This window comes from Cinclus cinclus, chromosome Z, assembly GCF_963662255.1.
Source record: "Cinclus cinclus chromosome Z, bCinCin1.1, whole genome shotgun sequence".
In the NCBI taxonomy this organism is placed as follows: domain Eukaryota; kingdom Metazoa; phylum Chordata; class Aves; order Passeriformes; family Cinclidae; genus Cinclus; species Cinclus cinclus.
This window is the reverse complement of record NC_085084.1, coordinates 21,808,223-21,880,311: the sequence shown is the minus strand read 5'-3', so window position 1 is coordinate 21,880,311 and position 72,089 is coordinate 21,808,223. Positions and strand designations below refer to the sequence as shown.

At 41.7% G+C, this 72,089-nt stretch overlaps 1 protein-coding gene across 1 annotated transcript; it reads right to left on the bottom strand.

Annotated features, from left to right (window-relative positions):
• Positions 1–15,283: 15,283 nt before the first annotated feature.
• Positions 15,284–35,983, bottom strand: LOC134056913 (3'-5' RNA helicase YTHDC2-like). The gene is made up of 23 exons (XM_062513871.1): positions 35,809–35,983; positions 34,542–34,632; positions 33,953–34,149; positions 32,134–32,333; positions 31,308–31,474; positions 28,753–28,855; positions 27,431–27,587; positions 25,163–25,270; positions 23,989–24,137; positions 23,476–23,611; positions 23,005–23,131; positions 21,940–22,005; positions 20,973–21,151; positions 20,705–20,801; positions 20,541–20,628; positions 20,363–20,443; positions 19,351–19,433; positions 18,369–18,474; positions 18,112–18,231; positions 17,495–17,767; positions 16,804–16,930; positions 16,134–16,339; positions 15,284–15,319 (listed from the first exon to the last, which is right to left on the bottom strand). Exons 1-23 carry the CDS (start codon positions 35,981–35,983, stop codon positions 15,284–15,286), a joined length of 3,072 nt encoding a protein of 1,023 aa, XP_062369855.1.
• Positions 35,984–72,089: the final 36,106 nt, after the last annotated feature.

Sequence of the window (72,089 nt, the reverse complement as noted above, 5' to 3'; positions counted from 1 at the left end):
CTGTGAGCAGTTCTGGGCCCATCTGAAGCAGAAAGACATTGAGGGGCTGGAGCGTGTCCAGAGAAGGACACGGCAGCTGGGGACAGGTGGGAGCACAAGCCCAATGAGGAGGTGCTGCGGGAGCTTTAGGCAGGGGAAAGGGAGGCTCATCAGCAACCTTGCAGGCTCACTTCCAGAAATGCCTACATGACAGTGTTCCCCGCAAGGGCCGCTCTCATTCCAAGAATGCCCTCACTGCATCCAGATGCTTTAGACACTGGAGTAGGGGGCACTTGGATCCTTTGCTCTCTTGGGTTATTGCTTCTATGGTTTTAGAAGGCCTTTTTATTTTCTTCCTGCTGCTAGCATATGTACTATTCCTGAACTGGTTTTTTCATGAGAAGATGCAGTTTGGCCAGGGATTTGGGTGTTGAATGTCCTTTTCTCTTGCCAGGTCGGCCATTAGGACCTTGCACATCTGTGTCCTTTTAACAGTGCCTTTTCCTTCTGGCAAGCTTGCAGATCTAGAATTGCCCAATTATAGAATCAGGTTTTCAATCTGGGAATTGAGCATTAAATCATCTCCTTTGCATTCCAGCTGGTCCTAAGATGTCAGATTAGTTTGGAGGGGCTCGGCTTGATTCTGATTACAGGCACTTTAGCACCATCCGTGTGGCTGTGACATACAGTAGATCTTGCCCCAGCGCAGATGCATAATGAGTGCAGTTCCAAGGGCCATGCTCTGGGTCTGATGTCATTCCATAAGCTGCTACACCCTCCAGATTCCTCGAGAGTGTGGTTCGCTGAAGCAACAAGACAGCAAGTTCAAGATTGCTGCTGAATGGGGCACTGGCTTTCCAAGAGTTGATGTGTGTCATAACAGAAAGTATAGTAAGAGAATATATATAAGTGAGATCGATCTGTCTATCTATTTATCTATCTATCTATCTATCTATCTATCTATCTATCTATCTATCTATCTATTTATCTATCCATCTATCTAACTTTTCCATAAGTGATTCTTCCCAGGTCTGGTTAGAGGCAGGTGGAGGTGCAAAGCTCACCCTTAAGGCATCCCTTCAGCAGAAGAGGAGAGGCATGTTCTATCAACTGATCCCGAGCAGTCAGAGATGTCTCCCCTCCAGAGATGGTTGTTTTCCCCCCTCAGAGTTGTTTTCCTCCTCCTGCCTCTTCTGCCCTGAAGCCCCATTTTATTCTTTAAATTTCTCCCTTTCCTAGTGATGTGGAACGATTCCATGTTTTAGGTGGTGTTTGGTGACTCTTGTCATACATCCATTACATGGCACATGATTTTCTTCATTGGAACCCCTGAGGGTGTGTAAGTTCATTTGTTGATGGGGGTTTCTGTTGAGAAACCCCCATCTTTCTTATGAGGGTTTCTGTTACCACTGGTGTGAATTCTCAGGTGACAAATGAGCAAGAATGAATGCCTTGGTCCTCCTCCATATACTGAGGTGGCTGTAGAGGCTCTCTGGCCTCCATCAGAGGAGTTGTGCATGCATCCTTATCTCCTGAATGAGCAGGATTTCTAACAAGAGTGTAGATGTCAGAAAGGCAGGAGACTAGTGGTGTGGCCTGAAGAAAACATGAACTCCAGAAGTGTCTCTCACAAGAAGTGAGCCCACAATGGAAGCAGAGCCAGGATGGAGCCGTGGGACAGGGCGGGGTGTCAGTCACAAAGGAAAGACAAACGGGACACAGCAGAAGTGGAGGGAGGTCCTCACCAGACCCTTGAGAAATGCCACACCTTCCCTGTCAGCTGCCTGAGAGGCTCTAGGAACTTCAGTCCCAGATGGACCCTGATTGTACTGCCAGTGTCACTTTGGAATCTGTGCCTCCCCATGGGCAGAGAATGATGCAAGAGAGCAGCAGCACAGTGCTTTGGGAACATGTGAGCCCATCCGGCTTAGAGACTTGGCCCACAAGTGTTGTATGAGAAGTTGAAACGCATCTTCTTTTGCTTTCTGTGCAGGCCCTTCTAGAGAAAGAGCGTGAGCAGATTGCTTTATCAGAGGTGCCATGGCAGACTCAGGAAGAGGTGTTCCCAGCCCCAGAGCAGGAAGAGCAGCTCAGGCAGCAGGTGGAAGAGCTACAGGAGAATGGCCAGGTAAGCCTGGCTCACCAGATGACAGACTGAAGGGCAGAAGCAGGAGCAAAAAACAGAGCTCCTGGGACTGAGGAGGCCAGGAGTCCCACAGGCACTGAAAGCACAGAGCCTTGTAATCTGCAGAGATCAGCACTGGGATGGGAGGGTTAAAATGGAAGCACAGGTGGGTAGGGAAGCAGAAAGAAGTGGCTGAATGAATTTGATTTTGAGGCTGAAAGAGGAAAAGCTGAGCTGGTGACAGCTTCCTGTGACTTGCTCTGCATTTGTGTCTACAGAACATCAAGGCAGAGCCACAAGTAGAGCTGCCTGAAGATCAGATTGCCATCATGGCAGTGAAGAGGAGGAACAAGGAAGACATGAGAAGTGTCCAAGAGGAGATGAATCTCCATCAGCAGAGAGGCGATCAACAAAACCAGGTTAGTGCAAAAGTGACACACACTCCACTCAAGAAACATTTCACTTCTTTTTTACAGAACCTCAAGGACAACATCAGTGCAGAGCTGAAGGAAATTGAGGTTAGGATGAAGGCAAGAGAGAAGAGGCTGGAGGAAGAAATAAAAATGATCAGAGAGAAACATAATCCCCTGCTTCAGGCTGTACAAAAGCAAGTGAGTGAAAAAAGCAATAGCCAATGCAGTCACCAGACTAGTGGTTTCTGCCCTTCTTGCCTTTCCAGTGTAGAGTAGCAGGGGGTGGGGTGGTGCCTCTGAGTGCCATCCTGCTGTAGGGTCCATCACAGCCACTCTGAAGGACATTTTCTGGTGTGCTGAATCACAACATCTGCCCTGGAGAGTGAGGCTAGTCCTTTGGCCTTTTGGCTAACAGTCATTCAAATGGATTCCTGCTGGCCTGTTCCTGCACTCCTTCTTTCTTGAGGTATTTTTTACAGTGGGACATGGTGACCCAGACGGAGGATTGAAACAAGCTGTCTGTAGTCTTGTAAATCTGTTCTCTCCCTTTCCTCACAGTCAATGACTCTTGGCTGACAGGGACAAGCTGTAGTCTCTGACTGCTTTGTTCTGTTTGACTTGAGGTGGAAGCCTTGACATCTCACCTGCCAGCCCGCAAAGACTTCCAGCAAATGACTGGAAAGAAAAAGCCCCGTTGTCAGCGTGAGGCACAAGAGCTGTCCCAACCGGAGATGCTGCAGGTTGGGCATGTCCTGAAGATGGGCCAGGAAAAGAGGACTCAGTGGAAGGAGGTAAAGCATTTGAACAAGCATGTCTGCAGCCCTTGGAGAGGGAAAGGAATCCCTGGGGAGGAAGTGGAATGGTCATTGTGGCAGCCATCCTTCAGAAAATCCATGAGAATGGAACATGAATCTGGCTCTGAACTCGAGTAAAACCAGCCTTTGATACTGACCCACCAGTTTGAGAAGGGGCCATCCAAATAATCCATTTTAAGAGCCCTGCATGTGGCTGACAACATCTTCCTGTGGGCTTGCATTTGAGAAGGGATCTTAAATTAAAACTTTGCCAGCCACCTTTCTAACACAAACTCTTTACTTGTCTCAGATCTACACAGGCAGTGTTACTGAACCTGCTGCAGCAGCAGCCTTGTCTAGTGGAGCCTTTGCTCCCCAGCCTGAGAAGTGGAGCCTGGGCAGTTTGTTCATCTCCAGCACTGACACAGCTGCTGCTCAGCCAAAGGAGACTAAGAAGTACTTGCAGCTACTGAGTACGTCTGGTGTATTTCTTGTCTGAGGGACAGTGTGTTGTGTGCATGTGTCAGTAGAGCTGTACCAAATGTTCCTCCTCAGTTTGGTGGCACAGGGACATTTAGGATTCCCTGTAGGAACTGCTGTAGAAAATCACTCTCTGTGTTGGCCATCTGTGCTACAGAGTTATCTGTCTGGTTATTGTTGTTGTTCCTCAGCCAACCACAAAGGGTTCAGAGACCCACCCAGTGGGGCTGCCTTTTTTATCTTCTGGAAGCTGAGATCTCTGCTTTAAAGTGAGCACCTTGCATTTTGTTTCCCTCAGGGAAAATAGTGAACATGAAAAATCCTGCAACAAAGTACAATGAACTGGAAAACATTGGCAGCGGGTGAGTCCAACCACAGTTACTTCTACACAACCATGGGCAGGTGATTTGCTGGTAGAATGTCTATCAAGTGTGAAGTCAGGCAAGCTGCAAACATATTCAGACACTGAGGTTAGATTGCTCAACCTCTCAGTACTGGCCAGAATTTGTGAGCAAGGTCAAAAGGCATTGTCAAAGACATCTCCATGCTTCTAAGGTCTTGCCTGCAGCAAGAAACAGGACCTGGAAGATCTCCTTGTCTCTACAGTGTGGGACAGCTCTGTGTTATTTTCCTTAGCACTTTTTAATATCTCCAGATCATACAGCCAGAGTAATGAAAGGAGAAGAATCTTGCTTGCCTGAAAAAGCAAACTACCCACTAGGATAGCTGTCAGATTACGGTTCTCAGGAACATTTCTTTCCAAGAGTTTGCTGAAGCACATACTCCAAGGTCAGGAGAAGAACTGCAACAGTTTAGAAACTGCAGCCTGAGATGAAAGAATAAGCTCTGTCTTTGAGCTAAGGCAGTAAACCCCAACACTCCAGGAACAGGCCCAGTGCCCATGCACTTGAGAGGAAAATGCATCAGCTGCCTTCCGGCAGACCCTTCCTGCATCCTGCAGATTTTAGGCACTTCCTGGGCTGGCTTTCACTCCACGATCTAAATGGCTTCTCCTTTCCTTGCTTTGTTTTGTTTCTAGGACTTTTGGAGAGGTTTGTAGGGCACTTGACAAGGCAGCAGGAAGAGAGGTAAATGTCAACAGCCCCTGCAGACTCTGCAGCTCTTGAGGGCTTTCCCCTCTGGTGTCAGCTGTGGCTGGAGCTTTGGGTGGAGCTGTGCAGTAAAGGCACAAGAAGCACAGACTGGCACCAGCCTGCAAACTGTATTTGGGCCATTCTTTGTCCTTCTCAGCTGCCAGAAGGAAGGTGAGGAGGGCAGCGGTTCCTTTCAGAGAAGGACGCGCTCGCTCGCTCTCAATTGCTAAAACAAAGGTGGTGCCTTAGAACATCTCACTGCTCTTTGCGGCTACAGCTTCAGAGCTGTATTCTCATTTCTGGCTGCCAGCAAATACTTCTGAATGTTACTGGCAGTTCCTTAGCCATCTGCAGGGCTGCACCTGGGAACTGCACATAGGGAGAGACCTGCAAGGCATCCCTAAAAGCCCGAAGCCCCGCTTGCAGCCCAGGATGTATCCACCGAGTACCAAGGCAGGCATTACTTTTGAATCCCAGGAAGGAATGCGGTCAGAGCCTTGTGGGTTATGGTTAAGACATCTTTGCTACCAGGTGGACATTGTAAAATGTCGGTGGCCACACATCCTGAAACTGGCCTCCAAGGGAGCAGAGAAATGGGCTGTTGGAATGACAGTTCCTAATTATTCCAATGTCTAATCACAAGGTGCTTTGGCTCAGCTTGGCTGTGTCATTCCAAAATCACTCACTCCGTGTGTGTTGTGGTCTCGTGCCACCAACTTCTGAAGTTACTGAATTTCAATGTCATTTTAGGTGGCCATAAAGAAAATAAATCTCCACAGACTGAAAGAGAAGGAACTACTAGTCAATGAACTCATGCTCATGAATAAGCATAAGAATCCCAACCTGGTTAACTGTTTAGACTGGTGAGTCATGCTTTTGTCCCATGACTGTTTGTTTACTACTGCAAATATGCAAGGTAAAAACCCACTTTGGTCCCTGGCAGAAAACAGAGCTGTTAATTATTACTTCTTATTGTTCTTCTCATCTCCAATGGATGGGAAGAGAGTGCATCTTGTCTGCATGAGTTTTCCCTGGCACACGTAGTTTGAAAATTGTTCAAAAACCTGGATCACCCATATCTTACCAAATCGTAAGTTCATCATGAATCGTAAGCCTGTAAGTTCACTGCCACCATGTTGTTCTGGGGCTTGATTTATTTCAAGTGTCCTCTTACATGCGGATCAACTAACAAGGATTTCCCTTGATTGTGTTCCCTCTTTTCTATTGCTTTGCATGCCAGGAAGACTAGGTGCTTTTTTTTCCAGAAACACATAGTGTGAGAGGCTTTTTATCTGTTACTAAACTGCATTTTTCACTTGCTGGTCATCTAACACATCTCTTTTTCATAGCTGTACCTTTCTCCTTGAGACGACATAGACTGCAAACACTGCACGGCATAGAGGGAATGTCTACTCCTTTCATTCTGTCCTTGTCAGAAAGGGACCCGGAAACAAGAATCAACCCTTGTCGTTTCCAAACAGCAACGTAGCCATGCACGTTCATATCCACGCCCTTGTTTCCTTCTTTCAGCTACCTTGTGGATGAGGAACTCTGGCTGGTTATGGAGTACATGGATGGAGGCACTCTGAGAGATATCATCAGCAAGACCTACCTATCTGAAGATGAGATGGCAGCTGTCAGTCGGGAGGTCAGGGATCCCACCTGGGCTTCCAAGGGCTTGGGCAGGATTGTCTGGGAAACTGGGGCTCAGAACTGGAGAGATTTCATGTGCCAAGCTTTGTTTCTGTATTACTAGAATGCTATGGGCAAGCAAGAGCCTTTCAAGTGAATTGCGTGGCAGTGTGCCTGCATTCACTGTACTCTGTTCTTATACTCTGATCTCCTGCTGTTAAATCCTTGCTCTGTCTCTTGTGTTTGTATTTTCTATGCTCCACTTCGCCTCTCTAAATGCTTACCTCGAGCCTGTCTGCGCTGCATTCATCGCCTGTAAAAGCAAAGGTGCTTGTGGTAGGATTTGAAATTAATAGCAAAGAAAGAGCAACTCGTTTCTCACAGGTCTCAAAAAGCACAGTAGTGCACCCAGGATGACGTTTGCTTCTGAAAGGTGACTGATGTGATGTTTCCAAGTCTGTGCTGAGGCCAACAATAAATCCTTTGTCATGCAGCCTCCCACCTCAAAGTAACCCACTTCACACCAAAGGGAGGGATGTTTTCTTTCTTGGCAAACCCTTGTTTGTCCTCTGCATGGAGGGCACATCCACTGCGGGAGCAGTCATTCTGGCTGGTTTGCGGGGGGCCAGTCTACAACAGCAGTTGCTGTTGCTCTTTCAAAAGCTGACATGCCTCTCCTTAGAAAGGTCCTGCTCTGCTAGTGTTGGAGCAGCAAGCTCTTCCTCTCAATGGCACCGTGTGTTCTGCCATTACTCCCCATTCCCCTGGAAGGGGAATCATTTAGAGTTGTTTCCCGTCTTGTGTGATGAACTCCCATCACTAATTTTTGCCCTCCTGTTTCTGTTTTCCTTCCCAGTGCCTGCAAGGACTGGATTTTCTTCACAGAAACCGTGTGATCCATCGAAATGTGAAGAGCCGCAACATCCTTCTCAGCACCGATGGCTCTGTCAAGCTGGGTCAGTATATTCCTGGTCAGGAGCAGTATTCCAGGGATGTGGGGTGTGGGTCTTCTTTGAGTGACTGCCAGCTCTCCAAAAATGGTGCTGGTGGGAGTGCAAGGGCCCAGGCTGCAAGCTGAAGGCTTGAAGTTGCAATGTGCACAGAGGTACAATAAGGAACCAAAAGCAGACAAGAGTGGCGTTGGTCTGCATGTGTCCCTTCCGGAGGGAGGGAGGCACAATCTAAACCTTCAGGGGAATAAAGGCTACTGCTGTGAGCTGCGTTTAAAAACCTCGGTTTTTCTGGAAGTGGCCAGTTTCCTACTTCCTTGGCTAAAGCCCCAGGGAAACGGAGCATGGACAGTTCTCCAGGAGATTCATCAACAGCACATTCTTAGACTGAGAGTGTGGAATTCTTTTGCTTGCTTTCATAATTTGAGCTGGCTTTTATGGTGTGTTGTTTTCTCCACAGCTGATTTTGGCCTCTTTGCTCAGCTCACCCCTGAGCAGAGTAGATGGAGCTCAGTGACCAGCACTTCTGAGTGGATGGCACCTGAAGTCATGACAGGTCAACCATATGGCCCCAAAGCAGACATATGGTCTTTTGGAATCATGGGCATTGAAATGGTGGAACAAGAAGTTCCTTGCCAGAGGCAAACTCCTGTCTGGGTAAGGTGCAAACACTTACTGATCTCACTGCCCTTCTCACCTGTCCCATGTTCTGTGTGCCACTGGACAAAATCCCATTGCCATGTGCTGGCACCACTTCCACCAATGTCCCTTTCTAAATATGTCCCTGCAGCACATTGGCATCTGCTGTAGAGTTTTGGTTGCATCAGAAGGGAAGTGGCAGGTAACCAGTTCAGCAGCCTGCCATTTTTGCCTCCAGCCATGCCTGACATTTCTCATTTGCTTTTTGAACACTGTTGGAGCTTTGTTTCGGGAGGAAAGGAATTATTTAATGAAATGGTTAGATATGTGATAAAAATCCTTCAAAATGGAGGTTGAATCTTCTGAGGTTCAATTTTATAGAAAAAGTAAGAAAAAAGGATAAAAAAGAAAATGAAAAATAGATCAAAAACAACCACCAAAGCAGTGCCCAAGCAATTCTGCTAGCTTTTTCATTTTCTAACCACAGCACATCAATTTTCCTGCATACTGTAGCACATTTTCCAAATCCTGTGTGTCTTTGGAGCTTCCAGTCTTTCAAATAATTTGTACATTCTTCTGTCATGTCTCTGGGTGGCCTGGATAGCTTTAGGATGCATTTTTCTCTGACTGCAGTTAGAATTGCACTCCAAACCCTTGGCTGTTTCTTGGTACTTTAACAAGTTGATGAGCTGCAGTCAGGTGCCTGTGGCTGGGATCCAAGGTGTGGGGTTGATGCGGGTGCTGTGTTCCTTTACTGCAGGAGCAGGGTCATTCCCTGACTTGCACAGTTCTAATGACAGTGAGGATTTCAGCTCCCCACCATGTCTAGTGGCTGAGCTCAGCTGCAGAGGGACAGGATAAAACCCCCTTTGTGACCTCTGGCGGTATGGGAAAAGGAAAGAAAGCTGCCATAATTATTTTTACTCAAGGGGAGTGTGTTTGCTTTTTTAGGCTTGGAAATTTCCCTCTGGGTTGAAGAGGATAATAACAGAGTCTCTTTGGTCACCATCTATTTCAGTGCCACCAGCACTGAGCTGTTGGTATTGTGATGGACATTTTTATGAAGACCAGGCTGGAGCCTGGTATCATGGAGAGCTTGCCCAAACCTCGCATTTCTTGCCTGGCACTTTCTAAGATGGCATACCATTAATGCATCAACTAGAGCATCCAAATGAGCAGAGGGGAACCATAGGGGTAGCCCTTCTCCTTCTTCTGATTTGCCCATGAAAAGGTTTCCTCTTGCCACATAAAGAAGATGAAACTTGCAGACTGCTGAGAAAAAGAGCTGCAGGTGTTTCCCGTTTGTGTGCCCAAACAAGCATTTTCATCCCAATATATTTGTGCATGCATCTTAATGTGTCTGTGTTGAATAAGAGATTCCAGATGTTTGTTTCCTTACCTGAGGAATACCTGGTGGATTTCCCTTTTTTTTTTTCTTCCAATTACCATTGTTTTCCAGAACAGGAGAGAAAGCTTGATGAGTTTCGGTTTGTGGCAGCTGTACTTAAGGGACCAACAATCCCTGCAGAAATGCCTTTCTTGTAATAATTCTTTGAAACAGAGTTAATGTAACTAAATCCCTCTCCCAAAAAGCTTGTCAAGCTGTGTGAATCCTCAAGGAACCAAACACGCTTTTGGTGATGTAATTTCCCCTAACCAGGTCAGTCCATGAAATCAGCTGCCAAGGCATCCATTTCCTGGATGTCGGAAGAGCTGTGGCCGCTTTGCAGATGGTGTTTCTTGGTACAGGAGAGTCATCTCTGCCTCTCTGCCAGGACAAAAACTGCCACTGCAGAGTGGAGGTTCAACAACGGGGTCTGGGAGAGCAGTTACAGATGTGAAAGAAGCAGGCCTAGCCTCGTGTTTCCTTTTTCTCCAGCCTCAACTCCAGATAGCCAAAGGAGGGAGACCAAAGCTGCAGCAGCCCAACCTCTTCTCGCTTCAGCTGCGGGACTTCCTGAGCTGCTGCCTGCAGACTGACGAGGCTCGGCGCTGGTCTGCCATGGAGCTCCTGCAGGTAAAATGTGAAAGGGCTGCAGGTGAAACAGTGTCCAAGGGATGGGCTCCTCCTCCTCTGAAGTCCAAGGCATCAGATAAGCCCCGCTCCTCCCCACCTCCAATCTTGGTGCTGCTAAAATGAAAATGGGTGAGGAATCCTGGACTGGGCTGGGCTGGGCTGGCAGGGAGCTCTATATGTCATGTGGTCCAAGTGGCCTGCAACGAGCAGGGACATCTTTAAGGAGATCAGGTTGCTCTGAGCCCTGTGCCACCTGATCTGGGACGGTTCCAGGGATGGGGCACCTACCAGCTCTCAGGGTATCTTGTGCCAGTGTTGCACCATGCTCCTAGTAAACAAGTTCTTCCTCAGACCTACTGTAACTCGATTCCCTTTTTGTTTAAAAATGGTAGCCCACATCCTATTGTAACTGGACCTGTTAAAAAAAGGTGTCTTGCACTCCCTCAGAGACCACATTGAAGGTTTGGAAGGTGTCAATAAAGTCTCCCCGGGACCTATTCTTCTCCAGGCTGAATAACTCCAGGTCTCTCAGTCTGTCCTAAGAGGAGAGGTGCTCTGTCCTCTGACTGTTTCTGTCACATTACAATTGTGTAATTTGGTGGTGTGTTCAGTTTTATCTAATGGCAAAAGACTTGAAGTAGAGCAGTGCAGGGTCCAGAGGCATGAAATGGTGGTGGAAGAACCCAAGGAAGCCAGTCCCGGCCGAGCAGTCAGAGATTTGGCTGTGGGAAAGAGCGGCTGTGGCAGGCTCACTGTGAGCCTCTGAGGGGCCCTGCTTTGTGCCCCCCACCCCACTCTTAGAGGTTTCTGCCACACAAACAGAAGCAGCTGAAAGAGACTTTTCCCAGCCCCATCTGCTGCCTGGCATGGTCAAGCAGACAGGAACTGCCCCAGGGTTACTGCCAGGTTGTGTGGCAGAGAGGGAACTGCAGGACCCAGTGCCACTCGGCTGTCCCTGCTGGGAAGGAAAGAAGGAAAGGAGCCATCCTGTGCCATCCAGCACAGGAGGGGCAGGGCATGGAAAGGTAGACACTGCTCTCTCACTTTGTGGAAATTAGCATGATGCCCGTCTTTCAAAGAGAGGCACCTATGTGAGTCTTTGGAGTTTCCTGAAAGGAAGAAACCCCAAGGACAGAAAGCACCATTTCCAGAGCCCTGGCAGGGCAAAAATCCTAGCAAGATGAAGACACCAGAACAGAGATGAGTGGGATTCTGGGCCAGGTTTGCCTGTGATGGCAAGGTCCTGCACATGAAGGTTGAGGTGCAAATGGCCCCGTTGGTCCTCTTGCTGCATCTTTCATGCACCAGAGGAATCCTGATTGAGCCTATAAAGCACTGTACTTGGAAAATCATGATTCATTGTTTGTTCGTTTGTTTGTTTTTCCTGTCGACAGCATCCATTTGTTACATCAGCCAAGCCAGCATCAACTCTGGCACCACTCATCATTTCAATGAAGAGGAAGGTGGAGACAAGAATGTAACAATCACATCAAGACATTAGCTTCACAACCAGCACAGAGCAAGATTGTAGATTAGGACTGTACAATAGGATTTTAAATAAATAAAGTTTCTCAAACCTCAACTCACTTGGAAGATTCCCCACCTTCTGAATCATTCAGAAAATTCAACATTTCCTTCTGGATTGCCAGTTGTTTCTTAATGGTGCTAAGTCACACTTATGGCCTGTTGTTTTTTTTTTTGCTGTGGTTTCTATGTGGGGAAGGTTCTTCTTCATTTATCTTCACCAGAATACACTGCCTTTGGAATATGGCCCACTGGCCTGTTTGGTTTTGTTTTTTTTTTTTTTTTGCCCAGCCAAGGAGCTTCTCTTTGAGGCAGAAAGGGCAATGGCATTTGCAGGCAAAACCAAAGGAGGAGGCAGCAGCCAAGCCATCCTGTGTGGATGCAGGCCTTCCATGATGGCTAACATCTGGCCTGGAGGCTTCACAGTCAGAGATACCGTAATTATATATCCACCAGTCTGTGCCATTAGGGAAAAGATGTAAACATCCCTAGGAGGAAGGCATTTGAAAGCTGGGAGATTTAAATACAAACAACGCCAGCCAATCCCTGGCAAGCGTGGACACAGGAAGCTCTTGGCCACTGAGCTGGGTGGTGGTAACCACATTCAGCCAGTTAGGAGAGCAACCGCGCAGGTTTTTGACAACCGTATAAAAAAGAACTGCACTCAGTAAAATTGGCTGTTGTTGTGGGAACTACGGAGTGTTGTGTCTTGTACATCTCAACTGTGACAGCCTTCGGTCGTGACTCAAGAGCATTTGGGTTCCTGCCACTTGGATTTGCATCCCTCAGTGCAATCTCTTTGGCTGGAGGAGAGTCTTGCTCAACTGAGAAAGCAGGAAGACCGGTGAGGGTGCTCTGAAAGGTCTCCAGGATCTGGTGCAGAGCTGACAGCGACTGCGAGGTGAGAGTGAGCCCAGCCTTGTCCAGGGTGGAGCCCCAGCAGAGCCCTGGCAGAGCCCGGAGCAGCCTCAGCCCGGGCAGAGGCAGGCTTGAAGGAGGCCCTTGTAGCTGCAAGAGGCAGCAGCCCGGCTCTGGGTGCCTCCTCCTGGCACCGGGCATATCCTCTGCTCTCAGAGCCGAACTGGCAGCTGGCTGGTCCCATGGGGAAGCGCAGCCGTGCTGGGCACAGCACAGACTGCTGGCATTGGCCGTCTGGAGTGTGGCCAGGAGGAGAGAAAGGCAAAGAGCAGCCGAGGGCTAGCTCCCTGGCTGAGGATTGCTACTCTTGTGCCAGGTGCCCTGTAACTCCTGGGAAAGGTCAGCGGTGTGTGCAGCACTCTGGGCACAGGGGGAGGGAGCCCGGCTGCTGCGCAGGCTCCAGCCCAGGGCAGCATCCTTCAGGCACGGCAGTTCTGCCAGGGAAACCAAGGCCAGCGGGAGGCGCTGTCAGCTCGGCAGGTCACATCTGCAGGACACACTGCCTCCCACAGCTCTGGGAGGAAGCGCCTGCAGTCCTGGAGTTGTGCACTGAGCCAGAGCAAAGGTAGGAAATGCAGAGTGTTTTGCAGAAATATTCAGGGGCAGCAGGCCAGCCTGCTTTGTGCTCTCAGGAGCACAGCAAGCACTGTGCAATGCAGCTCTGAACTGCTGGGAGAGAGGGAATATGGGGATGTGCCTGAAAATTGTGCTTGAGTAGTGAACTGATTTCGGTAGGCAATCTGTACTTTCTTTATTCCTTTCTGAAAGACAGATACAATGTGGCTTCATTCAGCAAAAACACAGATTTGGTTTTTGGGTTTTTCGTGGGGTTTTTTTCTGTATTTTAGGACAACTACTCAGGCAAGACCTTCAAAGCAGCAATTGTAGCAATTCCTGCCCAGTGAGCAAAAAAAATACCAAAACCCCCTACATCTTTCTAATGTAGATCTTGACTTTTTGGGCTGGTCCTGCAAACAGTTAAGTGGCCTTTAAGGTGTGAAGCGCCTTCTCGTGTTGCCAGCAGGGACATGGATGCTTGGCCTGTTCTGGGATCAGGCCATGAGCTTGTTTGGTTTTGCTGCAGCCCCTCTGCAAGCTGACCAAGCCTTGCTTACTCTGTCCATCTCAGTGCTTCTGGCAGAGGCAGCAGATGGAAGCCTCTTCTGCTGCAAAGGGAACCTATTTGGAATGGTGCAGTGATCCCAAAGTCCACACAATGCCGCACTGAAAGATTAGACCCCTCACTCGTCAGTACCTTCTAACTGATCCTGCCTAAGGATCGCCTAATAACCTAAGGTGGTTCTAGTGAATATCAGCCGCCTCACACCTCTGTTGCAGGGCTGTTCTTCCTCTCAGTAATAATGGCTCAGCTGTCTCCTGCTGACATATTGCTGACCCAAGGCCAGTCTCTTGCCTGTTCCCTATAGAAGGACTTTACCTTAGATCCTCAAATTTTGCATGCATGCATGTAAAAAAGCCAACACAAACCCTTAGGAAAATCAAGACAGAAAAGCAGATTTATCAAGCCCAAAGCAACTGCATTAAAATGTAGGTCTATAAGCCTTTCTTCAGAATTTTCTTAATCATGGCTCCAGAGTCATTTTTGAGAGATAACTAGGCTGCCCCTAACAAGTCCAGATTAGTTGGCAAGCGGCAATTAGTCATCCGTAAAGCTATCCAGCAGTTGTGCAGCATTTTATCCAGATAACTGCTCCGTGGACATTGCAACCAGCTCCTGATTTATGTCTCCCCACTTCTTTTCCATGTTCTGAGCCAAGAGCGGTAGTATCTTTGTGAGGGCATCCTAACGCATTCCACGGGGACACCTCACTCCTATTCCATGTATTCTTCCATGGAAGATTCCTTGCTCTTTTTTCCCTGTCACCAGTGGGGATCAGCAGTCCCTTCCTGGCCCTGCTCGTTGTGCGTTCTCAAGACAGAGGCGATGCTCTGGCGCACCTGGCGCAGGTGACCCTTGGGCCCGAGGAGGGACCAATGCTCTGAGCTGCCGCGGATACGGCGGCGAACCCGAGCGGTGCCATCGCCTCACTGGGAACCCGAGCGGTGCCCATGGCGCTGCCTCCCCGGGCAGGGCTGTGCTCTCAGTGCCGCCGGGGCTGCCGAGCAGTGGCTTTCCACGTGTTCCGGCTCCGGCTCCGTCCCCGCAGCCGCGCTCTCCCGAACGCACTGACCCGCGCCCATTCCCGGTCCGGCTGCAGGAGCCCCCGCTCCTGGGCTCCCGCCGCTGGGCTGTCCTCTCCCAGAGCTTTCCCAGACTCTCTCCGCTCTACCAGGCTCCCACCTCTCTCGGGCTCTTCCCCCGTTCCCAGGTTCTGCCCCGTGTCCCGGGCTCTCCCCCCTCTCTCGGGTTTCCCCCGGTCGCGAGCTACTCCTTGTTCCAGGTTCCATCCTTTCCCGGGCTGTAGCCAGTGGTTTTCTTCCTCTCCCGGCATCTCTCCCAATCACTCCTCCCTCTCCCACGATCTCCCCTCTCTCCTAGGCCTCTCTCCCCTCCCCCGGCTTGTCCGTCGGTTCCCAGCCCGCCCCATCCCCGGCCCGGAGCGCAGCTTGGAGCTCGGAGAGCACCGGGGCCACACCGGTCCATTTTGTACAGACATTAGCACACAGCTTTCCTCTCACCCAGAAATACCCTTCTTGTTTAGGCGACCCGTTTCAACATCTGCCAAAAGAAACAAAACAGGAAATAAAACTTTTAATCTAAAGCAGCATCACCTCCTTTGTACACTGCGATTCCTGTTAAAAGATGCAACAAAGGCAGCAGGAGCGACAGCAAGATCCACAGGAAAGGAAAACAGAGCAGCCAAGTGTGAACCAGAAAATACAAAGCAACACAAGACATAACTGCTAATGCTTTCCAGATAATGAAACCCATGACTGAATACATCTAGAAAAGTGGCTACTCTGGAACAATCACTACAGCATCATTTCACAAAAGGAAAAGTTGGAATTGGTGGCTGCAAAAACCAGTCTTAATTCACTTTAAAGATAAAGTGTCTGGGGATAACTATGGACTAATCCAACCACAACCCCCAAGCAGGGGCTTGGAATGAGATAACCTTTAAGGTCCATTCCAACACAAACCATTGCGTGATTCTGTATTTTAAGAAATAACTACATGTATAATTATATACATATAAAAATATACATGCAAAGTAAGAAGTGTGAGAGAGTTCAGCCAGATTCACAAATTATACTACCACGACAAAACAAAGTCTTTTGCTTTAAAAAGAAATGTTAAAAAAAGTTTCAGAGCAGAACTTCTTGCTTTTAAGAGTAGGGATCATTATATCTTTCAAACAATTTTGTAACTAGGGACAGGTTTTTTGCCATTTTGCCTTGCTCCATCTAGAGAAAGGACTGATTGAAACAATGGAAAAATGAATCAACTCCAATTCTATCAGCTGATTAGAAGAGTATTTTCTAAAGCTGAAGTATTAAATGCCCATGCTGCTTTTAAAGTACTAACAACTAGGAAAAAGACATTTTTAAAAGCTGTGATAGATTTTAGTGCTCTTTTTTGTGAACTGTAAGTTCAAAGTGATTTTACCTTTTTATACTGAGACTGACCAAGAACAGAGGTAGGATGAAATCGCACTTTCTTCTCCTTTGGTTCAGTCAACACCAGGCTTTCTCTGTCTATATGAACAAGATTGGGATACATGCCAGCCACTAAGGCAGCTTTAATTACAGCCCAGTTCTCAGAGTTAGTATTGACATCTCTAATATCAGCTCCTCCTCTGGCTCTCACAAAACCTGACAAAAGAACAGGACAAAACAGTCCCATGTGAGTTTGCATTTGTTTCCCAAAAGGAGTTTGAAAATAAAGGCAAAATGAACAACTTACTTGTTGCATTTTTCACTACTGCCAACCTCAACAGCACCAAGAAGAAACCATTACACTGAAATCCTTCCTGATAAGGGGTTTCATACTAACACAGAATACAATTCTTTTCTACAATACAAACGTATTTCCTATGGGAATAATTTATTAAAACATCAAGATCCAAAGAAATTAACAGTGAAATGCAGTGGCATGTAGAGATGAGGGTGCTCTCAGTTAGATCAGCCACACTTCCACATCTACACCATACCCTGAATGCACACATGAAGGCGTGTTTCAAATTAAGTGAAGAAGATTACAACGGCGAACATGGCTTTTTACAATTCCTATTAGCTTGACTTTAAAATAAGGTCAACATTTTTTCCAAGTTCTTTACCTGAGGCTCTAAGCTGGCCAAGCAACTGTGTTCTCATTCCTACGATGATTTCCATTGTGGCTTGGGATAGGAAGTTCTTTTCACAGAAGGTTCTCTCCCAGCCGTCACTGCGTGCCTTCTGCCAAGCCTGAAAATGTTTTTACATTTGCCTATTAATTTTATAAACTACTACTAAAAACTGCATTTTTAAAGACAATTTACATTTATGTCAATAAAATTTACACAAAATCCACTCTAAAGTAAATGCATCAAACTAGATTATTTGTTTCTGTTCAAGAATTAGATTCTCTTTTCCCATTCACTGCAATAGCCATTATGTCAAGTCAGAATGATTAATTTAATAAATTAATCATATTAATTATTGAATAATAATTTAATAAATTCATCTAATTTAATAAATATCATTACATTAAGATGGTTATTTGAAGGTCTCATTGTAGTAGGATGTAAAGAGCAGCTTGTTGGAACATTCATAATTTTGTAAGGCTTGAAAATACAAACAAAACATACCACAAAAAGTGTTCCTTCACGAATTTAGGAGTCCAATAAACAGGAAAGCCACTAGGCAAAAATGAACTCTTCTCCAAGGACTTAATCACAGTCCACCACTCTATATTCAAGTAGACTGGTACGTTATTTGCCTCAATTGGGTGATCTACTGTGATTAGTTCTCTCTGAAATGAAATATTACCTGGAAAGCCCTGAGCAGGGCCATGTGGTCACTGAACGTCCCTGCAGCAAAACGCTTCCTGCACAGCATGGCTGCACGCTTTTGGGAGGCCAGCATGGGCAGCACAAAAGGGTCTTGGCAGGCAAGAGCACAGGCAATGGTCAGAACAGGATCCAGGCACTTCAGAACTACAGCATACAACACCATTTTACCGAGGTGTGGCTCTACAGGTAATTCAGTGAGATGATAACCAAGCTCAGTGAGATCTTCCCAAGGGTCCATGGCATCTATGGTCTGTTTATAAACAAACAAACAAAGAAACAAACAAAGGCGAGGGGGTTGGGGACAGTGGACAAAATAAATTTACAGTGAAAGCAAAAAGAATGTGACTACTGGACATTAATTAGACTTGTTCCCAAACTCTTAAAAAACAAGTCAAATTAACAGAGACAAGACTTTGAAGCACTCTCTTCCCTTGATATGGAAGAACACATCCCCCCACACAAAATGAAAACAGACAATAAACAAAAAATCAAAACATCCTTAAGTAATTGAAAACAGCTCCAGTACAAACTGAAGCCAGTAAGATAGACTGCTGCTACATCACAATACCCATATAAACCTATTCCATTTCTGACCTTAAGCATATGTACAGCATTTCTCACAGTTACAGCAGGTGGAGGATCAGGAGCTCTCATAAGAAAGTCTATAACTGGACAATTAGTTGGAGCCAGAAGTTTTGTGTACAAACAAATCTCCTGCAAGTTAAAAGGTGGAACATAAAATATTACCAGGAGTTGGAAATAACCCCAAAAACCCACAATTTGTTGCATTTAATAGTATGGTTTGATAACATTACATTTTTTAAAGTTATTATTTCTAACTGAACATTCACCTGAAGTGGAATTCTTAGAAGCTCTGGAGACTGAAATTCTAACATATTCTGAAATCGGAGCCTGCTGAAGAGACGAAAACAGACTCCAGGCTGACAGCGCCCAGCCCTTGAAAATAAAATACAGGAAGTTATGAAAATCAGGATTTCTTTCTGAAAACAAAACTAAAAGCCAACAAACAGACACAGAAACTTAGAATGGAAAAGTAGAAGCTGTTCTGAAGAAAGAGTTGTTAAGTGTAAGTCACACACAAAGCGAGAGTTTTCCAATCATGGATTATTTTTGAGAGTCTGGCAATTTTTTACTGTAATTTTAACTCAAGACTGAGAAATGTGGAGAAGGAAAAACAAGGCTTATCTAAGTGAAGTGCTGTTTTTGCTAACCTAAGACCAGTCCAAATCTCAATCATCCCTTGCTGTAAGGAATTTAAGTTCCAAACTTCATTTTTTCCCCTCACATCCCCCAAACAGAAGTGACCCTTGGAGTAAAAGGTAAAATAAAGATTAAATAACTTGTGAGTGAATGGACAGAGACAGCAAATTTTCACATTCATGCACATATACCTGTATCTTAATGCCAATTTGGTTGATTAAACAGACATTTGTTGCTAAATAAAACTCTGAGCCCTCACCCACAGTGTTAGGAAGAATATGATCATGGCCTGTTAAGTCATGGATAGTTTGGACAAAGTGAAATATGCAGTCCTCTGCACACAGACTGCTGTTGCTACATGGGAGAAAGAGGAAGGAGAGCGAATTAATGGAGGGAAAATAACCTAGAACTTTGGGAAATGTCTCAGCATTACTTTTCTACAATTTGGGAAATGAATCCAAGGAAATACATACTGACCCCTACTCGTCTGCAGTGTTGGCCACTGTCCATGCTACTAGACTAGGCTAGAAACAGTTATTATGTTGTGTGCCTTTATTCTTAACATACAGGATGCTGGTTATCTGCAAAATGAAAACCAGTATGAGGCATTACCTTCCTTTCCTCTGGATAGCGCTGGCTTTTGAAATCCACCCCATTTTTAGCATTGTAACACGACTCCGTGGATCAAAAGACATCTATAAAAACAAAGAAAGGAAAATAAACCCCAGACTGAATAGGGTACACGAAATAAAAGTTACAGTTAGTTATTTGGATTACCAACAGAACTAAAAAGTATGAAACAGTAATATACACAGCAGCTCCTGGCACAAAGGTATCTTCTCAGTTTCAAGCGAATTTATGATGGTTTCTACTTTGCCGTGTCTTTGTGCTACACAGTTTTTGAAATTAATTTTTTTCTAGTCAATAGGTAACTGCAAGTCAGTAAATGATATGTCAGATCTGTGTTCTGAGACATTACAAAGCAAGCAAAAATACATTATTGTACTGAATCAAGTTTTCCTTTTTGTCTCACTTGGAAATTACCTACTTATTTTCTTAGACTGATGTAAAATTACAAAAAAAGAGTTTGATTTATTGAAATTCAGAAATTTGGTGTGCATACCACCCCTGAAATCCAATTTTATTTTTGAAGCCATTCACTAGATCTTAAATTGCCTTAAAATCATTATGGTGTCTCACTTTGCTTGAACAAATAATGTAGGAGCACTCAACACATCAAAAAAGTGCGCAAAAATTTAATGGATTATTTTTGGACTTGATACAATAGTAGGACAAAAAGAACTCCCAGTGGTCTCAGGAAGGTGGTGGCCTAAACTGAAGACTTGTTTTAAAAATCCAAGAGAAATACTAAATTAGAAAAAGACAAAGATACTTCAACACATCAACCTACATTAGCTTTTACAGGTTTTTTATACCAGTTTAAGTAGACAGCTATTCACAGTATTTGTCTTAAAACTAATGGATGTTGAAAGTTTTCAGTGAGGTCTGTTGCCTGACAGGCACCAGCTCTCAGCCTACTGTAAAGCTGAAAAACCAGAAGTGCTCCAAAATTTACGCACCATGTGTTTTAGAATCATCCTAGGAAAAACTAAGGCAATCATACCTCTTTCACCTTGCCTGAGTCAATGACAAACACAACATCACTGACCGTTATGCTTGTTTCTGCAATATTAGTAGAAAGAATCTGCAATGAAAGAAAATCAAAACCAAAACTATAGTAACTGTAAAAGCAAAGGCAAAACAGATCATTGTAGCATCTGACAAAGTCCTCTGCTACTTGCAATTTTGCGGATGCCAGAAGGTGGAGTTTCAAGCACTTTCTTCTGATCCAAAGTCTGCACACTTGAATGAAGCAAGAAAACTCGGTATCTAACGCAAGACAAAAAGCACATTTTGAGGATCCTTAAAAGAAGCAATGAAAAGCCACAGAAATGAAAGGTTTTACCTGTGAGCATTATCAGCAAATTTTTTGTCATCAAAAAGAATGCGATCCCTCAGGCTCACTATCTCATCGTATCCAGGAAGAAATATTAAAATTGCTCCTAAAAAATGGAAGTGGGTTTGCAACGTTAAACAGAAAATTCAAGCGTATGTCATACCATGTAGACTAGCACTAACTCAGAAGGTCCTAACTTTTGGGGATTTCTGAAAACAGAGCATGATTCATCAGAAGCCTAACCCACAATTCACTGGGAGTGTGGGTATTTACCCACCTGCACCACAACTATGACAGATGGTGTGAAGTAAGTGCATTATCAGATCCAGATCCACTTTTTCATCATCAAAACTGTGATGATAAGCTGTCAGTAGCTCTCTGTCCTCTGCTCTAAGGTCACTACCGCTGTTTTGGACCAGGGAACTTTCATCCAGATTTCCAAATCCGAATGAAGCACTGTAATAGAAAAAAACACAGAGCAGAGTCAAGGCTGCCCTCTTCGGGTTTGCATTCAGCCATCAGCTCAAACTTAGACCAAGACCAACATGACTATTGGCCACAAATTCTAATTTTTAAGTGTAGCAGAAGAGAAATCACCACACTATTGCTGTTCACTGATTTAAATGTTAACATAACAAAGCATGCCACTTCATTTTTTTAGTGTTAACTTTAGTTTTCTTAAACTTTATTGAAACACAACCATAAGCAAATGAAAGTATAAAGATACTTCTCATTTTTAATCCGTTCAAGAAAAATTTTTTAACAGATACATATTCCCCAAAAATTTCCCACTTGCAAAAACTACACCAACAGAAATTATAATAAATATAATCTTTACAAAGATTATTTACCTCAACTGTGATAACTGTAAGTTAAGAAAAAAATCATTCTTTAATAGCCTAATGTACCTGTTACTTCTAAGAATTTTCTTTAATATTTCTATAGTGTATAAACAATATACAGATAAAAACATGACATATTTGTTTCCAAAGTACACATGTGAAAATAAATGGTACACAGTACAGAATCTGCAAGTTGTGCAAACACAAGCAATGATACTGAGTACAAACTTTTTTGCTGTTTGTTTTTGAAATGCTCCTATTCTCAAAAAAAAAAAGGTATTGCTATTTAGTCCAGATTTTACAGCATGAAAAACTAAAACCTGTTCTGATTAAACGAATACAAAACTCAAATTTCCCTTCACCATGCTATACAATTCTTTCTGCAAAGTAGTTACAGCTTACCTGTAGGATTCCAATAGATCAATAACCTCTGTTTGTCCAAAATGCCTAGCCCAGTCCACAGCCATCCTGAAGAGAGTTGCACAGGTATTTTTATTAGATTTTTCACTTCAGAAGATGAATATGCATAGCACATCAGCCGAGGAGACAACTGACACCAGACTTTTGTATCCATTTCTGTACTGTTATCAGTACTGCTACTGATGGATATACAACTTCCCATATGAATGGGCTTGAATAGGTATTAACAGCTATCTGATTTTTAGATAACTGCAGTTCTTTACCACAAAAGAATGTTAGTTTTATACACGAGTACCTGCAAACATGCACAAAGAAATGAGGAGGGAAAATGTGCCACTCTTAAAAAGCCCGCAAGTGCAGAGATCAGACCTGCCAGTTTGCAGCACCCTTCAAGTCATTCCCCAAAAGGCACACCCCAGTGTTCTTCATCAAAATGTGGGAAACCATTGGGCTGTTTCATGTCTTTCAGAAGCTATCCTGCTCACAATGCATTCACAGTTTCACCTTTAAACCGCATTCCTTCCTAAGTTTTTCAAGTGTTAGTACACCAAATATCAGACCCCTGGTATCCTGATTCTCATCCTTCCATATGACAATTATTTACTTCTTTTAATTATTATTTAATTATTTCCCCTGTTTATAGGAAGACATACTTCACAATCACAAAACTTGAGTTTTTACAGATTCACAAATATTTTTACATGCTACAACATATTTAGAAATATAACACAAAGATCTTCTGATATAGGTTAACTCCATGAAAATAAGAATTGCCAAACATTTTGGTTCAATTCAGCAGATTACAGTATTTCTGCTGACCAGTGTCTTTAATAAAACCTATTGAAACAAGGTTTATAGCCCATAATCAAGACCATGTACAGAAAACAGTGTGATTAACAGGAGCTACAAACTCTTTGGGCTGTCAAAATCTATAGGTCTTACAGCAGTGTGATAAGTTAGCAAATTAACTTAGATGTTATAGAAGTTTAGTTCGTTCTCCTATATTGACAAATAAATGTATCTTTTGGATTTTCTGTTTGTTTTTACCAGCCATTGGATGATTTGAAGTGGATACTTGCTCCCATGCTGATCAGCTGTTCTATTTGACTCAAAAAGCCTCTCCCTGAAGAAATCATCAGAGCAGTTGCACCGGTTTCACTGTGCCTATAATCAACTGAGATGTAAAAAAAAAAATTAAAAAAAAAAAATCAGCAAACCAAATAGAAATGTTATTTCTTCATCTAAGTATAGTACAAATATCGCTTTAAAATTCCAGCCCACAGGGAATTTGTTTCCTCACTTTATCTCTGCAGTCAGTTCATGTGAATTCCACACTGTTTTAGAAACACACTTCTGTCAATATTTCAAAACTAACTAAACAATTTTTTAATTCTGCTAGCCTATTCATTTTTTCAGTAGGCATCAAAAAGCAAAGGTAACAACATCTGAAACTGGAGATAAAAGTAGCCATAAATTTGAAGTTCCTTGTTTTCTTGCGTAATAACACAGGAAACTTACCACTGACATTTTCAGTTAAAATAAGATGGAACACGTGAGCAAAGGAATCAATATCTTTATGTAACCAGATGTCAGAAAGACAGGAATCCATTTCTTTTACTATCCATGGTTCAAGGCAATTCACATCTTTCTCCATCTGAAGACAGAAAACAATATTGAAAGATTAATCTCTTCCAAGAGTTTTCTTTATTCTCATACATTACCCACAAAGAATTTGAATGGTTAGTTTTCCCAGCAGCAATCAGAAATCCAGCACTCAGGTATCAGTTAATACACTGATTGAGTCATATGCAAGTACTCCCACAATGGCAGTCAAGCCATTTGATCTAAGAAAATGTTGTGTACAACGACCATAATTAAAAAGCACACTTCAGCTAGAGCAGTTCATCCTAATAAAGTAATCTTTATAATACGTTAATATTCTGAGAGACTCTACTGCACTGTCTTTAGAAAACAGATTCTAGCAATACAACGCAAATATAAACATCTCTTCGAACAAAAAGAAAAACTTACGAGTTGATTAAATACTGTGTCACCACCATCATCCAACCATTTGTACTCTTCATTTGCCTTTGGAATCAATTTTTGTCTCCGAGATGCCAGTTTGTGAGTGTTTTCTTCAGCTGAACACCACTCAGCGAGAGTGTTCTTCTGCTTCTCTTCTAGAATGCAAAGTATTTCCCAAGAAAGTTTTGCGTCATTTTTATTATCCATTGTTTTCTACTAAAAAAAATAGTTACAGCAGGTAAAGTTTAACCTATTTAACCTCTTCTATTTAATCTAGAAAGCTACTACCACTCCAACGTAAATGGTATGTGTAAAGGTACCCAAAGTGCACCACTGCAAACAAGGGCTCTACGAACAAGGCAAAACCCACCATTTTGGTGGGTTCATTCAAGCTTCCATTATTCCAAACTACTGCATTCAAAGGAGCAATCTCAGCTCAGAACTTTCTCTAGAAGTGAAAGGCTGAAGACAAGGGATACACTCCCTGCACGTAACAACGCTTTTTTGTACACTAGTGGAAGAAACAGTAGAAAACACCAGCATCTTAACTGAACTTTTCTGTCCCCAGTGATCAGAGCTGAGCACTGTGATAAATATCCAGTTAGGATTGTATGTTATAGCTTTGGGGTTTGCGTTTTTTAAAAAAAATTTCCTTAAATAATCATGGGATCATTGTTTACATTGCTTATCATTGCCAGGAAAACTTCTGAAGTAGTATCTTCCTAATCAACTGAAAACCAATTATGTTGAGCTCAAGAGTGTTAAGACTTATAAAAAATACATCCATGCCTGAAGAATGCAGTGAAAGATATTACTGAAGTGTATAAAATCCTGCCTGCTTTAATAGCTGCACTTCAATTCACACCCAAAGGTACAGTGTTTATGTGGGCAGATACCCCAATTACATGTAACTGCACACCATAGTAATTAATAAAAAATATGACATTTATTAACTGAAAGCAAAAAGAATGCAACCACTGGATCAAAGTGACTTTTTTTCTTTAATTGCATAAACTATTTCAATCATGTAAATACTGAGAGTTTAAAGATACTTGCTGTCATCTAATCACATCTCATTTAACCTCCTGACTTGAGAATTTTAACAGAAAATAATCCTGTTAATTGTTTGTTCAATCAATGATTCTCACTGCCAACTCTTACAATTAAGAAGTCCACCAACCTTGGTGCTTCTCATTTTTGTACTTTACCATCTCTTTGTTTGTATACCCAGTGCTTCGTAAAATGTCCTCCAGAAACATCTCTTTAACTTCAAAAGCTCTTCCTTGGACTAAAAGTATAAAAAAATCCATCAAAGATTATATATTCACTAGCTTCACTTACAGCATTTATTTTTTTTTTCAATTATCTTTGCTGGAGTTTATTTTTCTGAAAATTATACAAAACAAAACATTTCCAAAGTAAAAAGTCACCTTGTTTCTCATCAACCTCTTCAATTTTATCATGTGCTAGAGCAAGAGATGTTCACAAGATTTACCATTATTAACTCCAAAATTTTTTCAATTAGAAAACAGCCGTTTTTGTTTAGGGTTATAAACAAGAACTCACCATGTAAGGTTGCCACCTGGATTTAAAATGCAATTAATTAATAAGCAATGAATATAGCTTTGTGCAAGGTTGCACAAGGAGACAGTACATCTTTGTACTGAACTACTTTCTTTTCATGAGAAGTATGTGACGATATTGATTTATCTCAACTACCTCAACTAATTTAGCAAAGCTGGGCTTTCTTTACCGAATACTTCTTGACAGATGAGACATCCCAGTGGTCTTCAGCTTCTAATAATTTATCCTGACTTATTTTTCAACACGACTCTTTTCTAGACCCTATCTGTGTATATTAAAGGATACTTTTTGCATGAACAATTAAAATCCCTACCTTTTTTTTTCTAGTCTCTTAAGATGACTTTAGATCACTCAGGATTTTCCTTCAGAAAGAACAATCCTCAATTCACATACTTTTAAAAACTGTCACAGAGGAACTCCTCCAACAATGATCACAAACTCTGTGAACTACAGGAATCCACAACCACAAAATGTTGGTTTCTGTGGTCAGGATTTTGTCAGCCATATTGCTGGAGGAGAATCAAACCTTTTTGTTACATTAATAGACAAAGCCACTTCTTTTAATTCTTAAATTCCCAAGGAAAAAAAAAAAAAAAAGGAAAAAATCCCATCAAAAATCCCATCATTTCAATTGCTATTGGCCTGTCACATTAGCAGCATAAGCACTGTGGTAAACTGGAGAGATTGCCATCCGAATTTCCAACACAAATATCCTGATCTAAAAGAACAGGAAGCTACAGAAAGAGTAAAACTGGAAGGCCACACAACAATTACACCTGAGGCTGCCCCTTGCAAAAAAAATTCAGAGAATATGGGATCATGTGCAATTTCCAGATTCCTGTCTCCAACAAGATGCAAGCCTTAATTTTACTATGCAGAAATTCAAAGCTGGGGACTAGAAATAAACACTTCTATCTGTAAAAAAAAAAACGGAAAAAGAGGTTTCCTTCTCCAAACATTTGCTAAAACAACCCAGTAAGCAATCCCACCCATTTCCTAAAACTGTTGAGATGCTTTTAAAACAGGCTGATACTCAGAGAATCCACCCAATTGTCAAATAAAGCATTTATCTTAAAAGCTACTTTCCAAAACACATTAAACTTGGACATCGTTGTTGAAAAAGTAAGAGGATGCCAAGGTGCCAGAGGAGTTCACCTATACAGAAAACCTGCAACCCAGGATGGGGAAAAAAAAGAAAACAACACAAACAAAACCCCCATCTCCCACACATCTATATTTTGCCTCTACGAAAGATTAGTCAAATTAAATTAAAAGAGCAATAATGGTAACTTCTTTGCATCTGAATGTAATCTAACTGCAGGAAATAAGCCTGAACATAAACTAAGAGAAATAGTTTTGAATGGCTACTGATTTCCTTTACATCTAAGAATCATGTGATTCAAGCATGAAAGCCAATCTGCCTAGGCCTGTATTTCTGAACTGAAGAGGTACAGTTTTACAGTCTGTGTTTTATTCAGTAACAACCTTCATGAGGCCTCAAGACTTAGAATCTACTGGAATGTATTAACATGTATCACACTCATGTAGCTCAGAAGTCCTGTATCAGCATGAAGACAGCACTTCAATAACCTTATCCTACCTCTTGAATTAACAGTGGAAAGAGGCAGGACATAACCTGCATTTACAGAACACTCCTAGTGATTGAAACACTTCACTCTGAAGTAGGTGCAAACTTAGGTGCAAAAAGCAGTTGCAAACAAGAAACTTCAAAAAACAACGAACAGGATTCCTGTAACTCTCAGTGTACTTATTCATCATGTGCCTTTACTCAGAATAGTTTGCTACAGTTTAGTAAGTCTCAGGACAGGTAGACTCAGATTTAAGAGTGAAGATAAATACTTACTATGTATTACTGGGCAGCTTCCAAAATATCTAATAAAGAGATTTGCATCTAGAGCAGCACTAGAAATAATTAGCTTTAAATTAGGCTGGTTTTGCAGCACATCTCTCAGTTTTATTAGCAAGAAGTCGCTAAACCTATCCCTCTCATGTACTTCATCCTATAACAAAAGGGAAAATAGATTCAAAATCAAAACTTCTGACAAACACAAACTACTTTTTAAAATAAAATATATTGTTAGGTGGCACACTAGAGAAGCCTTAAAATGTCTAAGAATAGTTTAAGTAATAGAGTTTTTTTAAAAAACTATCCATAAGCAAAAATAAACTTCAGAAGGCTTTTATCAGAGCTGAGTGCACTGCAGTGCTGAATCTGTGCACACCTCAACTTCAGAGGCCAAAATGAATATCTGAAACCTCGCTAATTTTTTATTTGAAGCCCACTTTCAAGAAAAGGGCACAAGCCACAAATCCTACAAACCTTATTTTAGTGAATTCTCACTTCACCACTGACAACATTTAATGAAATGTATGACACCACACAATCAGAAAAAAACATAGATTGCTGAGACAAGTCATACGCAAAGCCTATAAATTAAGGTACATAATTGATTAATCATCTGTCATTCTTCTGTTTTCTTTTCTACTACGAATGAACGAAGCAAGGACTCATCTACAAGGTTTGCAGTTTGACATCATAAATGCACAGATCATTCCCATGTTTTTTAACTTTGATAAACAGCTAGACACCTAAACTTGCCATGATTTATTTTAATCCTCACTACTTAAATCTTGCCATAAACATTCTAGCTCCCCTTACTCATTAAATTCACAATTGGACTGTTAACATGAACACACCTGGATCATTTGCTAGCAATTAGACTGCACATTATCTTGAAAACACTGGGCAAACAAATGGACTGAAAACCTGGTATTGGTAAAACAATGGTAACAGAAATTCTCACATGATCCCACTGAAGCACATCAATGTAAGCCTCCCTAAGGCTTTTCTGATGACAGGGGAAGTTCAGAAAAACTTACACTCCTGTCCTCCTCAACTCCTCCCGATTCCACAACTGGCATGAAAATTAAATAAGATATTTTTACAGGAAAAAAAAAACAAAAACACACAGAAAAACACCAAAATCCACAAAACATGCATGCTACTCTAAAGACTCAGAAAGTCTTTAAAACCGATTCAGTGTCTACCAAACAAAACCACCTAAAATGCTCAGCAAATTTAAATAAAACAAGCAAGGACCTCATTTTCCAAAGCAATACTCCAAAGTATTGCTCCAACCCACATGAAAGCCACAGGATGCTCACCACAATAACATGAGTCACGGTGGAGAGGGTGCTGTCTCCTGCCATCAGCGTGCCAAGGAGCATGTCATTAGTGCAGAATGTTACCAGTGTCTTTGGAGAAACCCTGTGGAACAAATCACAGAGACAGCTCAGGACTTTTGCACCATTTAAAGGCTGCTAGCTTTCCACAGCTCAAAAATTACTACAGCTGCTCACCAGAAGAGGAATTACAGTTGTCTCCCCAAAAGATTCATGCACACCACTTATTCTTAAACTACGCCTTTTCTCAGAAATTTCCTAACAATTCTTAATGTTTGCACCCCAACGGATTAATTGAAAAAATAAGATTCAGATTGTAATAAATAAGGAAGTTAAACAGAACTGTGAGAAACTCTGCATGTCATTTAATTTACTAGAAAATTCCATATGGAAAAACAGGTTCCAATTCCTCAGCATATGCTTGGATATAGCCTTTTTATTTGCCTACATGGGGTGGGATGATCCTGGTAGGATGCCAAGTACCTACCCAGCCACTCCATCTGTCCTCTCCATGAGCAAGGGAGTGGAAACACAACAGGGTCAAGAGAAGGACAAGAAGAGATATGGGTCTCTCCCATGGGCGACAGTCCTTCGTGAGCTTCTCCAGTGTGAGTCCTTCCCATGGCCTGCAGTTCTTCATGAAGTGCTGCAGCACAGGTCCCTTTCCACAGGGTGCAGTGCTTCAGGAACAGCCTGCTTCAGCATGGGACCCTGACAGGGTCACAATCCTGACGGCAAACCTGGCTTTGTGTGGGCTACCTCCATGGGGTCACAGGTTCTGCCAGGAGCCCGTTTCAGCACAGACTTCCCAGACCACAGCCTCCTTCAAGTATCCACCTGCTCCAACACGGAGTACTGCACAGGGGTGTCCCTGCTGCACCGTGGACCTCCACAGGCTGCAGGGGCACAACTGCCTTACCATGGGCTGCACCATGAGCTGCACCATGGGCTGCTCTGGCATTTGGGGCACCTCCTCCCCTCCTGCACTGACTTTCCTGTCTGCTCCTTTCACATGCCCTCACTGCTCTCCTTGAACTGCTGCCTCCATTGTGCAGGTTTTTCTCCCCTGCTTCCCACTATCCGAGAGGCACTACCACCATCACAGATGGGCTCAGCCTCAGCTAGAGGCAGGTCTGTCTTGGCTAGCACCAGCTCTATCAGACATGGGAGAGGCTTCTGGCATCTTCTCACAGAAGCCTCCCCACAGCTCCCAAAGCCTTGCCCTGCAAACCCAATAGAGTACAGCTGAGTAAAACACAGAGTAATCAGCTGATCCTCTGATTTTTCAGGAGGTGAAAATGGACTGAAATGCAACTATTCTATACCTGGGGCAGAGTTAGCTGTCCTAGTAAAAGCAGCAATTCTACTTCTACAAGTCACTACTTCCTCCCATACTGCCATCCTAAAGGAGCTGAAAAGTTCCTTTGTACTGTACTCTACAGCTCTTCTCTGGAAGACAGTTTAGAAAGCTTTAAACATTAGACTTCTGTGTTACTATAAACACTTCTAAACATCTCCACTCCAGGTCTTTTTTGTCCACAGCTCAAAATACTGTCATCTCTCCCTTTCAGTGTTTCTCTGGAGTAAATGTCTTGATTCTTCTCAAGAAAAAGATTTCGGATTTTCTGCACTACTTCCAGTAGTTCTTCCATTTTTATCTGACCTCGTTCTTCTGCCAGTATAGTACTTCCACACATTAATCATCCATCTTATTTGTGGTGCATCTTCACTAGCTCTTCTAATCCCTTAGAGCCTTGTGAGCTTTCATACAGACATCTGAATTCTTATTGCGACTTTGTTGTTCAAGTGCATTCCTTTTCATCAGCTATATTCTATCTCTGTTCATTCAAGCAACACAACCTTTTGCCATCTTCTGGTCACTCATATCTCAGCCATTGCTCCTTACCTGAAATGTCACTGGCTACACAGTGCAAAGATGTTAAAACCCCCACACAATCCATTCATGCTCTGCTTTGATCTCATCAAGGGATATCAAAATCTCTACTTTCACATCACTTCATGTTTTAAACACAAAAGCTGAAGCAGAGTAAATTTAGCCCAAAACTAGACTGGTAAATAATGCTCAGCTTCATCAGCCACTTTCCAATTTTGTTGTTTTCCCTTTTAAGACTCCTATCAACTCGCACTACATAACATTTGTTATAGCATGCTGGTCTTCTCACCTACCTTCAAAGCTTGGAGAACTTTTGGATCCACACAAGTTAAGAGGAAAGAGGCGAGGGGGGAAAGAGAGGAAAGTGCAGATTTGATCTGAAAATCACACAAGGATTTACACGCACACACTCTGCAGAGGAAATCAATAGAAAGCACTTGAAATTCAGTTCGAGAAGACAACCTGCTACATGTTCCTGCGAAACACAAGAAGAAAGTCATCCTGTTCGTTCTTAAGTATTCCTTACCTGCAATAACATAGCCACCTATAATTTATGGGCTGCATACCAAAGATGTTGCAGTTCAAATGTACTCAAGATTCACAATACCAGCACAAGATCAACACTTAGAAATACCATTAGTACCTGCTTTCTAAGCGGATCTGGTAACCAATCGTCTGGCCAATCTTCTCTTTTCTTTCTGCTGCAACCCTTTCAGCCGCAGCAACAGCTGCTAAACGTCTTGGCTGGGTACAAAACACACGACAGGGAGTTCCATTCTTGCAGCAGTCATCAAGGATAAACTGAGGGATCTGTAAAGAAGGGGTTCAAATTCACTTTTTGAGAAAGTTACAGCTTTCTTAGCACAGGGAAACAATTTCATTTCATCCCAGTATTACACATTGCAAAAGACTTTTCATTAGAACTATCCCTGCAAACACACCTGAATCGGCAGAAAATAAATTTCTAAGTATAACCTCTTTAGGTTTGTTTTAGAGAAAAAACCTGCAGTGTCTCTCCTGCTTCAGCGAAATCTATTTTAAAAAAAGCCCTACAGATAATCAAATAATCTCTCATTTGAACACAAAAAATATGTTACTCTGGGTACTAAGAACAGATCTAGCCTTAGAAGTATATATATATATATATATATATATATATATGTATATATATATACATACATATGTATGTACAAACATCACAGCACCTTCCCTTCCATATTTTGCATTATTTTAATGAAAAAATTGTATCCATCAGAAAATCATGAGGAACCATTTAAGCTTTTAGTGTCTATCTGCTGGCTTAGTGGTTCAAAAGCAAGAAAGTTAATTGGAACACGAGATTTCCAATCATACAGGAAAAGAAAAGCCTTAAAATGTCATAAAAATATCCCTTTATCACAAATGTTACATAACTGCCATTAGTTTAGTATGAATACAGTTATCTTTTTTATTTCATTGAAGAAACATACTTGAGTAGTTTTTCCTGATCCAGTCTCTCCTATAATCAAAACGATTTTATTGTCCTTTATTATTTGGACGATTTCTTCCTGTTTTTCAAAAACTGGTAGTGATTGCCTGAAGGAATCAAACTCTGATTCCCCTCTTTTCACTGGGATCTGGGGGATACCATCATTAAGTCGACAACTTCTCTTGTTCACTTCTTTGTTTTCTGTGAAGAGAAGTTAAAAGTTTATTTATACAGATACAGAGGAAGGTCGTATAAAATCACTGCTCAAAAACTGCTCTTCAGAATTAATGTTGCTGACTTTTATGCATCCCTGTGGGTAAAGTGACAAGCCCATCACACATTTAGAAGTCATACTTATAGCAACACATCCTCCTGAAGTATTTCAAATAGACATTTTCCAAAATGGTTATTACTTTCATAGGTATTTTGAACAAAACCAGAGTCTTCCAGAGCATTGTCAAAAAAGTCAAAAAAGCCTACCAAGAGCAAAAGGAGAAAGAGAAACTAAACCAGTGAAAAACAGCCTGGTGTATTTTGATGGCCTTTTTATCAGCATCCATGCTTTACATCTGTACTTTTCCCTAGAAAACACACTTACAGAGTTAAACCTATAAGCTATTCCACGAAGTTGCCTGAAATCATACTCATTCAAGCATGCTATATCCAGAGTCCTGAACCCCACATAATAGTGTGATGTGTTAGAAAGCAGGTCATAAGTAGCTGAAAAACATGCACCTCTCCTGAGCCAGAGACTTCAACTGCAGCCCTGGAAGTGCAACTCTGTAATTCCTTGATAATTACTTTCCAGAAGAATGAAAAGCTTGCTGTAAGCTCAATTATACGTATTTAATGTGATTAGCAGTTTCCTGTACTAAACTACAAGCTCTGTTGTACCAAGACAAACACAGACTAAGAGATCAGGAGAACTAAAAACACATTCTTGAGAAACAGAGAAAGACAAATGTTAGACTGTTCATTAACTTACCCCTTCCATTCCTAAGACATTGTGTTTCAGTACCTTTATTATAGCTTCCCTGTGCTCACTAAACAATCCCATTAAACAACTGAAAAAAATAGCAAAGGAAGCACTTAAAGAACACACATCATGTATCAGAAATATGCAATTAAAGAAGGCATATTGGTACAAGTGTTTTCTGCTCACTATATCCACCTCTGCACACAGAAACACAGCGTAACTCTTCCACTTGTAGCTGCTAAAGCAGTAATTTAGATGAAAGCGTTGCATTTAAAAAAACCCCAACATTTTATTAGGAGTTTGTCTTTCAGTGTTTATCTTTCATTTGAACTCTTTCATATTCTAGAAATCAAGATGTCTGGACAGTAGTCTCTTAAGGACCAAATCTATTTTGCAGAGATGAAGAAACAAAAACCAAACTTCCCAATTTATCAAGGACACGAACTTCTATAAGCAGAACCGCCAACCTCATTTTCTCATTAGGGTGTTCTTATGGCATCATGGTAACACCCTGACTCTTCAGTCCCACCTCACAGCACTTGTATGAAGCCACATTTCACAAATGTGCTTCCAAAAAGATTTGCCTGGAACTGGCTCAAAGGTTCTAAATTAACTCAGCACAAGGTAAGATATTGCAATATGCATGATATGACTGCCCAAGTTCCTCACAACACCAGTTATAGAAGACCTTAAAAGCAAGGAAAAATCATGTTTGTTTCAAGGTGTCCGTCAGGACATGAGAAGGGACAGAACAGAAGGAGGTTTATTTTTTCCCTGGGCTGCAGGTTGTTTTTTCCACTGGCATTGATGGACAAGTCCAAATCAGAAGACATACCAAACATACCAGATTCAACAGCACAGGTATTTCCTCGCTCTGACCTTGGCAGGAGTTCTGTGTGTTCCTTATTTGTGACAGGAAAGCTCTCAATTACACTCCAAACAATGTGTCTTGTACGGAGAGCCAAGTCACAAGTCATGACTGCATGCGTCAGTTCTGACACATCCTTCTTCCTTGCAGTCAGGTATCGATTGGCTCCTTTTCTGTGAGGGAGGAAAACATATCTTAGGAATAAGTAACTTAACTCTAGGTTAATTTTTATCTGTCAAGGTATGGGATTCTATGCAAAACCTTTGAAAAACAAACAGAGATCACTTTGATCACTTTGAAAGGTTTTTGAGAAGCTTCTTTAATGGACCCATTAAATCCATGAAGTATAAAAACAAGCTATCCCAAAATGCATGTTACAAGTTTTTCCAATGAAGCATGCAGCAATGAAAAAAGATACTTATTTCTATGTCTACTTTTACACTTTTTTCTCTAATACTATTCCTTGCTACACAGTAGGGTATGTTGAAAACTTCAATCAGGTTATCAGTAGGCATGAAATTCCATTCATCTGCACCAAAAAATGCAAAGCTGTACCCCAACTCACCCTTTGCTTTTAGGTACCAGTCCAAGAGACTGACAGCGCCGGCGAACAAATGCTCTTTCAGTACTAGTGAAACTAGAAGGAAATTCCAACTCTAGAACAAGAAATAATCATAAAAAACCCAGTATCAATGCAACAGGCGGTAATCTTGGCATCTTATCTTAATGTTACAGAATCGCTGAATTGTTAGGATTGGAAGGGAGATCCCCCAGTGCAACCCCCCCTGCCAAGGCAGAGTCACCTGGAGCAGATGGGTTTGGGATGTCTCCAGAGGGGGAAATTCAACACTCTCCCTGGGCTGTGGTTCCAGTGCTCTGCCACCCTCAGTGGAAAGAATTTCTCCCTCGTGTTGAGATGGAACTTCTTGTGCTTTAATTTACACCATTGCTTCTTGTCCTGTCACCAAGAAGTCCACACTGCCCTCCTGGCATTCATCTTGGATATATTTATGCATTAATTATATTAATAATTAATATATTTATGCATTAATGAGATCTCCTCGCAGTCTTATCTAGGCTGAACAGGCCCAGCTCCCACACCTCCCCTGATAAGAAATGCTCCGGACCCCTCATCTCATCTCATTGTAATAAAAACAACATAAAAATTGTTCATTAAAATAGAAGGACTACCAAGAGTTCGATAAAATAACCAAGAATAGAACCAGATCTGAGAGGGCACAAGTCATGCACCCGTAGTCCACAAGAATGTCTTGATTAGTTTGAGCTGAGTTAATTAACCATACTTAAGTATCCATTGTTCAACGTGTAAAAAGGATCTACTGATAAGGCAGAGGTTCTGCCGGGAAGAGGAGTCTTCTTCATTCCAACGACCACCGGAGAGCAGAGTACGACCCCTATCAACAGGCAGTGCCAGCGCAGACACGATTGCAAAAGGGACACGTATACCAGAAACAAGGGGTATAAAACCCAAAGGACTGAGAGAGGAAAGTGCGCGCCGTTGGTGGAGTGCTAACTCCCGGCCACCCAGCGCTGCTTTTGCTTGCTACCGCTTGCTTAATAAATCCCCCTTGTTGATGTTCAATTGGCTCTGAGTCAGTGTGTGTGACAAACACTTATAACATCATCTCAGTGGTCCCTGCTGGACTCCCTCCTGTGGGTCCCTCTCTCTGTCTGAGGAGCCCAGAACTGACACAGCACCACAGCTGTGCCGCACCAGGGCCGGGCAGAGGGGACAGGATCCCCACCCTGCCCCACTATCAGCGCCCGTCCAACACCCGCAGGTTCCCCCCAGGCCGGGCTGTGCCACGCACCCGCCTCGTCCCCGCTCCGGAACCGCTCCAGGGCGAGCTGCACCGCAATCTCCACCTCCTCGTCCACGACGACCTCCCTGAGGGCCTCGGCCCGGGCGCGCACCGCGGCGGAGGCAGCCGAGCCCCCCCTGGCCCCGCTGGGCTGCCGGCACGAGACCCGCCTGTGTCGCGACATGGCCTCCACACGGCCTCGACACCGGCACGGATACGGGCCCGTTGCTCCTCGGCCCGCGGGGCGATGCTGGCGGCAGGGCGGGGCGCGTCTGGGGTCACCCACAGCCGGAATCGCCCCCGGACGGAAGGAAATGGGCCCTTTTTCCCGCGTTAGGGTGTTAAAGCCTGCCTGACGTATGTGTATGGCCGTGACCAAAGAGTGGCAATGGTACCCTGTCTGGTCATAAATTACGTGATTTAATTGAATGGCATTCAACATAGGTGTGGCGGGGGTCATCTCGGCCCTCAGCGCCTCCAACCTGTGAAGTGCTACTTGCTCTTGATTTTGGATCGTCTTTTCCTGCTGTTTGACTCCACGCTGAGAACATGAGATAGAAATTAAACCCAAATCTCTTGGGCATGGCACAGGGCGCGGTATTGAGGGCTGCTGCTTTGGAAACAACATTAAGTCAGGAGGAGAGTACTTGGAAGAAGAGCTACTCAGCTGGGGAGAATTAAATGTACAGAAAAGAAACAGTAACTGATGTAGCTGGCTGGAAAATAGCTCTTAAGAGACCCATACCAAAGCTGTGTACAAAGCTCATTTCCGCATAATTCTGCACTGAGAGGTCACACTGGAGCTGAACAATTCATCTATTCTAATGATGGGGGTTTTTTTTCCGGTTTTCCAGTACAGGTATCTGCCTATGTATCGTCAACCAAAGAGCTGTTCCTATGACATTCAGTACTGCCACCTTAGAGCACATCACAGTTATGGCAAATTAAACACTTAAGCTGAATAAAATGAGGATTACTCTTATCATCCTTGGTATCAACAATAAAAACTGAGAGCTCATAATTCATTTGAAAAAGTCACATCAGAAATCCTTATTTAAGAATTCAGATCTCTTAACAGTTTCTGTCTCTTAACAGCATCATCTTGCCTTCATATAGAAAAAAGCACCATTATTCTCAAAAGTTATACCTCAGGTTGAATTCTGCTATTGGTTTGCAATCCTGTAAATACAGTAACTAACTATCTGTTAGGTTAGGTCTCATCTATATGGCCAAGAGTGGGGTGAAGCTTGAGTATGTCCTGCATAACAAATGCCTTAATACATGCCTTTCTTCTTTCACTGCTTTTTTGAATCTCTGATGCTATTAGAAGGGTGAAAAATAGGAGAATGTCACCCATGTGCTGCCTCCTGCAGCCCTGCTAAAGACAAAATTGCAGTCTGCACTCAAGACATGAAAAAACATGAGCAAAGACAGAATTGTGCTTACCCAAGCTCTTAGACATGGAGGTTTTATTTATATATATTCTCTTAATAAAAACTTCTAGATGTGGATTTTCATACTAGAATTAGCAACCTGTAAGTCTTTAAAAATTCTGTTTTCGTGATTAGCCTCAGAAATACCTTCTGGCTGATGTTTACTCAAAAACAAAAACAAAAACAAAAACAAAAACAAAAACAAAAACAAAAACAAAAACAAACCCTGGAATACGAATGAGTTCCTTCTATTAACATATGTCCAAATGTCCATGTATGTTTTAATAAGAAGAATCAAGAGGCTGCACAGTTTTATGCAAAAACACATCTGCATGTTTAAATACAATTAAGTATTCTTATTTTACCCTCCCTAGAGGCACTTCTGCTGACTTCTTTTAATTTTGTGGAATATTTTCTCTCTTGTAAACACTCTTATTTTCCAAAAAAGGTGCCAGTTCTGAGAAAAAGACCTGCAATGGGAGTTGGTGAAACAGTATTATCTATTATGTACTGTGTTAGATTGTGTCAGATTTCACTGCAAAATAGTCTTTCTGGTTTTTGTTTGTTTGGGATTTTTTAAAGATTTTTAAGTGCTGTAAAACTTATTAGCTGTTGAAATATAAGGATCACTGGTGAGCCAGTTCTTCAAGATCAAGTTAATGAAAAAGCACAAGATTTATTCATCTTTTCAGTTCCTTGGTTATAAAAACAAACAAACAAAACAAAACAAGACCCAAAAAATCCAATAGATAGGGTTTTTTTAAGCATTACAGTAAATTTGTAAGCAGACAGTTGTTGGCCGCTGTGATTATTAATGATCCCATCAAATAAGTTATGTATTTACACACATTGAGGAAAGTAAGACTGATGTGAAATTATATTGAGAGATATTTGTTTAATAAATTAACTGCAGTGAAAATGGGCTTCTTTTGCTTTACTGCACACTACTGTATACAATGATAGTTCCCCAGACCTTTGGCTGCTGATGTGGGCTTTATTTGGGTCATTGCCTCCATCCCATTTCTATAACCTCTCCTGTCATCTACTAACACATAATTTCTTATTTATCTGTCTTTTTCCACTTCCTTTACTCAAATTTTGGTGGTTTTTTTAGACATAATGGAAAAAGCCTTTCAATCACTTCTACCCCTGTAAAACAACCTCTCTCAGGTCCTCACTTGCCACAGTTCAGAGCTTGGGCTGTTGAACATCCAGGGAAAACTGGAACCCTTCAGTGGAGCTCAGGGCATCCATAGAGTTCAGGAGGGAATCCAGAATGAAGGCTGAGAAAGAGTATGATTCCCAACAGGGTCAAATATGCCCCGGCTCTTCTCACAGCTTTCTTCACTACTCCTCACTCCTAAATTGAGAAACTCCAGTTTCCAGGGTGAGCAAATGACTGAAGTCAGGAGGGAGAATGGAATGATCCTCTGCTAACAGATCTTCCTGTGTCTACATATAAAGGCAGGAGTTTAGGAGTAGACTGAAGGCAGAATGATTTCATGTGGTTGTGTGATTCATGTGGTTGTGTCTTTGCTGAAACTGGAACTGAGTGGAACTGATGGGCTCCTGATGGGAGCTGGGAAACTGATGGGGATTTATTTATCCAGAATATAATCTCCTGTTAGAATACTGTCTCACTGAAATATTTTGACTAAAATGATACCTATGTTGCAGAAATTTTCTGGAGCACAAAACACGTTTAACTATTCCAGTCATCAGTAGCCTGCAGAAAAAAGTTATTGAAGTTACCTCATAGTCACAGTCTACAAAAAGTCCATTTATTTTTACATGTGCCCCCATTTTTTTTTTACCAAAGTAGTATTTATTAAAGAGAGCTTTTTTAAGCTTCAAATAACATACTTTGATAAAAAATAGTGGAAATATTCAATATTGGGTTTAGATGTATATACAAGAAATGAGGAAATTAACTTCTAACTTCCTGTATCCAAATTGTGGATCCTTATGTAAGATCCAGGAGTAGGAAGCTGTTTGAGTAGGAGAATAGTTTAGGATATTTTTGGAACAAGGAGCAAACCTGTCTCATTTCTATTCATCATCACAAAAAAGTACTCTTTTTAGAACAGTTTTACAAAGTGGTTGAGCATTTATAAAGGTGAAGAATGAGTAGGAAGCTTATCAAAAGAGGCATTAATAATCCATATAAAATTAATACTCTATCTAAAATATTTTCACTCCTAGATAAAATATCTCAGTTTTGCAGATTACTCTTGGGAGCAGGAGGAGAAAAATTGGAAAAATTTGCCTTCCAAAAAAAAAAAAAAAATCTTTTGAATATACTGTTTTGAGAATTTCCAAATAGTTCTATTGCAAAGAATTCCACAGTAAGGGCTGCACAAGACTTTTATTTCTAAATGCAACTTGAAATCTAAAGTCTGTGATGAGAACAAAGTAAGCCTAAGCAAAGTAATGTGAAGAAAGTAATACAGTAACTTCAAACCCAAGATTTTGATGAGAATTTAACTAGCAATTTCCTAGCTAAACCATGGCTCTGTTAGCAGCAGAGGCTACACAATGATGTTTTAAATAACATTAATTTGAACTCATATGTCTGCTACTTTAAATTTTGCTACTATGAAGATCAAAAAGCAAAGATGGTCTTTATCTGAAGCCAACTGAAACACAGAATAATCCCTCCTTTGATAGCTCCAGGCATTGCTTTTGATCATAGTGCACATCAAAATCTTCAGTCTGAATACCTAAGCAGGAGCAGCAATTAGAATAGCTAATTCCCCCATCTATCTTACAGCAACATCAAAAATATGCATTTTTTAACTTACATCATAGAAAATAAAGTATGTTTTTAATTTCACTTCCTTAATGAGGAAAAGAAAAATATTACATAGGAAGTAACTTTTACTTAGCCCTTTTATTACCTGGGCATGGTTTATATAGGCTAGGCACAAATTTACATCTGAGCATATTTGCATCTTAGTAGCTTGGTGTCCATGTGCAAAGTCATGTTATGTGAGTGCTGGTGGCCAAGCTAGCTCCACTCTGGTGCCATGTCCCAGCCTGGCCTGCAGCCCAGGGAGGTGTCTAATATCCTGGCTGACCTGGCTGGGATGGCTGGGTGAGTCCTGGTTGCCAGGTCCTGCCATGCCATCCCAGGCAGTCTCTGCAACCTCTGGCTTCCCAGCCCCTCGAGATTTCGATTGTAATGCTGATACTACAAGCCGTGGATTGGGATCTGACCCGAGTGCAGAGGATCCAGGTGATTAGAAATTATAAGTTAAGTTGTATTATAAATTCCCTACCATCCTAGTTACAGACTGTACTATGTTGACTCTGCTCATAGAAATCTGTACCATTCTAATAATAAATTCTCTTCTATATCAATCATAACATTTTGTTAAGAAAACAGAGTTTTAATTGTATCTATGGTTTATGCTCATGCTCGCTCTACCAATATCACCAAGAGAAGCCACCTGTGCTGGACGACAGTGCCACTCAAGATAACAGTGACATGTCTATTAACCAAGAACCTCATGGAGCAACAGGGAACTTTTCAGCAAATATGTGAGAAGGGCTGGATGTAGTATTTAGGAAACTGAAAGAGATGGTGTTCTGGGCAGTTGGACTCTGGATACTCAGAAAGTTCTGTATTGCACACCCCTGGCTGCCTTGCTCAAAGGACTGTTACTAAATTAAACTTCCTGCTTGCAAATTAAGTTAGTGTTTCTTTTGTTGGTGGGTTTTGAAAGAGATTAGTAGAAAAATGCAACAGCTGAATGTTATCTAGAGGAAAGTTTTTATCTTTTTCTAGTCATTTGATTTTGGTCATTTGGCAGCTTTTTATGCAGCGACTTAAGTTGTTTTCTACTGCAAAACCATTTATGCCGGACTTCCCCTGGTCTTTCTGACCTGCCTCGGCCAGCTGGGGTCAGAGAGATAGGGGATTTTTATCCAGCATGGACAAAGGCAAAAGATTAGAGGAGGTTCTCCTTCCCGGGATGATTCAAGTTTATTGTCCTGAAGAGTTCCAGGGAGAAGAGGGGGCGAGCATGGGAAACGCGGGGTATTTTCTATCCCAAGTCAGGGGGCAGAGGAACCCTGTGTCACAGCCACTCAGGGCTGGCCAGGGGGAAAAGGGAGGGGTTAAGGGAAGGGGAGAACCACGCTACAAACCGAGAGGGGAAACAGAACAAACCATCCTCAGTGCAACACAAAACCATAAACGTGCATTACAACACATTTTTAGTTAAATTTAGAGTGGTTTACAGTGCTTTTCTTTTCCTGTTGTTCAACACCTAATTTGAGCTAGACTTGACTTTCAAAGATCACATGAGCCTAAGTGTCCTGTTGATTTGATGGAAAGTCTGAGAAGTCCAGCATCTCTGGAAATCAGTCGTCTCCTACCCATCTTACAGAGATGTCAGATTTTGGGTATATAAATGTTGGAGATTAAGAGCAGCTAATTGTGCTACAGCATTGTTATTAATGTTTGCATTGACTGTCTGGTGTCTGCTTATTTGCATTTAGAATTCAGGTCATTATGGAAAATTAATATTGTAGAATATAGATTAATATTGAAAAACTACAGATTTATTTAATTTACATAGAAGACAAGCAAACAAATACCCAACGATTGACAGATAAAACCCACAGTCTTAAAGATAAAACTTACAAACTATTAAAAGATTTCTTTTGAGAAATATCAAGCCTATTTTCCTACTCACAGCAGTACGGAACTCTCACTCCTTGCCCTCCTTCCTTGCTCTCTCTTTACAACTTTCTAGGTGCCATACACCCCGTGCACCTGGGATATTTCAGGCAGAATTGTACTTTCTGCTACACAGCATTCTTTGGTTTTAAATGTAGGGGGTTTGCCATCTGAAATTCACATTCTTGGCTGTAGGAGTGATCTGCCACATAATTCACAGCAGGCACAGCAGGAATGTGGTGAACTGCAGCTTATGGTATTGCATCTGATGTGATGCATCTTTTAAAAAATGCAGATGGGCATCACTATACAAGCCAGCAAGCTCAGCTGGTTTTACAGTCTTGCATGCCATACCACAGCTAGGATATCAGCTGTTCCTATCAGCAAGGAGGAACTGGTATCAGGGAAAGTCAGAAACCACTGCACCAGGCTTTTTATGGGACTGGTGCAAATGCAAAAAAGTCAACTACAGCTGATCCCCCAAAACGGAAAAGACAGCAGGAAAAATTCAATTCAATGGGCTCCAAAATTGTTCACAATGAGCAGGGAGAAAATAAGGAATGGGTGAATTTCTGACCCACAAAGAAAGCTACTGTGTGAATCCTGCAGCTAAGATCAAAACAAAAGATTAAATGTTATCTATATTAGGGGAGAAGTGGGAGACTAGTTAAAAAGAAGGTGAGAACTGGCCAACTGTGAGGCTTGGCAGATAGCATCAGGATGGAGAGAGATTGTTTTTGGAGATTCTCATTGGAATATTTTGGATCCATCTTGCTCAGTTGATATTGGTGGCCTGGTCAGGAAACACTGTTTTAGGACTCTGTAAAGAATCACAGAATCAAGAGAATATCACAAGATGAAAGGGATGCACACATATACATTGGGTCCCTGCGGTTAAGAATTTTCATAATTAGTAAGAAGCAGTGCATGCTATATTTGCAGAATGTGTGCAGGGATTCTTGTGTGTGGTACTGAACAGCTCGTCTACGATATCTGGCTGAAGAAAATGGTTTTGTGACTTCACCTCTCCTCCAGTCCTCAGTGTAAACAAGCAGCTGCAGTAATCAACTGATATCACACATGAGCAACATCCTGCCTACGACTGAAAAAGCATGTGGTCAAGACTAAGAGCCAAACAACTGGAGGTCAGGAGATGGAACACCTGAAGGGTAGTTGCAATATTCTCTGGTTTCAGTGCCTTGAAACAGTATGGAACTGTCTTGACTCCGTATTACAGTGCCCTGGTCATGCAGCAAGAATTAATGTGAGCAATGTAATTTGGAAACCTGCAGAGACCAAGACGAGAGTGAGTGTATGAACGCTTACACTTGCAAGTAGCTTTAGTTAAAAAAATGCTAGAGGGACTTTTTACCTTGTAATGGCTTACATAATCAAGGTGCAATAAATACTAACAACTAGAACTGTTGCCATGAGTTAATGTATTTAAAAGGCACTGTGCAAGAAGTGTGATAACTTTGCTGAATTTATATATTCATTAATCCTTGTCAGCATGTTCTAGTTTGAAAGACAGGTGTTTGCTAAGGAAAGCAGAAACCTCCCTTTGGACTGAAAAATGTGATCCTTCCTTCCTACAGATTATTATGAATTTCAAATTAAGGGAACTCTCAGGCCAAGGTATGGGGGTAGGAATAACTGTTCTTTACTAGCTTATCTAACAAGGCAAACAAGAACAACAGCTATGAAATTAGCCACAAACAGAACAATAACTCAGTCCCAGTCCTTTCTGGCTGCAGGCACCTTTTCCCTGAGCTGCAGTTCCCGGTGCTGGGGGCAGGCAGGTCCCGCAGAGCTGCAGGAGGGCTGGGGGTGATGGCAGCGCTGTCCCAGGGGGAGAGAGAGATGGAGAGAGCCCTCCGCTCACGGTGTCGGTCCTGGTGCTCAGCAGAGTGCTGGATGGTGGCAGGTTACAGCGAGAAGGCAGCAGGGCAGGGTCCGACAGCAGTGAGGATGGCTCCTGGTACTGATTGGCAGGGATGAGGCCCAGGCGGCGATCGTCCTTCCAGTCTGAACTCCACGGGGGAAATAGGCCGAGCCAGAGCCTTCTGTCTGCTCTTCTGGATGTTTGGATATCGAGGGGTTTCCCTCTTCCCTCCCCTCCCCCTTGCCACCATGGCCCAGTCAACAGGTATCTTAGCATGACAATGGGGAAAATTCCACAGAGGGAAAAGGTAAAGAACCAACCCCCAACACAGCAAGAAGGAAGACCAAGATGTTTTGTGGCAGGAACTGGATATCTCCAAAGACTTAATTAATAGGAGGATTATATACTATATACTTACTAGATACTATGAGAGAAATGTATGTCCTTAATAACAATGTCTTTTTTTTGTTTTGTTTTGTTTTGCTTTCCAAATACAGAAACAGGTTAGGAAAAAAAATAGTTGACCCAAATTAGTCACAGGATGATGGAGTAAGAAAGATAATGTGTATGTAAACTGAAATGGAGTTCTAGACTGTTTCAGACTGCTTCCAGTAGAGATAAAACAGATCGGTGCTGGTGCTGTATCACTTCTTTTTGCAAGAAGAAGAATAAAAAGCACTGAATAAAACTCAATTATGTATTTAGAAAGGTGGCAAAGAGTTAAAGGAAATTAAGAAGCTGTACTATCCAGGCACAATTTTATTTTTTTTTTCATCTGGCCACAAGATAACTACAAAGAAAACTACTTTTCTTTAAATGAAAAAGAGACTAACCGATAGGGATGGGTATAGGCCACAACCATGTTCAGGGACAGAAAATCGAATTACTGACTTCGCAGGAAAATTTTCTTCGCAGTGAAAAGGAACTGGACCAGTCAAGAGGGGTTGGTGCTCTGCACCTTAAAGTGCTTTTACCTGACCAGTACCCCATCAGTCTGGAGTGTAAACGCAGGGCCACAGAAAACGCTGAGGTTTGTTGGCATCCACAGAGCAGCCAAAGCCGCAGCCAAAGCAGCATGCCCGGAGCAGGGAGCCGGCCCTGCCCGGCTCAAGGAAAATAAGAGACACTCGGGGCGGGTTTGAGTCGCCCCGCACTCAGCGGCTCCCCGCAAAGAGGGCAGCTGGACCCAGGCTGGCGACACCACCCGCTCGCTCCCGGTGGATCCCGCCGCGATCCCGGCGCCGGGCGATGCAGTGCGCGGGCGAGAGCTCCGAGCCTCAGCGCCCTATCCCCGCCCCGAGTGCCGGCGGGGTTGCGGCCTGGGCGTCACTCCGCGGGTAGTGAGTGCCGGGTCGGCAGAGCCTCCCGCCCCACCTTTGTGCTGCCGCACGCACTTTACAGGAGTGGCGGGACTGGGAATCCCGAGCTCCCGAGGCAGCCTTGCCTCCTCCTCCTCCTTTCCCCTTCCTCCTTTTCCTCCTCCGCCGGAGCGGGGCTCATGATGGCGGCAGCTGCAGTAGCGGAGGTGAGCAGTGCCGGCGGCAGCAGCAGCAGCGATACATCCAGCACGGGCGAGGAGGAGAGGATGAGGTGCCTCTTCCAGACCTGCGACGGCGATGGGGATGGCTTCATCAGCAGGTAGCGACAGCGGGAGGCGGTTCTTTGCTGGTACGGAGCCGTCCCGTCCTTCCCCTCCGCCCCGCGTTTTCCGACGCTCAACTTGTGGGCGAGTTGGGGGCTTCAGCGGGGCCTCGGCACCGAGAGCTTCCCGGGACAGCGGGCGAAGCCTGCCCGCAGCACTTCCACCTCTGCTGGGGCTGAAAGGTGATGTCTCCGACCCCGGATTTCATCACCTCGTGTCCCGGGCAGGTGGTCTTTGCAAGTAAACACACAAAAATCCGGTCGTGAGGGATCTAGGAGAAAACTCACACTGTTGTCCCAGAACATATAATTTTGTTTTGTCAGTGCGTTTTAATCAATGTTCTTGTTACACAGTTTCGTTTAAATTCCTCTGCTGGTCCTCAGAGTTTGTGGTGTGTCACCCAGGCTGATGAATTTCGGTGGGGAAGGGTGAGTTCGTGTATTTGTAGTAGATACCCCGAAGTAAGCCATAGTGCAGTGTTTATGGGTCTGGAAGCACTGGCAGTGCGTTTCGGTCAGGGGTTGTTTTTGTGGCAATAAGCTCTCACGGCATAATTGAAAAAAATACTGAACTTCAAAAGGTGGCATTTGCCAGAGGCTGTGGAAACTTGCATTTTCTAAATGAAACTTTTGCTATTGCTTGTAATTAGTAAGAGCCTCTAGAAAACTGGGACAGTGAGGGAATTTCTTAAGTCTGCCATTTAACCTTTAAGCTAAGAATATGACCCCACAGAAAGGCTAAGTAGACTTGAATCGCCACTGCCATTCCTTTGGAGCCAGAAAGTTGTTGAAAATCTGTAAAAACTGGCAGTCACTTTAAAAATAAAGTTCGAGGGTTATGATAATTTTTATCTAAACGGCTCCTTGAACACTTTCCCCCCCCCTCAGTCTAATGATTATTTCGACAGTTGTGTTTTTGATACATAAACTTTGAAAATGTGTACTTTCCAACCAGTGTGATAAGAGTGATTATTTTTCCATTCGTTTATGGTCTTCATGGAATTTATTCTGATGTCTGAAAACTTGTGATGTTCACATAAAGTGTGCACTGTCTCCTCAGAGCACGCTTGTTCTTCTGTACTGTCATGTTCTTCTGGAACGTAAACTCTGAATTTCAGGACCTTACTCGAAGAATGTTAAGGTTTTAACGTTTCATAGGTTGAGAGATGTTATCATGACACAAGTTCCTCATTTCTGATTGACTAATCCACATTCCCTAAGTTTTGTCCTAGATTTGTATTCTGTGTTCTTCAAAGTAGGTTTTTTCAGACTGTTGCTTGAACTACAGTGTCAAAAACGCCAGGATGTGTCTGAGTAGGGACGTTGGATTTTATGGAAATGGCAGTAAGGCTCAGGGCCTGGGTGGTGGTTGAAAGTCCCTCAGGAGATGGTTGGTTAATTTTTGAAGGTTGCTAATACTTTGCTTCAAGGCAGAACTGGTGTGGCCTTTGTCAGAGAATATGGTATTCTAAATTACTGTCTTCCTTTACATCTCTGTATGTGTGACAAAGTAGTGAAGGAATATTTAAGAAATTATCTTTAACATGACTTTACTTCACTAGCTGGTCTGGATGATGAGTTGTATAAATGGAATGCCTTTCTTGCTTTCTGCAGTTACTCAGTTTTGCTTCCAATCTGTTTTATGGCAGTGGCTTACGCAGGAGGAGACTTGTCCAGTTGGATTTGGATGTCTTTATAGTATGTACCACCATAGTATTATAGACAGCTCTGTCATGTTTATGGACTCAGGGTATCCCTGTTAAAAGTATAGCACCTGGGGGTTTGTTGTTGTTTAGAGCCCTAGTGTTTAGGTAATTGCATCTTTTTTAATGTCATAAATTAAAAGAAAGGCAAAAAAGTTACAGCTGCTTTTATACTAAATTTCATATTGCCATTTTCTGCATGCTGTTTGTTTGTTTGTTTGTGGGGTTTGTGTTCACGGGCCAGTTGCTTGTCTTTCCTGTTCCTTCTCGGCCTGCTTATTTGCACTTCTCTTTGCTCATCCTGTGGCCAACAATTTTTTGCCTTTCTTGCAGAACAGTGGAGATTGAAGGCTGACTTCTGCATGTTGTGGTGTCTCTCACAGCAGGTCAAAAATGGCCATAAATGCCCATGCATCTCTGTAAAGAGCTGAAAACACAGAAGCTAGCACTAGAAAATCATCACCTTCCTTGTGTAGTAGAACTAGAGCTGGCTATGATCTGTAATCTATTACTGGTACTAAAAAGAAGCTATTAGTGAGCTTCTTTTTCAAAAACTAGCTTGTTTTCACTGCAACGTTGCTGAAATTTGCAGCTTTGCAGCTGCTACTGAGTATAAATTTTATCTTTGGGAATTAGTATCTCTTCTATTTTCAGGCCTGAAGTTTGGTCAGTCATTTCTTTGCCTTGCATATGCAGCTGTTTGTTTGTAAGGTTTCTTTTTTTTTTTTCCAGCTCCATAGCTGTTAAGGAAAATAAGATATTTATACTTGCAGCAAGAGCAGACATTTTGTGTGTGTGTGTTTATTTAGTTCATATTGCGTGGGGAAAAGAGGTGTTTGCATTCCTAATGAAATAACATGGTGTCTTAGCTGTGGAAGTGCTTTATTGTGCATCAAACTGCAATAAACCTCTTCAAATAGTAGCAGGGAAGTACAGGCACAGATGGTGAGGAGGAGCATGTCCTAAGATACTGATTAATTTTCAGGCTCTCACCTGAGATGTTGATTAATTTTCAGGCTCTAAACAAGATGATATCAAAACAATAAAGCATAATTAAGGATGTACCATTGGTGGGTATAATCCTGAAGACACTGAACTATGGGATATGAAATGCTGAAAGCTCTGAGTTTTGCATTGATATGTGCATATTGAAATTTTACTGCATCCAGATAGAGAAAAGTACTGAGAAAACACCAGAGCTTTAACTTTGTGGCTTGTACTGAAGCAGCTTTTGAGTCCTTTGGGGTTAATATTTATTACTTAATTATTTTAACATCTTGCAAATGTTTGGCTTTTTTCTGATACTTATACAATAAGAGGTAGTTTCACAAAAAATAACTAACCAACCAACCAACCAACCAACCAACAAACCAACCAAGCAAGCAAAAAGTACCCCACCACCAACTCACTTGTAAAGCAGTCGACAATTAAAGCGGGGTTCTGAATGCTTGAGGCCAGCTGGATGAGCATTGCTGAGAGCAGATCACAGCACTAGACACTGTTTACAGCAGAGCTTCAGTTTTGCAGCTGTAGCTGGATTGTGTTGTAATTAACAAAAAGTTGTTAACTGAAAAAACAGTGATTGCATTCCTTTGTTTTATTCTGTTTGCTTTGAAAAGCTTCAGAATCTGATGTCACAGTTCTAAACATTTCCAGTTTCAGTTTCAGAGGGTTGGTGAATTGTGGAGGACATGTGTGCTTTTTTACTTATTTTTGGTTTTGATGCTGTCTGCATATGTAGCCTGGAGTGCTGGGTTTTTATGGGTGACAGGCTAGATTAATGTCTTCTTCAGAAACTTAATTGCCTTGTAGCTTTATTAGATGTGGATTGTACTGAAATTCCACTTAGCACATAGTGAATTTCATCCTCACTGCAGAAGTCACTGAGTTTTGGATTACTCTATTGTAACACTGCCAAGTGTAAAGCTAACTTTAAATCTGCAGGAAGTACTTTTGCTTTAAAAAAATGAAGGTGTGAGCTGTGGAAATAATCAGGAAAGAAAAAAATAATTTCATTATTAAGCTACCAATATGCTAGCCTTCCAAATTTAGCTTTTAAGTGTGGATAAATAATTTTAGGATTGTAAAGAAAAAAGTAAAGCTAGTATTTAATTCAGCTAGAACTTTGTCATTAGATTAACATGTTAACAATAATGGAATTTATTTACAAACAAAAGAAAGTTTTGTTTATAGAGTGTTTGAAAACGGTATTGTCTGTGTACACATATTTTTTTGCACTGGGTCAAGGTCTTACAGAAAGTCTTGGTTAAAGTAGAGTAAGGTGTTAAAAACCCAGTAAGCCTACTAATTTTGTAATGAGCTTATACAGCATGTTAAGAGGACATGCTGAATGACTCTGCCTTCTCTAGCCCTGCACAGCAGCAGTTAAAAGGAATTATTTGGATTTGATTTGTTACCTGAGGGGTTTTAGTGGTCTGTGGCTTTGGGAGCTCAAAACCTTTGCAAATACAGACTGATCCTTCCCTTTTTAATGCATTGTCACAGTAGTAGAACATTTACAGCTTTCTTGCTGGGTGTATTTTGGCACCCCTTCAGTGTTTCTACATCCAGGGGCTACGCTATTAGAGGAGAAAACCCAGTGTTTTTCAAAAAGACAAAGTATTATTTGTCTTCTTAAGAGAGGGGATTTATTCTTCTATGGTCTCTGTTACTCTCCACAGCAGACATTACCATTTAATTTAACTTTTTTTCCAAGTTTGATTCTGCTAATGTGCTTCAACTTCATTGCTTAACATTTCAAGAGATACCTGTTGAAGCACATAAGGACTGATAAAATGAAGCAGCAAAATCAGTGTAGGTTGTCTGTGACCAGTCAAGTTACCACAGTTGGTAAAACATGTGTTTAATCCATAAGGTGACCATTTATGAAGTCATGGAAACATGTTCAGTTAGGATCTCTGAAAACTTACTTTGGGCATGAGTTAATATTCTGCATGTAGAGGCTTTCTAGTCTCTGCAGGGTATTCTGGTACTGGTGGAAAGCAGTATCAGGAGCAAGCTGTTGTGAGTGCTTCTCAAATGTCAGCAGAGTAGGGAGTGGAAAAGCCATTTATCGTAAAGCAAAAGGTTTATAAAAGGTCAACTGTAACAGAACAGGTGGAAATAGAAAACTGCCTTTGAAGTCTTGTGAGAGATATAATATTTATTCTGCTAGTTTTGCAGCTACTGGGATTTCAGATTTCAAAAAAAGTTTGATCCCGGTACTGTACAGTCCTAAGTCTGACTTCAATCCAGCTGTCTAACAAGAAGACATCATTTAAAAGCAGTCTGCAAAATGTCAGCAAGACTGGGACTAAGCTTTGGTTAGACCTTGCCTTCAGTCTGGCTCTTCACATAGCAGGGCTGTTCTTACCATGAAGCTAAAAAATTTAAGACCTCAATACAGGATTTTATTCTCACTTGAGCTCTGGACTATTTGCTCTGTGTTTTCTTTAAACCAGCCCAGTTTGAGAAATTCCAGGGGAAAAAAATCCCAAATCTCCAAAACCCCAAAACCTTGGCAAAATAATTTGTCCATGCACTACTGCTTTAGTTTGTCTTGAAAACAGTTTCAGCTTCCAGATTCTCTTCCTAAACTTAATTGTAGTCTTTATCCATCTCCATTAGGAGGCTGTCACAAGATCTGTGATCCGTGTAACTGAAGGATTGCTTTTATATGGATACAGCACAATACTTCCTGTATGCCAAGTAAAATGGTGACTGGGAGCACTGTTTCTCACATAATTGTCGTCTGTTTTTTCTGTTTCTCCTGGGACTTGCCTTAGTCAATGATTCCACAGTTGTATAGAATTTGGTGGGGTTTTAGTCCAACTTTGTCTTCTACAGGTCCTCTTGGAGAATCATAACCAAAAAAAGAATAAGTTACAGGGAAAGCCAGGAGGGTGGATGTGTACGGAAAGCCAGAGAGATACGCTTAGTTTGAGATGAAGAAAGAGGTATCTCCTTTGTTAAATAATGTGTCTATAAAATACACCAAGAGTCAACATTCATTAAGGGATTATGTATTTCAAAGTCTGTATTTCTTACAGCTGGTACACAGTCAAAGAAATATGCTCAAACTTGAATTTTATGAACATACTGTATTTTTAATTGGTCAGCAGCCCAGTTCTTATGTAAACATCAGACACTTGAAGAGTGTTCTAGCTGGAGTTGTTAACATTTTAAACTCAGTGAAGTTAGTTGGTGTGTTTTATATATTGCTTTTTTCGTTCCTCATTGGCACTATTAGTCTGGTAAAAGGGACTAAGGAGTATATATCAGGCGTATTGTTACATGATATTACAGTATTTTCTTTCTTGGGACCTTGTTGTTCAGGTAGAATGTACTGTGGGAAAACTGTCCAAACAGTAGTTCACTTGAAAATATATATATGCCATATTTTTTGATCCCTTTGACAGTTGCCTTCCAGCTGGCTTCTAAGCAGTGAAGTTATTTTTCTTTTTAGTTTCCTTTATTCATTTTAGTAATTAATATAATAATTTTATAATTAGTAATATTTATTAATTTTGTTATTGGTTTTATTTTGTTTTATTGAACTTGTTGCAAATACCATGTTAGTTGGGTTATTACGGGAAGTTAATGACTTTTCAAAGTCAGTAATTTCCCTTTTGTGATTAAAAAAAAAAAAAAAAGTTAAGCTGGGAATATTTTTGCCTTGTGTTTTCTTGGGTTTCTTGATGGCAATTCTGAAAGATTAACTTCACAAATATACAGTGTTACTTTCTTCCAAAGGGTGATAGGGAGCTCGGCCCTCATGAGATCCTTTGGTGCTTGGTCTTTCTAGCAAATCCATAGCCCTGGGTTTATAACCACTGGTGGCTTTTCTAGCAGTATGACTGGGACTATGGTAAATACTTGGTTTTATTTAGCTCATGTGTGATTGCATTTTCCATTTACAGCAGGCGAGTCAGTTAGCGTCCTCCTTAATCACTGATGGTTAGCTTGTGTTCCTAGGGAGCAACTTTCTGTATCTTTTCCAAGTGAATTTGTCAAAACCTAGAGTTTGAAATTCATGGATAGGTTGACTGTGTTGGGAGGCACTTGAATGTGAGAAGAGTTCTTCCAGTTCTGTTTCTTTGTATTTATTGTTTGAGGGTGGTATGTGCAAATACTTTGCTGGTAGTTGGGGCTGGATTCTAAAATTATCTTAAAATCCTCTTTGTCTCTGATTGCTAGGGTAGGCCAGAGATTACCTGGCATTGATTGAAGCAGCAGGTCATACATGTTTTGATTGGGAGTAAGGAACCTCAAAAAATACTTTGGCACCTGGCCTTTTTTTTCAGATATACACCTCTAAGTTGTGCACCTGCACTCCTTACAGAATGGACTGTGAATAGCTAGTAGAGGGTTTAAGGTTTTTTTAAGTCAGCCTGTTTTCTGCCAGGTGATGTTTGGCTGTGCATGGTCCTGGAGTTTTACTCTGTCTGCCCTTGGTTCCAAGAATCACCTTAGCTGCACACTAGCTCAGTAAGAAATACTTCTTTGCAGCATGGTCAGTTTATAGTTGTGACTTTTTATCTGTCTGTGTGACTTTTAATTTTGGCACAAGATGATAGAAGGGGGTAAGAAATGAGCTTGGGGGTTATTTGTGATCCCTCTGATAATGTCTGCTTGACTTTTAAACATGCTGCACTCAAAATGATCTGAGCTAAGAAATCCCACTAAAAGTTAATTCATTTTCAGAAGTGTAAAAGGACAACAGAGATTTTATTGAGACTCTGGTATCTGAGCTTGTAGATGAAAGATATTAACAAGGCTGGTGTTGTGCCTAATTGAGTGTTGTCCAAAGGATGGGCTTCAAATGGCATCTGAAAGAAAAGTTACGCTGTGGATACATGGCTTTTCAAATCCGCTGTATTTTTACTGTGAATGTTCACATGCATCTTTTAGAATAAATAGTCCATATGTGGAATATGTGGAATTCATCCTAGCGCAGGGGTTCTTGCTTTCATTGACCTGTGTTAATTAACATCACCTTAATGCTTAATTGAAATCCGCACATTCCATTTCTCCTTTCTTCTGAGAGATTTTCTGTTGCAGTTCCTTTTTAAATTTAATAGAAAAGAACAGTATTTATGTAGTATTAGTGGTTATTAGATGAAATCGGTGCTCCTAACCACATGGAAGAGTCTGTAGGTTGAATTGTTACTGTGTATTAGCAACATATTTGAAGCCAGTGAACAGCACAAAAGAAAGCGTAGAATGGCAGAGATTCTATTGACAAACTCTGCTTCTCTGTTGACAGATGGACCTTTGTTTGCCTGCAACAGTTCAGTCCCCAGAAATGAGACCCTTAGCCAAAAAGGTCCTGTCCTCTCAGGTGATGTGGTTTGTGCTAGTGTAGGTGATCAGAGCACAAAGTTTAAGCTATTTCTAGTGAGTAGAATATGCATTTGTTGTGACATCTGTAAAATACATTTCTGTTCTGAGAAGTACCTGCTGCAGGCTGTCTGTCTTGCACGTATCTAGCGTGAAATGGGGAAGAGACGCACACACAGAAACACGGTGGTGGGGAGGGAACCAGCCCCTGCTTCCCCAGAGGAAGGAGTGGTGTCTTGCATGCTTGGAATAGTATGGTGAGAGGCAGCCAAGCCAGGAGACAGAGCTGGGAAGTAGAAGTTCAAGTGGCTGAATGATGAATAAAGAATGCAGGGCTTTGGGGCTGGCTGATTGTTAACCTTGTCTTTTCCCTGATGATGCTCAGTGTTGTGGATCTAGATCAAGTTGCAGATTAGTTGTGAACAGGCACTGGAACATGCAGAAATTGAAACTAGCAGGGAATTTGAAGAGTAAAATTGTTCCACACTATGGAAACAGTTTTGAAAAAGTGACAGAAAAACCAGAGAAAGAGTACCCAAGAGAGGGAGTCAGTGAGCTGCTGATGACACTAAGAAGTGTGAGATTTTTGGTTTTGTTTTCCTTTCTACATTGAAAATAACACATGTAGTGAGATTGTTCATGCAAATAGGACTGGTAACAAATACCTTAGATAGGAGAAGGAAGAAAGAAGTTGAAGAGTGCTTGGATTTGTTTTAATTAGTTGTACTTGGAGATTTTGATGTAATAATCCTAAAGATGTAACCTCAGAATTATTTTCCATTCTTTTTTTCTGACTTCTTCTGAAAAATAGAAGTAACAGGAAATGGGGAAAGATAAAATATGCTGCTTTTCTTTAAATGTATGTTGAGATGGGGGTCAGTCAACAGACAACTTGCTGTGTACGGATTTGTTAAGAAAAAGGTCGAAGCCATCTAATCTAAGATCTAGTGTCAGCAGTTTGTTAAGAAAAAGGTCGAAGCCATCTAATCTAAGATCTAGTGTCAGCAGTTTGCGGTGGGAGTGAAACAAGAGATGCCCTTTATGTTGTCTATTTTAATTAAGGCTTTCGATGTTGTTTTATGATACTCGTAGGCAAGCCAAGGAGCTAGACTAAGAGAGTTGTTTTTTTGTTTTTTTTTTTTTTTTGAGCTGTGCTTGGAGCTCATTTAGACACTTGTGCTTTGTTTGACACACACAATACTGTATCAAATTGAAATCAAAAGGATGGCCTGGTCCAGATCAGCGTTATTAGGGATTAATGATCTGGATGACATGATAATGGGTAAACTTTCTAAAATCTGAGGTGACATCAAGCTGAGGAAAACTGGAGGCTTGATGTGGAATGAGGGTCACAATTGGTGCTGACCGATGAAGGTATTGCTTGAAAAAAACCCCAAGTAATATAAAGTAGAGATAAGCAGAGAATAATAGCACATTTGGTGATATACATACAGGATGTGTGCCTGATGAAAAACTTTATGAGATTTATAGTGGTTCTCAAGTTAAACTTGAATTAACAGAATTGGGCTGTTGCAGAACAAGACTTATACTTTCAACTTTTAGTCTCTTTTCAGACTGTGCTTTAAGCTGGTATGTAGTTCTGTGTGCTGTCATCCATTCAGTTGGTGGATCATTTAGAGAAAGACAAGAATAGTTTATGGAAGGTGATGGGAGATACAAAAAATGGGGTTCCTTACTTAAAAGAAGGAGAAACATCTGGTTATGGGCTTTAAATATGTAAAGACTATTTTTCTTATCCACTGTGATGGCAGAAAATAGGGTGTTAACTTCTTTTTTGAAGTAGCAAGCTGAATTGTATCTGGGAAAATTAAGATTAGGAGACTTGCAGAAGACAACAGTGAAGTACTAAGACATAGTACACATGGAGGTTGTGGCTTTCTTAAAAAGCAGCTTAGACGCCCATCCATGAGTGATGACACTTTTTTGAGTCTGGCATGTTGTCCTGGTTTACAATACAAGATATATATTCTATTACCATCGGAGAAGGGTGATCATCCTTATCTCTGTGGGAAGTATCTTCTGTTAATGGGCCATTGACTCCTACTGTATAACTGATAAGATTACATCATCCCATTGGGAGATGCTCCAGCCAGGAGGACCAGCCAAGCCTTTCCTACCTAGATAAAAACTGAGGTTTAGAACGCCAAAGGCAGCCTTTTTCCACTGGATTCCAGAGGAAGAACCAGATTTTTTCCACATCATCACTGGACCCTTTGGAGGAAAACTGCACCAACCCCCTGACTGACAGGGTATGGGGTTGTATTCTGACTCTGTCAGTGGTTTTATTTTTTATTATTGCATGTATTTCATTCTTCCTTTTTCTCTTCCCTATTAAAAATTGTATTACTGACTTGAAGTCTGACTGGTTTTGCTTTTCAAACCAGTACATATGTTTTCTACACTGGTAGGACTTCCTTGCCTGTCTTCCTCTGTTTAAGAGTTTGTCTGCTGAGTTACGCAGTTTGTCTCTTGTGCTTATAATCAGGCAGATGTGCAAGATCCTGTATAGTGCTATATAGACTTGTACTATACAGAACTCAGTAGTTACAGAATAAGTACCTTTTATGGAAATGCAGTCTGGTCTAGTGACCTTTTTCCCCCCATTTCTTTCAACATTACATTTACACTTTGCTTTAATTCCTTCATATTTGGGACAAATATAGAAAAAAAGTCCTATCAAATATCAAAGCTCTTACGTCCTCCTAAGTTTTCATGTAGCGTGACAAAACCTGTCTGCATGATTCCTGATCACAACGAGGTGTTAAAAATGAAGCTTCAGTGTGAGGTTTCAGATCCCAGTATCAACAGTATCGCTGCTCAGCATTTTAAGCAAGCATGTCCAGCTGATGTGCCTGTTCTCCATCCCATCCTGCCTCACATTATTCATGCCTTGCCAAACAAATCAACCTCACTGAAAATGGCTCATTTACAACTATTGTCTGGTGCTGACAATGTACTTGATACACAAATTATAGGGAGCATTGGGACAGCCATAAGGAAACGGAACTTTACCTTAAACATAAACAAAATGGGTGTTACTGCATGTTGTATACTTAAATTTTAAAAAGGGTTGATTAATACTACTACATACTCTGGCACTAGGAAGTAAACCCAAATAAAAGACTCTTGAAGCAAAATGCATTTTGTTTAGCAATGCGAAGAGTATTCCAAACATACATGTAAAAATTGCTTACACATCATTTTATCAGTTGTTTCGTGTATGAATAGCAATGTTGGTAATGAATGCAGTTTATTAAACTGAGATGAGAACTTCAGGCCTTTATTTTCTAACCATAACTTTCAAGTAGATACATTGTTGCAGGAAACCTTTCTTCATTCTTTGCCCTTTTCTAAGGAGATCTAGTTTGCTGCAGGTGGAAAATACCAGCAGTTCTAAAGCTGTCTGTTATTCCTTCAGAAGCTGTAACTGCAGTCTTGCCTTGCCACTTCCTTTAAAAGATAATGTGGAAATTAGTCTTTATTTAATTGGTCTTTATTGGATTTAGTCTTATCAGGATGACCCCTACCTGATAAATTAATAGCTTCTTCTATATTGTTAAACCATCAAAAATTTTCATAATTGAGGAAATTGGAGAGTAAAAAATAACCTCTTAAAGTATTTTCATGTTAAAATGTTTGTGGAGATGTAATTGGTGAGATTATGACAAAGGTAATGAAATCTATTTCCGAGTCTAAATTTATTAGATGGACAGATTTTTTTTTTTTTTGTGGCTGTTGCTGCTTCTAGAAATTATTTCTTCAAGAAAATATACTAAATAAGAACTGCTGTGAGTGTTTGTCCTCTTTCCTAGTCTGCCTGCTCTATCTGCTTGTGAACTTCTTGAACAGTTTTCTTCTCTTCTGTTAAGTCAAGAGGTTTGTGAGGCCTTGGGTAGACCACAAAACTGTGTAAATTCTCCATCCAGCACCCTATGAAGGTGAGGACATTGTTTTTATTCATGTTTTGCTGACAGCAGTGGACATTGTATTTTAGTCTGGTAACCTTCCAAAGTTCTCTCTGTAGCTGGGTGCTAACCTTTAGATGTTTTTTTTTGCCAAAGATCATAGTGTCATAGAGGGCTTCTGTTACACTCTCTGTGATTTCTGCTTTTGTGGTATTTCAGGTGACTTTGGAATTATTGTGGGTTACTTGTTCATCCAGATTAAGAAATAAGCATTTTGATACAGCCTGCCTGGTGATGCTTGGAGGCTCTTTCCCCATCTAAAGCTCTGTTAGAAGTTTTTTCAGAAGAAAAGGTGCCACGCTGTGACCTTTTTGGAAGACTTCTGTCTGCAGATGAGCACAGTTCTGGGATTGCTGCTAGGATTGTTTGCCTGCAGTTGCTCATAGAAAAATCAAAGATGGAGAACTGATGTGATTCTGTGCTTTAGAGCAGTCAGGGGCTTGACTTGCTGTGAGACTCAGAGCAAATGGAGCAGCGGGTCCAGGATGCTCTGGAGATTGATGGGTGCACCAGGGACCAAAACAAAACACCCTCCTACCAAGAACAAAAGTGATCCGGAATGATTTTAGTACATCTTTTAGATCAGCAACGTCTTATTGTCTCTGAGTGCTCTTCTAGTCAGTCCTTTTTAGCTAAGACCTTTAAAAATTAATGTTTCAAATAGATTAGACTTTAGCTACAGTATTGATATAGAAGTGACTTATGACACAGCTGCATGGAACAGGTTTTCTTACACTGTTTATTTACTCTGTTTGCCTCTAGGGAACTTGGCCACATTTATAATTTTTACTGCCCTCCTTAAAAGCGTGCGCCTAGAACTGCAAGTTTCCATCAGCAAAGATTAAATGTTTCTGGAAAAATGATGATACCTTTTTGCTATCTGAAAATTTAAGTAGTTTTAAGAAAACACATGGTTTGTCTTTGGTGTTATGTAGTGGAACAATCTTTGCCAGATTTGCTTTATAAAGCAATTTGCATTTGTGTAACACTTTTAGACTATAGGGAATCAGAACTGGGTTTGGACATGTTCCTGTGAGCTGTAGTGAAATAGAAGTTTTGCAGCTGTCATGAACAGGGCTATGTAAGGTGTACTACCAGTGCCACAGCCTTGTCCTGCCCCAGTATAACAGATTAATTCTTCTGCAGCCAGGGCAACAGACTGGAATCCCTGTCCTGGAATGCCATGGCAAAATAACCCTGCACTGCTTCTCCTGGTGCTCATTTTAAAATTAGCACACCTCGGCAGAATCCCTCAATCTGATGCTATGTCTGATCTGTTCCAAGAGACATAGCTGCGTTATATCTGTCACTCCCCATGTAAGAATTTGAATATGCTGTCATCCTTATTTTTCTTTGCAACACCCTTGTGAGATTGTATTTGTACTGTTTATTTTTTAAAAACAAGGAACTGAGCCATGGAGATTATTTGTTAATTGATCAGATTCAAATCTAAGAGCAAAACTCTGAGCAAAAATTGAATTGCAAGTAATGGTACCTTGTATTTGGCCTATGAGATTAATTCTTCTGTAATAAAGTTATTTCTTGTCATAAGTAGAGATTTGCTTGCTTTCTGTTATTTTTGTAGGGGTTCGTTTGTTTTTAAACTACATGTTCATGTTATCATCATCATTATTATCATAATCATTAGTATTGTAATTATTATTGTTCTCATCATCATTACTGTTATTTTGTTACTATGGTCATCATTATCCAGTTTTATTGCAAACAACTCTGACAAGAGTTCTGTTTCTGCAGCTCTGGAATTCCTGCATAGAAGAGATTTACAGAGCTGCACCCAACATACAAGTTCTTTCTGTAGAATAGAATGGGCCTCAGTACCTCAGTGAAACTGTTCATGCAAGAACTTTGAATTGTCAATGTTTCATGTTTTCATAGAAACCTTCTGAAACCTGCCCTGATACTAGTAATGAAAAAAAAAAAAAAAACAACTAAATCTGCTAATAATTCATGTAATAGTAATATTGCCCATTTCCTTTGCCTTCCTTCTACAGAAAGATTTTGTACAACACAGAAATAAGCAATATACTTTTAAGTTTCTTAAAAGAAGCCATAGCATAGAAACATACTCATGCTATTTGTGATATAAATTGGTATGGTAGTGCTATGCAATCCAATTCAAAAAGTGCTTAAGAGAAGGATGGCAGGAAAGAAGCAGTTAAGTGTGAGATAGTAAAGTAGAGGTAATTTAAAAAAATAATAATCAGGGAGAATGGACACCCAGAAGATTTTGATCAGCAGCTGTTGTTTCAGATCTGGCTGAATTGGTTTGCCCACATTTTATTTAGAATGTGATTATTTGTCATTTGATAAATGATTTGATAAATATTTGATAAATATGCATCTTCATCCTTCAGATGCTGGAGAAATTGTTTCAAGATTTTGTTTGCATTAATGTATATCCAGATTAGACAGGGCTAGTATTCCTTTTCTTCTAAACTAAGTCGTTGGGGTTTTTTTTGTTTGTTTGTTGGTTTGTTTTTTTTTTTTCTCTCTATTCCCACTTTTCCAATCTTCCTCTGCCCCCATTTCCCTCTAAAAATATCTTCAGGAATGACTTGCTGATGCTGTGCCACCAGCTGAATATGGAGGCGTCTGTTGCAGAGATCATGTGCCAGCTGGGAGCAGATGAAAATGGAAAAATTTCCTTCCAGGATTTTAGTCAGTGCCACATGGAACTGGTACAGGAAATGAAGAAGGAGGAAGTGGAGCTTTCTGTGAAATCGGATGACTCTTGTAAAAAGAAAAAGTTAAGGGATAGAGTAGCTTCCTGGCCAACTAGCAGCAATAACAGTTTAGGTAGGTATGACTTTTAAATGTGCTGTTGGTGTAATTTAACAAAAGTAAACTGTGGGATGTTTGTTACTGATTTTACTGGCATGAGGGTTGCCCCTAAAGGGCTTTGTGAATCTCCCTTGGCATAATTTCATCACGTGTTAGAGTGCAGTTTTAATGGATGCAGGCTTGTCATCAGAATCTAAACTAGAATGTATGCAGAGCATCCTTTTCTAAAAACAGAAATTGCACAAGAGAACAGACTTCCTGGGACTGGAAGACTTCCTTGTCCCTGGAAGGGACAAGGGCTGGTAACTAAAGATCCAGGGAGTTCTCTGTACAAGCCCAGGCAGGTTTGTAGGTAAGTAAAACTGAAAAAGGAGGGGAGACTTAATCTTGGTTCCAGTCATAACACACTGTAAGAACTAATGTTTTAAAAATTGTTCCACTTAGTGGGAGATCTGAATGCTGGAAGAGCCCTGTGGTTTAGAGAATACAAAAATACTCCTCCATCGGGTTAGAAACCAAGCCAAAAACAGCCAAAATCCAAACCAGGACCAACCAAATCAAAAGAAACCAACAAGAAAAACAAACCACAAGCCCCTCAAAAACTGCAAACCAACAAACACAAAAATGTGCTATTCCATCCCCAGGAAAATGGGATGTAGGAAGGGATTACCTGTGTCATTGAGCCCAGACCTTGATAGCACTGTGACCAGTCAGCATTGGGTCAGAAATGTTAACACCTGCAGAATGCTTCCTTTCACTTTGTAAAAAATGGAAGAGTCTAAAGGACACAGTTTCTGGGGTCAAAAATGGTGAAGTGTGGTTTCTTGTGGAAAAAGCTGAGGATGCTGTCCCTTCCCCAGCTCCCTACAACAGATGCATGCTGGCTGTGCATGACTGCTGGCTGGTGACATGGAACTGACCTGAGTCCGTGCTTCACAAAAACACCATCAACCTCTGATGGTGTTTAGTTGAAGCTGTGTTTCCTCAACCTTTTATTTAGGCTATATGAGCCTACATGTTTTAAAACACTTTTTAAACTAGAAATCTTCCATTATTCTTCCCAATAGCTTTCCTTTGAAATGTCTTAAATTAAGTTGGGAATGTTTTTTACTGTTGGATCTGCTTCATACATCTTCTAGAGAGTTGCGTTATTCCAGCTTCTTATGTAATAATGTGACCTGTTGTCAGGTGTAATGTTTAACATGAAATTTATTTATTTATTTGAAGGTAGTTGATGGTACGTGGGATTTCTGTTTTAGCAGCATGATGCAAAGCATACTGAAAACACAATACAGATACAAGTCACACACAGCAGAAGAGAGCAATTGCAGGGCACAGCTCAACCAGTGTGACTGAGCTGTGTATACAAGTACCCCACACTGGCCTGGCTAGTTCAGGGAGACATTCACACTCTTAATGAACTCGGGGAAATACAGCACCAGTTGATTCTCTCAGCTGTTTATAGTTTATCTAAAGCAAAACCCACCCTCAGGCGTTGAGATCAAGCCAGCTTTTCTGCAGCAGCTGTGATCAGTTCCAGCCCACATTCTTCCTGAGCTTCATGGGCACATCACCTTGGCCCGTCTCGGATCCTGCTCCCATGGCAGGGCTTTGCTGCTCAGTCACACCTGTGTTTATCTCATCAGTAGTCAGTTTCACAGAAAGTGAAGCTGGTCATATGTTGATTTTGGTGGTTTGGTCTATCTATTCATTTACTTATTTGCTTTGGAGCTATGGGGTTAGCATGTTCTGTCTTCTAGTCACTTTGCACATTTTTTGGCTGTCATCTCAGAAATTCAAATTTCCCTTGTTTACTTTGTATCCTTGGTGAACTCCTTATCTTTTTGGTTTTTGAATGGACTGTACTAGTCCCTTGTCATCCCATCATCTCATGCTTCTTGGCTTTTCATTTTGGCTTTTCAGCATAACAAATCAGTTTCACAACTCTGTTAAACTTCCATCCCATATTTTATGGTTTCGTAGTCATATTTTGTTACAGAGGTAGTTTGTTCATTCACTGCTAGCATTTCTTTTGTTTTGCCTTCTTTCATACATATTCTGGAATTGCAAAACTCTAGTTTCTATGCCCATTTCTCCCATCACATGCTCAATTGATTTTCAGCCTGTGAATCTCTTTCTGGAGATGTCAGACAATATTTTGAAGCCAAGATTGTGCTTTATTTCTTTAAGGATATTGTGTGCTCCCTTGCTCATATGATTATCTTCCATTGCCTGCTTTTTTGGATCTGACACAGTTGTATTTTTCTGCAAAACAGAGTTGTTGTACTACCCTCAGATGGCTATAGAAAGTTTCCCTGTTTGCTGACCAGATTTCTGGGGTTTAAAATCTTATTTCTCAGACAAAGCAGCCAAGTAATTATGATTTGTAGTAATCAGAGGTGAAAGACATCTCCTAAACTTCATAAGTGAAAGGCCAACATAATAGTCTTAAAATTTATCCCACAAAGAAAACTTACAAATTGCTGCCAAAAAAGTATTCATAGATGAACTTCCAAATTTATTAGTGTATAGAATTCAATCCCAACTGCTTTTTCCCCCTATTCCCCAATTGCTGCTAAGTTTTACAAGAATAATTTAATGCATTTTTCAAGTTGGTGATTGTGCCCATTCTTCTTTTCCTGTTTTTTCTTTTTTTTTTTTTCTGAAAAGTTAAGTCCAGAAGACATTTGAATTTCCTACCTTGATGTATTTTGCTCTGCTGATCAAGTGTGACTACCTTCATGCACTGCACTTTTAGAGCTATGGGGAATTACGGGATTTTTTACACTGCACATTGATGTGCAGTTGCGCAGAGATTACCAGTCAGGCAGCATTTTGTGCTGCCTTTTCTTGGAACTGTTCCAAATTCTTAAAAAAAATAAAAGCAAGACCTTTTATCTAAATACAACATTAGCTTTGCTGCCTGCAATTTTTGCTTTTCATTATGAGGAAAATAACTCGAAAAGAAGTTTCAAGAAGTAATTGCATCTAATTTGCTATTGAACTTTATCTCATTCATCTTTTTTATCATTGATAAGGTTATTTGCATAATTTTGCCCAACTTTGCTCAACAAATGTTCATGCCTGTGTTTCCAGGTAGGATGCAGAAGTGAGGAAATTGGTTTACTATTTTAATCAAGGCACAGGACTCAGGTTTATTATTACTGACTCATGTATGTCCTCAGTAAGCCAAAACCTGCATCATATTTACCACCCTGTTGAGCAAATAAATGTATAGATTTAAAAGCTTAATGTTTTATTCAAGTGCACAAAAAAGGAAGCTTTCTAAGTCAGTAGAATTAAGTTTTTTGATATTTAGTAAGTGAAGCACTGATCTTGGCTTTAACGGGTAAAACCCTAAAACAACCAAGGGTCTCCTTAGTAAATCATGTAGGTGTGTGCGAGCAAGAGCTAAGTCTTCTCCTGGTGTGCACAAGCAGGAATTGGGAGCTAGACAAAACCAACTGGAGCTGATCCTGATCATAGATGAATGAATGAATGAATGAATGAATGAATGAATGAATGAATGAATGAATAACTTTGTTACTGTTGCAGAAACTCCCTCTGGCTTCTGACATTACTGATCCTGTGATGAGCAAGAAGAGGCGAATTGGTCAGCAGCAATTCACCAGTCACGTCCAGCCAGCAGCTGCAGGCCTCTCTTCTTCCGGGGTGCCACCTTCCACATCCCTTTCTACTTTGAACGTGTCTCCAAGTGTCGTCTCCATTTCCCCCTGCACCCGTGAGGTGCACCAGGAAGAAAATTTCCAGAGTTCTCGTGTCCCAGAGCTTGGCATGGTGCAGAAGGAGGTCCCCAGTTCAAATGGGAAGAGAAATGAACTGAGAAGGCTGAAGCAGTCCCATCCTTTGGATTTCGATGAAGGTATTAATATGCTGCTTCTCCTAAGTCCTCTCTGGAGAACTGTGGTGGAAAGATTTGGTTATTTAGAGAAGCTTCTGCCCGAATTAGAGCACAAGTGAGATCCTTTTCAACTGTGCAGATGTTATTAAGAATAAATGTGAAGTAGGGAGCTAGAAAAGAATAAGAGAAGAGAGGTGGGGCTTGGGGAAGAGAGAGATGTTAAGTATGAAGATATCAGCACCACATGGATTCTCTGTCATCCAGCCAGTCTTTCTTCAGCCTTGGTCTTGTTGGTGATGGGGGTCCCCAAATCCCTCAGGAGGTACCACCTTTTATACTGCCCAAGATTGGAGTACCTGCAGGTACAGATGGTCACAGATGTTCTTAGGTCTTGGCCTGCAAGGGATGTAAGCTGTCATTTCCTTACCCACAGTCTCTCCAGCAGAATTTCTGTCTGGTATCCCAGTTCAAGTCTTCACCTCTGTTAGGTCAAGGCTTAGTGCATTTCTTCATGCCATCTGAGCTTTTTTTAAATTCTTGTTCTGATGGCTTATCTTAGGGGAACATCCTTCTTTGACTGTGCTCTGAAACAGTTAATTGTATTCTTGCACTGTGTGAAAAGGGAGCTTTGAAACCCGGGACTGAAGACATGAAGGCATTGCTCTCTAGTACTGCTCTACATTATCCCTCATGCACCGTCCTGAAAAATCAAGACTTTGTTTTCTGCCATTGCATTACATTGGAAGTCTTGTTGTTTAAAAGACAACAAGAGCAAAGCCCAGAATCTGTGCTGCTGGAACCTTATCTAAGACGTCATTCAATTTTAGAAATTCTCCCTCTGTATTGCAAAACCAATCAAGAAGAAAGAAATGTGACCCATGGATTAATGCTGGGGAAACCTGGTAATAATGAAGAGCCAGGACCTAGGAAGCTACAGAGAATGGATGTTTTCTTTTAGTTTGATTTCTAGTAAAAGTAACGGTTGATTGAGGCACCACTTTTTCCACCAGCAGGTTTTCAAGTCTGCATGTTGGAGACAGAAACCCATTACACATTTATTGCAGGCTAATTTGCTGAAATATGTAAATCAAATCTCAATGATTTCATCATTGTTCATTGAACTCAGCCTTTTCATGGAAACTCCAAAAGCTACCAAACCTGGGCTGGAGTTCCTGCAGTTGTAGTTTGGGCTTTGCCATGAGCTCCTCTGTATCTTAGCTGCAGAATTTCTTTCTTGAAAAGCTTTACAAGACTGAAGATGACATTGAAAAACTAAACAGAATGGCACAAAGAACACTTGATTTCTGATGCCAGGGACACACCCAGTAGGGCAGAGTTCAGTTGCTTTCTCTGTGTGCTGTCTCCTTTGGAAGTTGAATTTGCAAATCACTAGTTGGGTTTAGCCTGGAGGCATGTTCAGAGTGTGCAGATGCCTCTTGAGAGTGGTGGTGTGCTTGTAGACTCAGGTGCTTTCAGATGGTCTTTTCACATTTCTTCTGGACATACACACAGTACCAACAAACCTTGGGATGACTTTGGAAGGACTCCTGCTTGAATCTATAAACATGTGAGCACTGGTCTTCAGGAGCCAGTTACAAAACCCTGAGCAGCTGGTGCGGGAAAATTCTGGACTGTGTTTCAAATTGGCTGAAGCTTTTGTGTGGACTGAGCCATGAGAGCAAATGCACTTTTGGGAATGAAATGCTCCCAGCAAAGCTCTTCTTACAAGTTGTATTGAATATACTGTGACTTTCCTGCAGACAAAAGTGCAGAAACTTTGCATCCACACTTTGTTTCATCGAAACTGCGGGCTGCTGGAATGGGCAAGGAAATGGCAGCAAAACCATTGGATGTGAAGAACTCCAGCTTTTTTCTCTATTTCTTGTTAGAATCTCAATGTTGGTCTCTCCCTTTCACCCTCTCAAGCTGTTGTCTTTTGTGAAGCTGCATCTGTTGCTGCAAGTTGTGCAGATGCCACCTCATGCCCTCAAAAGAGAAGAGCTGAGCTGGACTTTATCCTGTGGTAGTGCAGAACCTGTAGAATAAAGTGGCCATGCCTTCTGTCTAAAGCTCGGAACTGGCTACTATAGAGAATGTTATGTCTGCCCCATTATTAAGTTTTGTAGGGTTTCCTGAATAACTTCCTGTGAGAACAAAGCTCTGAAGGACTTTTTCAAGGCCATCCAGTAGGTCTGGTTTTGCTTTTTAAAGATCTCCTGGTGAAGAGTGTCCAAATTCTGCTTTTCCACAGGAGAGAGAAAAGAGACTTCCATTGTGTCCACATGGTCTGCAACAAACAACCAAGCAGACTACTTGAGGTGAGTGAAATAACAATTAAGGCTTGCTGCTGGCAGTGGGGTGCCACGTGAAGCTGTTTACAGTATTGAAAGGATGATTTGGAGAAGGTTATGCTGTATCTCCCAGGCTAAGTGCTGAGATGGACCCCGAGGTGGGTTTGTCCCGGACGGGCCCTCCCTTCCTGCAGTGCAGTTGCACAAGGTCAGCTGCAGCTCTGGTGCTGCATCCCCCCCTGGGATTTGCAGAGCAGGAGGGCAGGGAGAAGAGTGTCTGTCTGTGTGTCTGTGTGTGTCTGTGTGTGTGTGGTATCAAAGGCTGGGAATGGCTCAGAGCTTCTGTCAGAGCAGTGATGGTGGCAAGGGCAGTCAGGCCTCCTGCAACCCTTGGGCTCTGGGGCAGCTGTGGCCTTTGGAGAAGGCGTGGCAGGGCCCTGGGTCACACTGGATACAGCCAGGGATGCTCTGTGGGAAGGCTCAGGGCAAGGCTGGCCCTGCGGGGGAGCAGCCAAGGGAGGCCTGTGCTAGGGTTCTTGCTAGGAAATGGCACTGGGCACATGGCACAAGTCCAGGCTATTTCTTCCCTGGTACCTGCCAAAACCTGGAAAGACATCTGTACTTTCCTTTCCAGAACACACCAGCATACCAGGCAGGTGCATCTGGCCTGGGATGCATCCCTGGCACAAGCTGTTTTCTCTCTTGGTACTGAATTTTTGACTTGTTAAATTAATTAATTTAACAATTAATTAATCTCAGGAGGCTTTGGAGGATTCATTTCCATGTGGAGGGAGTTTTTGTCATCCAAGACAACCAGGTGTTCAGGCCCAGAGGAGCAGAAGCATTGGTGTGTCAGTGCTGGGAAGTGGTGTCTATCATTCCCATTGTAGCTTTGTCTTGGATTTATATCATGAGCTTTATAAACCTCACTCATATTAATTTGAGGGGGGAAGAGAATGAAGAAAGTTTTTCTCCCTGCAGGATCTTGAAGCATTAATCGGTTTTGCCCTCCTTAGCAGCTGATGTGATTTGGGATTTTGTAGTTGTAATTTCAGACTTGTTTAGAGTGGGTTTTTTTTTAATGGCTGAATTACAAGGGCCTCAGCTTAAAGCTCAGTGTTGTAACAGCTGTCTGCTAGAAGAATCAAGTATTTTTATTAACTCTGCTTTGCTGTTAGACAAACAGACATAAATATAGCTCAGAAGTCCAACTCTGTGTAGCCAAATCCATAAGTGCAGTTCCTGCCAAAAAATGAGTTACAAATGGAATTTCAAAAGGAAATGTAAACTTAAAAGCATTTCCTATATAGAAAGAGAATATAATTTAGCAATGTTTCTTCTCTTCTGAGGCTATGGTCATTGCTGGTCCTTTGACATTTGAAATGAGTGCCAATGTTTTCTAAATGTGTTCCACTTGCTAATGAAGAAAACTCCTACAATGTAAACTCTTGGTAATTAAGTGTCATAGAAAAGTGGCAGATTTCTAGAGTTACCTGACTACATTCTCTTCAAGCACATGAACTTGCACGTAGAAAGAGTCAGAGCCAGAGCAACTGACTCGGAGCTTGGGGGTCGGTGTTTGACATTTGCCACGTGCTTGATGTAAAACGACACATGTGCTTGATGGAATAGGAACACATTAGAATATTCACTTGGAGTTCATTCATAGAAAAATGATCTTATTTTTTCCATTAGAAAATACATAGCCATAGTCTCCTTGGAGCAACGCCAGCACTACAAGGATGACTTCAATGCAGTGTATGAGGAATACCAGAAATTACATACTCAGATCGACAAGATCAACAACAATTTCAGACGGTTTCATGAACAATGGTTTCATGAACCTCTGAATTGAGGCTCCAAAGCCTACCAAGTAAAGAAGGATAAAGCTGTGAAGGCTGTGCTTCATCACAGCACTGTTTTGGATTCCCTGGAGCTGCTCAGTGGGACAAATGGAAACTGCAGAATTGCCACCTGTGCTCAGCCACTGCTTGGGCTGGGTCTGATTTTTGCAAGACGCAGCCCCAAACCCCCTGTTTGAGGTGTCTATGAACAAACAGGAAGGTGAGATGTGTCCCAAGCAGAGTCTTAGAGCATGTGCTCCTTGTGTTCCCTATTGAGAGGCTTAATTGTAGATTTTGGGTGATGCTGGGAGTTGGGGATTTGTTTTTGCAAACATCCCAGGAGAGTGGTGGCTCACAGAGATGAAAATCTCTAGAGTCAAACAGAGAATAGTTTTAGTGTTTACCTAGGTTTGCATTTCATGGTGGTAGCGAAACATTCTTTATGGTTTTTTCTTGAAGATGCTGCTTCATCAAATCCTGGCAGATTATCAGCAGTTACAACAGGTATGTGTGAGACCAGACCTGCAGGGCCATGGTTACTGCTGAGTCTGGCTCAAGGCATTTTTAAAGCAAAGGACATCAGTTTCTAAACTCGACAGAGATGCTTGCATTCCCTAATTTTCTTTTCTTTCTCCTTCACAGGGTAGCCCCAGCTACTCTGAAATGAAGAGCAGGTGCCAGTTCCTGCACGAAAAGCTGTCCCATATTCAGAGCCAAATATCTGAATTTGACAAACAAGAATTGGAGTCCTGGCACCAGACATCTGCTTCAGCCTTATAAATCAGTCACCTCTGGATTTTTATTTGAAATAGGCTTTTAGGATTATTTAATTTAGCACTGAACAGTTAAGATATGTTAGCACATAGCACTGAGCAGATGATTATTTGTTAAAAATGTAGGATTAGTTCAAAGAAGTTTAGGAAGTTTTAGATGTTGAAGGAAGTTAGTTTTGAACTTCTACAATAAAGAAATTTCACAGTTGATAACTCTATCTCTCATTGTTGATACATTATTTGGAGTGGCTTTCTTGTGGTCAATTCTTTGCTTCAAGCCTTAGGTTTATCCATGGAAATAAATTTTTTCAGTAGAGGGTAGAAGCCCAGTACCTCTACTATGAGGCTATGCACATGTTAAGAGGACATTGTGGAAAATTGAAATTCTTTATGATAGGTATAGGGGTGTTTTTTGATCTGTCTTGTAATTTTAACTCTTTACCTTATTCTGTAAAAGGTATAAAAGTTTGGGCAAAGCCCTTCCCCAAATCACCTTATTTTGGATGGTTACACAGGAATTCCTATGGGCTGCACCAAGATGTCAGCTGAAGCACCTCCTCCTTGTAGACCTTGGTTTGACCTTTTCAGTGAGCCAAGGAATATGGAGATCTTGGCAAATGTTTTGTAAAGCACATTTACAAGTGTTGCAGAGAAGATACTTCAGCAGGTTTTAAAGAGAAACCAGGTGAATGTGTCAATATGGAGACACTGTTTAATAGTTCTTTCAAAAAAAGTCTGTCACGACTAGATTTTCCAGAGAAGCACAGCCATTGTTTCCTGCACAGACCTATGGGGACTCTGAAGTCCAGCCATTTTCCTAATTCTCCTGTTGTTAAGATATTCAGCTGACACTGTGGAGTTTTGACCAGCAATGCCATAACATTCTTCTGGGCAAGGATAGAAAAATGACTGAGGGAAGAAAATATTTGATAAGAGTCAAATGGGGCCGTGAATGCCCCTTTCTTCCTTGGAGAGTATTTTAGAACTTCCTCAGTTGTCTCCATGCCAACACAGTTAAGTCCCCATAACTGAGATATCTTGCTGCATTGTGTGATTGAACAGCTGAGCTGTTGCTGCCCTTTGTTCTCCTTCAAGTGAAGTTCAAGAGAATGTCACCTCTTAAATCCGGAGATTTGCATCCTTTTTTGCCTGGGGCAGGGGCTGCTCCTATACCTCTAGAGTGCAGCAGCACAAGGAATTCTGCCACGGGGGGCCTTGGGGTGAATTCTGTTGGGGTGCCTGCCCTTGGCCTGCTGACTGCTGCTGCTTGGAACCACAAGCAAGAGTGCTGCTGTCAAGAGTGGGATGGGACTGAGGATTTTTCATGGTTACCCCTTCATGACTTCTCTTTCCTTACATGGCAATTTTTCTAACATTCTATACAGCATAAAGGAGTCATATTTTCATGCTTTTACAAGTGTAAGCTTCAAATTCTCATTTGACTTTATTTTCCCACCTAGATCTTCATGTGTTGTGGCTGGCTTCCTTTGTGGAAGTTGTATCAATGCACTAATCCCATCCCCTTTTATTGCAGCAGGAGTGCTTAGGAGTACTTGAAATGGTCATTTCCACTTTAAGTGCCTTGTTGCTCTGCTTTCTGACATAGACACAGTCACCAGGTTGACGAGGTATGTACCTGACATCCAAAGTCATCAGGGATGCTCACACCAGAAAGCTGTTCAAAGGTGAGAGTAGTTTTCCCAAAGGTGATGCACGCAGACTGAAATTATCATTTCCAATCACATGGTTGTCTCTAGAAAGGATTGTAACTTGGGAAGGTCTTCCACTGAGCATTTCATATGGGCTTACCTTTTTCTTTAGAAGCCACTTGAATTCTGATCCTCAATAGTGCAAGGGAAAGTGCTTTTGGCCACATCCCAGTGGTTTCCTTGCAAATTTTATTCATGTGTCTTTTCAGACTCTGATTTGTTCTCTCATCTTGCTGCTGGGCTAAGACCTCCATAGGTTATGTCCCATGGAACTGGGAGTGTTCTGTATAGATTTTGTCCAATTTCAGCTATGAAATGACAATCTCCACCTGCTGACATTCCGAGCTGTGTGTGTGGCAATGTAAGCTAACGAAGACTATAAAGGATCCTGTGGTCTTGAAACTTGCCACAAAACCCCAAATGGAAAGCAGAGAGAGATTCCCAAGATCCTCAGTGTTCCTTCCCGTTTCAGCTGATTTTTCCTTATGCCAGCTCTTTTTATTTTCATAATTCTTTAACATTTCTTTGAAAAGATAGCTTTGAGCTTATGTGTGCAGAGTTTCCCAGATGCCTTTGAAAAGAGCCAAAGAGCAATTCACAAGTGCATGGCTCTTTCCAACCCAATCTTGTCATTTTAATGAGGAGCTTTGTGTGCAGGTTATTGGAGCCTTGGTGCCAGTAACCCCTGTAGAATGGAATTGGTTTTCCTTCTGACAAGTGCAGAAACTCATGCAAACTTTGTGCCTCTCGATTCAGACTTTATGAGCCCTGTGATGAGCAAGTGTCCTGGGTTGACTTTATGATGCTTGTATCCCCAACTGTTTGTTCTCTTTGGGTTGGCTATTAAGTTCTGCAACTTGAAGACTGGTTCCAAGAGTGAAGGGGGAGAGAAGAGGTGCACAGTTTGTCATCAGGGACTGCACTTGCTCCCCCACATTCCTACACGCCGACTGTGTTATCTGCAGTGGACAGCAGGAGAGGGCTCTCCTTTACTTTTACTTTGTTTTTGACTAGCTGAGGCAGAGAAATTCCCTGGTCTGTGGTTCTTTTCCATTTTCTTGGAATTGTTTGAAGCTGCTCTGGACTGACAAAGCCAGAAGAGCAGCAGGATCTGGCACCTTTGGCACACCATGCCTGGCCTGGGCCGTGGCATTTCCCAGCTCTGGAGGGACTGAGAACAGCCTGAATGAGCCGAGCTGCAACCCACGAAAGGGACTCTGTTGAATTTGTCATCTCGTCAAAGCAGAGAGATGTTTTGTTGTTTAGTATTGCTCATTTTTGTGCTGGGGACTGCTTTGCCTGTTAAATCAACAGATTTTTTCCACTTCATTCTTTTCCCAA

Coding starts and splice junctions, on each gene's coding strand:
- LOC134056913 (XM_062513871.1), bottom strand. CDS start 35,983: ATGTCGCGACACAGGCGGGTCTCGTGCCGGCAGCCCAGCGGGGCCAGG. Junction 28,856..31,307: donor CAGATCCGCTTAGAAAGCAG/GTACTAATGGTA, acceptor TTTGTTCCACAG/GGTTTCTCCAAAGACACTGG. Junction 22,006..23,004: donor TTCAAATCATCCAATGGCTG/GTAAAAACAAAC, acceptor AACTCTCTTCAG/GATGGCTGTGGACTGGGCTA.